General features: G+C 44.9%; 1 protein-coding gene across 2 annotated transcripts; it reads right to left on the bottom strand.

The window, feature by feature from the left end:
- Positions 1-2,086: 2,086 nt before the first annotated feature.
- On the bottom strand, positions 2,087-60,295 carry ABHD17C (abhydrolase domain containing 17C, depalmitoylase). 2 transcript variants are annotated; one of them, XM_058542610.1, is made up of 3 exons: positions 59,505-60,295; positions 10,042-10,221; positions 2,087-3,794 (listed from the first exon to the last, which is right to left on the bottom strand). In XM_058542610.1, exons 1-3 carry the CDS (start codon positions 60,095-60,097, stop codon positions 3,761-3,763), a joined length of 807 nt encoding a protein of 268 aa, XP_058398593.1. In that variant the 5' UTR covers positions 60,098-60,295; the 3' UTR covers positions 2,087-3,760. The 2 variants fall into 2 exon arrangements, with proteins under 2 accessions (XP_058398593.1, XP_058398592.1); XM_058542609.1 differs by lacking the exon at positions 2,087-3,794 and adding an exon at positions 4,847-6,318 and having other exon boundaries at positions 59,505-60,279.
- Between the last annotated feature and the right edge of the window lie 11,794 nt (positions 60,296-72,089).

Consider the following 72,089-nt stretch of genomic DNA (forward strand, 5'->3'; position numbering starts at 1 on the left):
TGTTGTCTCCATGCCCAGGATTCTCCCACTGTCTCGTCCTCTTCTGGGCCTGCAAACGTTTCTACACTGGACTCCTGCACGTCCAGAAATCCCCTCCTTATGCAGACAGCTCTGACAAACCCATGCCCCTCCCTGGGTTTGCCTGCAAGATAAATTTGAGCTCCTTAACCTCTCCAAAAGCTGTACTCGCAGTTCTCAGAATCCAAAAATATTGGTTTTAAAGGAACCCGTAGATACTATTCAGTTCAGTGTTTTTAATCTTTCAGAATCACTGATACCTTTGAGAATCTGCTGAAACTGTGTCCTCCCTAGAAAAATGCCTACAGGTACAGACATCCAAAGCACGGCATGTGATTTCAAAGGGGTCACAGACCCCAACAGTCCTGTTAAGAACAGCAGATCAAATATGGTGTTTCTTCCAAAAATTAAAAATAGAATTACCATATGACTCAGTAATTCCACTTCTGGGTATATACTCAAAAGAATTGAAAGCAGTGTCTCCAACAGGTATTTGCACACCCATATTCACAGCAGCATCATTCACAATAGCCAAAAGGTGGAAACAACTCAAATGTCCATCAATGGATGAATGGATGAACAAAATGTAACATATACATATAATGCAAAATCATTCAGCCTTAAAAGGGAATGAAATGTTACAACATGGATGAACCTTGAAGACATTATGCTAAGTGAGATAAGCCAGTCACAAAAGGACAAATACTGTATGATTTCATTTATATGAGGTCATATTCATAGTGTTCAAATTCACAGAGGGCAGAAAGTAGAACGGTGGGTGCCAGGGGCTGAGGGATGGGGAATGAGGAATTAGTGTTTAATGGGTACAGAGTTTTGGTTTGGGATGATGAAAAAGTTCTGGAGATGGATGGTGAGAGTTGCACAATAATGTAAATGTACTTAACTCCAGTGAAATGTACACCTAAAATTAGTTAAAAAGGTAAATTTTATGTTATGTATATTTTCCCCTGGCGGGGAAGGAATAGGACAGGGCTAGGCCAGGCCTCCTTGTTCCAGGGCTGTGTCCTGGGCCCTCTGCCATGGAACCCGCCCAGCTGGGCAAGCTCCCGCAGGAAGGACTGTGTCTTCTCTGTGGAAATCCTGGTGGGAAAGGCCTCAGGGAGGAGGTGGCGTCAGAGCTGGATAACATTGGATGTAATAATGTTTACATGAACTTTATCTACGGCTTAGTGACCCTCACACATGACGAGATGAGACCCACCCAGGGTCGTGTGTTTTCTCTAGTAAAAGCAGCATTCTCATAGGCAGTGAAGTAGTGCCATCCAATGGGTTCCAGAACAAATTAGAGCAACAAAAGATCTTACTGATACCGTGTCGAACCCACTTCATGTGAATCCTGAAGTATGGATTTGGGCTTTCCTCTACCTAAAGACTTATTGACAATACAATTAAACCTCAACAGCAGAGATGTACATCTGTTAACATCTGGGTGCACGTTCAGCTCTTCGTCTAGGTTGGAATGTGAGGAGGGACAGGGGGAAAAGGGGAATCATATCACAGGAGCTATTTAGTAACCAGTTTTATCATATAACAACTAACAATGTATCTTAAACATCTTGTCATGTCACTAAATACTATCCTATAGCATCATTTACAATGGCTGCAGAGTAACGCATTGTCTGGACATAATAACGACTAAATCCCTATTACTGGAAACTTAGCTTATTTGCAAGTTTTCACTCTTACTAACAGTGATATAAGCCCATCTCATTTTCTTCATTATTTCCTAAGAATAAATTCCCAGAAGCCAAATTACTAAATTAGGTTTTTGATTCAAAGTATACTTTACAACATTTGAACCAATTTGGTGTGTAAAATTAGCAGCACAATTTTAAAGTGCCCATTTATCCACATCTTTACTACCAATGGGTATTATACTTTAAATATTTATGCCAACTTATAATTTAAAATGACATTTTATTATTTAAATCTATTTATTTGGTATACTCATTATTTGATTAAATCTATAAGTGATTATTATGGGCAATAATCTCTTCATGTAAAGTTATGTTTCAAATAACTTCAAATAAATGTTGAACAACCTCTTCAAATAAATCTTTATACCAACTTCATAATTTATGATGGGATTTTATCATTTAAATCTGTATTTATTTGATATGTTCATTGAATTATCTGGTTGAATCTACATGTAGTTACTACACACAATAATCTCTTATGAGCAGTTTCTTCATGTCTTGTGCTCTGGATAGTGCCTCATCATTTGATTACTAAGTGTATTTGTACATTATCTGTCATATGCCTTATAATGTTCCACCGCTTGTCACTAGATTATGCTATTTTTTTACTATGAAAATTTTATATTTTTAATACATCAAATCTAGAAGTATATTCATTCCTTTACGGTTTCAAGCAGTAGTGATAATGGCAGTGCTCAGGCGAGTAGAGAATACTGAAGCAGCACTGGGAGGAGCATTTAACCTAGAGTCTAGGGTCAAGAAAGGCTTTCTAGACTCTAGAATCTGGAGGGACTGAGCCTTTTCAGTCTTGAGACTTCTCACCTAGAATTCTTCATATCTGGTAAAGCATGTCTCTCCACATTCAGGTGCCCTGGCTATTCTTGGCCCTTTGTTCTCCCATACGAATTTTAGGATCACCCTGTCAGGTTTCACAAAAAACACTGCTGGGATTTTTATTGGAATCATATTAACCCATAATATTCCAAAATAGGTCTATTTTGGAAGGATATATTAAAAATAAGCCTTCTTATCTATAAACTCTCATTAATTTGTCTTCGTTAATGTCTTTCAAAAAAGTTTTATAATTTTCTCCCAGAATGTGCATTGTACATGGTGTGTTGGATTATTTCCTGGTACTTAATATTTTTCAATGCTATTGTAAATGATATTTTTTTAGTTGAATTTTAAACATTTTTATTGGTTTATAGAAATAAGATTTCTTATTGCATCTACTAACTTGTAGATATCTTCAGGTGTTCTACACAATCATAATCTGAGAATAATAGTTCTATTTACTTCCCATTTCTTTTAAAAATTTTTATTAAGGTATAATCTACATATCATAAAATCTATCCCTTTAAGTGTACATTTGAATGATTTCTGTAAGTTTAGTGAGTTGCACAACCACAATAATCTGGTTTTAGAACATATTTTCATTCTCTTTTTTTCCCCCATGTCTTATACTTTTTTCTATCCAGTTTTTTGATGCTACCGCACTTGCTAGGGTCTTTCGTGGATTCTGAGAAGTAAGGCCCAGTGGATATTACGGCTAACTCCCAATCTAAAGAAGAATGGCGCTTTCACTGTTCTACCACACTCAGTATAATGCTTCTTGGTGGCTGTTTTGAGATAATCTCTCTGTGTGTTTTCCTCTATTCCTAGTTTGACAAGAGTTTTGTCTCATTTTTAGTCATGAGTGGGACACTGAATTCCATCACGTTTTGTCTGTGTCTACTGAGATGATCATATGATTTTCGCCCAAAAGAGGGCAGTTTCCAAGGAGTCTCCCCGTAGAGGGCACTTGAAGTGTTGTTTACTGCCCCCAAGCCCCACCAGACTGGAGACCAATGTTCAGGTCAACCTGGCTCAGCAAGTTCCCACCAGGAGAAAACTGGTTTCAGCGCTCCTCTTCCCTCTTGGTTCTCATCTTTACTTGGCATTTACTGCACAGTCTTTATCTTCTTACCAGTTCATGCATCTGTTTAAGAAGCTTCTCCATTTTATTCAGTAGTGCTAGTTTTTTCTCACTGGGAGAGTTGGTCCACATCCCGAGTCCACCTTAGAGCAGAAAACAGATGTGAGCAGACCTTTTAAGTTCATTACTAAGTGTGTTTTGCATCTGCTGCTGTTGTGAATGGGGTCTCTCTTGGGATTCCCACTGTCACCACACACATCATCCTCAGAGGAAGCCTGTCCCTGTGCCAAACTCTGGCAAAGAGTAGATGAAACCCCCTCCTCGATTTTGGGAAAGGAGTCAGAAACACGAGCTGCTCCCAATGCATATAAACCACAAATGTTATAAAACAGTGAACTGAAAGGGCGTTGCCACCTCAGCTTCTGTTACTGTGAATCTTATTATGGTTTCCCATTAACACTGCTGAAATCCAGGCGACAAAAGGAAGTTCAGCAGGAAAAAAACGGGGAAATGGTTACAGAATATGCAAGCAGCAGACAAACCGGATCAGAAATCAGGTCTCTGTAAACCGGGTTAGCTGCTCTCAAGACCCAAAGGCAGGCTGTTGGTTGTGCTTCTCTCCCTTCTAGGTGTCCTGGACTTCTGGGACAGTATCCCCCCGGGGGCTTGCTGATGACCCCTCAGGTGAGCCAGGCCCACCCTCCCAAGGGCCCTCATTCTGGGTGCTGATCCAAGACCAGGAATCAGCCTGCAACGTGCTGAGCACACACTCCGTGAGCTCGGCCTGTCCTTATGCCTCCCCTCCACCATTTCCTCCTGCTCTTTTTCTGGTCAGTGGTCAAGGGATTGAAAAGACTCTAAGGAACACACCTGACTCAGGTTTTCCAAAGACAAAGGCACTGTTCTCCCTCCTAGCAAGGTCACAATGAGATTGCCATCATTTCTCTTGTTTCATAGCCAGAATCCACCGCATACTCTACTTGGATTCTATCTGCACTTTACTGCTACATGGTTTAGATCTTGGCTTCTTCCGAAAGTAATCCAAGGTCTCTTACAAAATAAAGGCACATACCTTGAGAAAGGCAGTGAAGCTTGTAAGCTCCAAGGGTTTCTTAAATCAAGACAAAATATTGTTTTCTTATTCGCTATTTTTTCGGATGGCAAGATGGAGGAAAAGACTGCACGAGCCCACACATTCTGGTCCATGCATCCTTTATTCCATGACCCACCGCTGTGCCGCATCCAGGCAACAGTACACAAGCTGACAATCAAACGCAGTCCAGCTGTACAACAATCTGAGGCTTACAGTACATTTAAGGCTTTTAAATTTGAAAAAAAAATTTTAAATATAACCAAAGAACCCTCAAACCCAAACCCCCAATCAATATGACTAGCATAGCAATTTTAAGCATCTCACATTTCTGATGCTTATTTGGCGCAACTCCAGTGTCAAAACCCAAATAACTCCTAAACTAAAAAGATTAGTTTAGTGAAATTTTAATTACATAAATTCTTCAAAGCATAAACTTGTAATTTTTTGTCTTGGAAATGTTATAAAATTTTTTAATAGCAAAACATAGGAATAAAAACATATTAACAAAATGTATTCAATCATTTACATTACAAACAAGGAGTCTGCAGTTTGTTGTTGTAGCCTGACCAAAGAAAATTAGCCATTAAGAATCTATGCACAATGGAACTGCAAATATGTGCAGTACTTTAAAACAGCCTACAAGAGGACTCTACAGAAAGGAAGTCAGCCAGGCTTTTTGTTAGATCAACCAGACAATCAAAATATTAAAACTCTGGTGACTAGTAATAAATTTACACTTAAAAAAAAAACCCAGTTTCCTTTTGTTTAAGAATACTCCAGTTATATTTATACGGTTCCAGCTGATGAAGCTGTCCATGACAGTTTTAGTAAATTACCCTTCAACTGATTTGTTTGGGGGAAAGATCTGCATGTTAAGGAAAATTAACAAAAGAATTTTCATCACAATAGTTTTCCAGTTACACTATCACAGCTTCACAAATGGATTGAGCCCATAAATCCAGTGGCTGAGAGAGAGCTGCATATCAAATACTGAGAACGCTGGTAGAGAGAGGCTCCAGTCCTGCATACATGAGTCATGGATAAGGGGGAAGACAGAGAAACCGACGTGAGCATCCTTTACATAGCAGGAGGAGACTGTCCCACAAGCAGCTCTTGTCCCCACGCCTGCAAGGAGAGGAAGCTGGAAATGACGCCTGTTCAGTTTAACACGGGTGAGTTAGTGGAACGACCTCTAGATATGAAAGACTGAGATTTCCTCAGCTCTTGATTAGAACACCCTGAAGCCGGGCACTTCCTCGTGGTGATCACACCAGTACAGCTATCCAGTTAACGCATGTGCAAAACAGAGGCCTCTTGTGTTCACAGTAAATGAGATAAGATCAAGTTGTCTTCTTCAGGAATTAGGAAGTTCATGAGATATGAACTGTTTTAGTCTTTCTAGGTACTGTGCATAAAGCTCTATGTCATTATGCCCGGCCCCTTCAACCCAGAGGGGCTCCACGGCGCGGGGACAGCGCTCATACATCGCCAGGCCATGTGAGAAATCGATGACCTCGTCCTCTGTCCCATGAATGACCAGCACAGGAGAGGTGACTTTAGATATCTTGTCAATACTGCAAAACAGACAGGGGGGAGGGGGAGAAAAAGGACTCCTTCAGTTACGCCCACAGATAACATACATCACCCTAAATGTAACTGAATCAGCACCCACGGGCAAGGGAGGTAAAACTGTGGGGTTTTTCCTCTCACTTTTCTAGTAATTCTTTTTTTTAAAAAATAAACTTTTCATTTTGGAATAATTTTGGATTTACAGGAAAGATGCAAAGATAATACAGAGTTCCTATAGATGCCTTATCCATTTCCCATAAGGGTAACATGCACATCACCACTGTACCTTTGTCAAAACCAAGAAACCAGCATCGGGACGCTGCTGTTAACTAAACTCCAGACTTTATTTAGATTTCATTAGCTTTTCCACCAAGGTCCTTTTTCTGTTCCAGGATCTAGCTGAGAATACTGCATTGCATTTAGCCATTGTGTCTCTGGAAAGTAGTTTATTGAAAACAGAACTCTTCAAAAGCATCAGACTAACAATCCAGCAATATTTCTGACATATGTTTTTGAGAGAGGGATTTTTAAAAAAGCAAACAGGACTTAACCTATCTGAATGACCGTCTCTCTGGAAGCTGGACACTCACTCCAGGGCTGCTCAAGTGTCAGGACCCTTCTCTGAGAGCCAGCTTCAGAATCCATCAACAAGATCCTCATGAACCTCACTTCATAAAAGCTAATGCCTCATTTTTGATAAAAACTGTATTACTGAGCTTGAAAACTTAATGTAATATCTAGATTTGATTCCAAATGATTTCTGACTGTTTACAAAAATCAAATCTACCCTCAAAGGATGACTATTTGAGGATCTTCAGAAGAATGTGCTGCAGGCTCTGAAAGCATTTCCCAAAGAGGAATTCAGAAGGCCTTCAGCCTGGCCAGGTTGTTGTGCAGGCCCTTTCTCTGAGGGAGGCAATAACCATTTAACCGACAAACAAATCAGGAGAGTGAGTCTCTGCCAGTCTATCCCTCCTACAGCTGACTTCTCTTTCTGAATCTGATTCTAGTCAAAGTTAGAAAAGGATACGAACTGCTACTATCTGTAGGGATCTTTTTGTTAAAAGTAATAGCTAATATTTATTAAACTCTTACCACAGCCAGGTGCTTTGCACTTTACATATAAAACCTCCTTTAATCTTCAATGAGACACAATGAGAGGAAAGACCATCTCGGTTCAACCAAGGAGGGAACTGAAGCTCAGAGAGATGATTAACAGGCATGAGGTTGAGGCGATAACAAAGAGCTGACACCAGTTACACATCCCAAAGACCTACCAACAGCCCCTTCCAGGCATCCAGGGAAGACAACAAAACCTCTTGGCCATGTCATCTGCTACGATCAGAGCCACTGGGGCAGCATTCAATATCACAGAGTGGGGATCTTGTTTAGAAACCTACTTTCCCCCTATAAAAGTGACTTCTTCTTCTAAGAATGCTATGAGTGCAATTATATTCAATTAAAAGGATATTCACTGACAGAATGGCCTGGGGCTGTGCTCCCCCAGAAGGTGTACCTGAAGTGAAACGCCACCGTCTGATTCTAAATGTGAAGGAAAGGGAAAGGAAATACACTACAAACCAAATAACAGTCAAGACTCCTTTTCTTAATTTTTTTAATATTAAAAGGAAAGGTGGACATACCTTCCTTTATAGAGAAGAACACAGAGACAACCCTGCCGTTTGGTGGTCATGGACCCCGTAAGAAAACCTTTACCAAATTCAACTACTGATGAGTCACGTGATGGGCAGTGGTCAGAAATCTGTCAGATGAACACTATGCTACTGAATAGGAGGAATGGGCTTTTTTGGCTGCCTCCACTCACCAACTCAATCAGGCACCTCTACTCTCTGTGGTCTGTCTCCTAGTCTATGCAATGGGGACTGTAACTTGACCCACCTCTTCAGGCTGCTGTGAAGATCGAGTGAGACTACGAGTGAGCACGTTCAGCCCGATGCCTGGTGCATCAGACCAGCCCAGTGAAGGTCAGCTGCTAGTGGACGATTAACTAATAAGCTACAGTTTGTTGTCATGGCTGTATTTGAAGGTGATGCTAATTTAAGAGTCAGGAAACCTATTCATTCTGTTGCCAGGGTAACTCCCCGCATTGCTTCCCACAAACATGCTAAACCTCTCCTTTTCAACACCCTGGCCTCTCATTACCAATTTGGCACGAATAAGGCCACGTTTGAGGTGCACATCGGCCCTATTTAGCATTCTCAGCCACACCACAAGAAATGTGCAGCTTGCTCAACTTTCCCATGAAGCTGGATTTCCCTGAACCCTGGTGCAGCCCGCACAGAACTGAAGTCCACCCAGGCTGCTAACAGAAGGTCTCTTCTTGGGAAATGAGACAGTCTGCAGAACAGATGTTTATGTAACCAAATGATGTTCTTCCCCGCCCCAGCAATAGCAGAATGACTGCAATTAATGGGTCCATCAAAACCCTAAAACTGGGGCCGGCCCCGTGGCTTAGCGGTTAAGTGCGCGTGCTCCGCTGCTGGCGGCCCGGGTTCGGATCCCGGGCGCGCACCGACGCACTGCTTCTCCGGCCACACTGAGGCTGCATCCCACATACAGCAACTAGAGGGATGTGCAGCTATAACATACAGCTATCTACTGGGGCTTTGGGGGAAAAATAAATAAATAAAAATGAATAAATAAATAAATAAAATAAAAAAGAGAAAAACTCTAAAAAACAAACCCTAAAACTGTACACTATTTCTGCTGAGGCATTTTCTACAGAATGGCAATATGAGCCAGCCAGTCCTGCTGCAACCAGCTCAGCCCGCTTCAGCAACACACTATGGGAAGTTTAGGGGCCAAGAGCTTCAATTAAAAATACTTTCCTCAACTTAGATTAAAAAAATAACAAGTAACATTTTCAAACAGAAGTATTCAAGAACCCAATGTGCTTGCTGCATTGCATTTATAGCACAGAGAATCATTTCTCCTCCTTCCATTAGTGGGAACTAGAAAACAGCAGGGGCGGGGTTGGCAGTAGCTTTGCCACCTCTAGGATGGCTGGCAGGAGAGGACTCAGCCGTGGGCTCTGGTTCCCAAACCTCCTGTGGTGAGCGCAGGCCCCTCTGCAGGGGAGGAGGTCCTGCTAGCAGTGGAAGGGCAGGATGAAATGAGTGGCTCTCAGGGTCTGGGACTGCGAGGGGGCTGTCACTTACACTGCCCCTGTGGCCAGTTACCAAAGCACATGATTGGCTTGCAAGTAGCTCACTTCACCCCTTCCCTTACCTGTACTGTCTGACTGAAAAAGTAAGACAAATTTCACCATTGGAGATGCTTGCAGTTTTTACGAGTGTGCAGAGCACTGCTAACTGCCTCATCACACATTTTGCATTTAGCTCTTTGTGATTCAACAATACACGTCCATCTGAATGAACGAACGAATACTGAACTGTAGGTTCCTTAAGGATATGTGGGGACTTTCCTCTTCATCCCGCACATACAGCTGAATCAATTAATCCTGGATATCAGTAGAGCAAAGTCTTTATACCTCATCTAGTAGATTTTCACAGAGGAGCCAGCGCAGAGGACAAAGTCTCTCACTGGTGTATGTGGCATACTCACCTCCACGTCCCCAAAGGTGCCAGCACAGGGTCTGACGTGTGGCTGTATTTGGTAAATGTTGATCAGTGTCCCCCGGTTAATGGTGGCATCAGACCTGAGCTCGGGTCGCTGCACCTTCGGTGCTTGTGCGAGTGTGAGCTTACCTGGGGAACGCGTCGAAGCAGTAGGTTTTCCTGGTGTCGGGAAAAGCCACGCGCAAACCAGACATCAGAGGCGAGTGGAGGATCACGGCTGCGCACTCATACCGCGAGGCCAGGTCGACTGTGGGCACAGTTCCGATGCTCTGACCGTACAGGATGATGTTCTCAGGACTTACACCGTACCTGGAGAAATCAGAGGGTGCGTGCCATTAGCTAACGTATGGAAGAGAGAGACAGAAACCACAATATCTTAGACTCACAAAACTCCCACATCTATCAGTTTAAAATCACATCATCTAACTTGTACACTTGAGCTTAAAATGAATGCGAACTTCATAAAAACAAATGTTAGGGGCCTCGCTCAGTATTAAGTGACTGGGATTCTGTCTTCCACAACATTTTGCAAAAATAATGAACATGACATTTTTTCTGGAAAATTAGATAAATGCATTATAAATTTTATTTCAGTATTTATAGCATCATCTCGTTTCCTATTTTTCCCTCTTTATAGTTTCTTGGATAAGCATAAATATATTTCTGAAATAAAAACAAAAGCAGGCTTGGCAAATTGTAATATTGTTATTAAGAACCCTTCAAGTGAGGTTTGAATACATTATGAAAGATATTAACATTTATCAGAAAAAGATACTGGGAGAGGATTAATTTGAAGACAAATATATTTTCTCCGGCCTCTTCTCTGGCTAAACCCTTCCAAGTCTTTCAAGCCATCAATGGTCTCCCAGTTTGTTCTCTTGCAATTTTTAGCTGGGTAAATGGCTATGTGGAATACAGGCTACATTTCTCGGCCTCCTTTGCACCCTGGCATGGACAGAGAACTAAGCTCTGGCCAATGGGATGTGAGCAGAAGTGACATGTGCAACCTGTAGGTCACAGCTTTAAAGAGAAGAGTACGCCCCACCCCTTGTTCGTGGGAAGTAGATGTCATGGTGAGCTACCCAGGCCCACGAAGAAGAATGCCGCACCCTAGATGCGGTGATGGAACAAATAGAAGGATCCGAGGAGAACAGACACTTATTAACCTACAAAGGATATCCAGAATATATAAAGAGTACCTAGAAATGAAAAAGCAATGAAGACAGATTATGGGAGAGGAAATGTGAATGCCTAATAAACACATGAAAAGATGTGATGCTCAACTTCGTTAGTGCAGGAACATGCAAATTAAATCCATGAATTATTATTTTAAGAGGGGCAGAAACTAAAAAGTCAGACATGTCAAGGGATAGCAAGGACACGGAAAAGTGGAACTCTGTTACACCGCTGTAGGAGGATAAACCAGTATAAGCACTCGGGAAAATAACTTGATATTATCGGTAAAGTTGAAGCCTATGATCCAACGATTCCACTTTTCGATATAAATACCTACTGTAGCTTACAGGACAATATGACACGTTTTCTGAGAACAGCAGTCAGTGAAAAGAACTGTGACTCTACAGCTGAGGGGGACGGTAGGATTTCAGCTCAGCTTCCTCGCCCTCAAGCTCCCAGAAATTCCAGAGGAAAATGGGGCTCTTAAGAAGGAATTCATAGGGCCGGCCCAGTGGCGCAAGCAGTTAAGTGCGCGCGCTCCAATGCGGCGGCCCAGGGGTCTCCTGTTCGGATCCTGGGCGCGCACGGATGCACCGCTTGGCAAGCCATGCTGTGGCGGCGTCCCATATAAAATGGAGGAAGATGGGCACGGATGTTAGCCCAGGGCCAGTCTTCCTCAGCAAAGAGGAGGATTGGCAGATGTTAGCTCAGGGCTGATCCTCCTCACAAAAAAATAAATAAATAAATAAAAGAAGGCATTCACAGAGGCAATGGTTATTTCTGGCTGGTAAGCGTTGGGACGTGCTCGATAGAGAGCCGACATCGGGCCTGTGCTGCGAGGGGAGACAGGAGCTGAACACATGGGGAAGCCCAGGGCTGGTGTAGCATCCAGTGAGCAGCTCAGGGTGGCCGCGGAGCTGAGACAGAGCGGGGCAGGCCAGTGGGGGACACGACTGGGAGGAGCCTGAATGGGGAGCTGAAGGGTTAGAGCTTGTCCTGGAGAAGATGAGGGGCCACTGGAAGTGTCCAAGTGCAAGGTGACAGGCACAAAGTTAAGCTTTGAGAAGATTCATTTTTCAGTGGCCTGCAGGATGGGAGATAGTTAAGGGACTATTAAGAAATCATACAAATAAGGGGAAAGAGAAGAGTATAATACATTAAAACAAAGAAACAAACAGAAAAAAGAGATGCTCTCTCCTTCCCAGACACAGGTAGAAACGCATTTGTTTAGAACCAGGATCCACCCTCTCTTTCTACAGTGAAGTGCCTGTGTGGCCCTAGCCCCTGGAACGTGACACCATCTAACACACCTGTGGCTGGGGAAGAGCATCCCAATATGCAGGTCCTGCCTGCTATTCCTGCCTGGAGCTTCATTTCAGCTGGAAGCACAGGTTATTGAAAACCAGTCGGCACAAGGAGCTTTGATGCAGAGGTCTGAGGAAGGATCTAACGGCTGGGGCATCCTGTGCCCAAAATCCCTGTGTCCAAGACCACTGATTCTAAAACACAGAGCCCCTCATGAGCACTAACTGGGGAGAGATGTCAGAAGGGAACACCGTTCTAGCATGTCAATAGGCCACCGCACAGGAGAACGCTCTTCACTGAAGGAAAGCTATCCCAGGATCTCCCCCCACTGCAGCTGTCCCCGAGTTCCTTCTTCACTGGACTAGGTGGTCTGTTTCAGCAGCTTTTAAGGGAGAGTTCAGGGATCTTTCGGGGCAACAGAAATAAGATTAGGAGTCTCCTCCCTCCACAATTTTCATCAGATTTTCAAGGTAGTCTATGACCCCCAAAAGCATAAGAGCCATTGGCTACTGCATGGGGGGAGGGGGGTCAGCAGGCACTGGAGAGAGTGCAGGCTCCTTCCACCACAGCCACATTTGTCAGTACATTTTGTTACCAACTATTAAAAAAAACAAAAACAAAACATAAGTCAAAGAAAAATATAAGAGGAAGGGAAAACTGAAGGCAGTTAATGAAGAACAGCAGATCAAGAGATGATTAATACTAAAAATCAAAAATAAAGTAAAAGACTTCCAGATAGAACTGGCATCAGAATGGCCCTTACCTTCTTTGATCAAATCTGAAGAACGGTGAGGATTATATAGGACAACCTGTTGCGGTTATAAGTAAATGTTAATTCCAGTTCTTGTCATGACAGTCACACTTGTTTGTTCAGGACCCTGGCACTGTCTTCTACATGACACTCCATGGACCTCAGGAGCTACACTGAACAAATAAGGGAGAAATGGGCACAGCCCATCAGGTGGGGCAGAGGTGGGTGCATGGTTACTCAAGTGTCCTGAACCAGTCCTTCCTCAGAGAGGTGATCTCCCTATGGAGAAGCCTGAGCTACTTCACAGAAGGTCTCTCAGCTCCGAGCTCTCCATCCACAGGCACCAGGACACATTCAGTACCAATCTCGACAAATTCCACCTTTGACATAACAGACTCATGTTCTTAGTGACAACCGACACTTTGCAACTCCAAGTTTTCACTGGAAGACTCCACCAGGCAAAACACAAAAAACACTAACTATAAAGGGAAAAAAATAAAAAAATTGTATTACATTAAAATCAAGAACTTCTGGTCATCAGAAGACACCATTAAGAAAGTGAAAAGGCAAGCTGCCAGGTGGGAAAAGATATCTGCCACACCACATAACCAACAAGGGGCTCATATCTAGAACATATAAAGAACTACTACAACTCAATAAGAAAAAGACACACAACCAGACAAAAAAAATGGCATTTTACGCAAACAAGCATTTCATAAAAGAAGAAATCTAAATGGCAGGAAGGGAGAGAGAAGAGGGGAGGAAGAGTTACTCATCTTCATTAGTCTAAAAGAAAATACAATTTAAAATCATAACCACAATTAACCAGACTAACAAAAATCTGAAAGTCTGACAAAGCATCAGCAAAGATGTGAGCAACAGGGGCTTTTATTCACTGTCTATGCAGGTGCAAGTTGATGGAACCACTCTGGAAAAAATTTGGCAATATTAAGTAAAACTGAAGATACATTAACACATGCCCAATGACCTGGTAATGCTACTCCCAGATACATTCACCACAGAAATGAGTGCTTATACACACCAAGAAATATATACAAGATGTTTGCGGGTAGGTGTCTACAATAGCTGGAGAAACCCTAATGGTCACCAACAGTGGGATGGATAAATAAACTGTGGTGTAGTCATCCCACAGAACGCCACACCAGGCCGATGAATCTGCAAGGTGGGCCATGAAGCAAAAGGGGCAGGCGCAACAGAAGATATCATATACAATACGGTTTGCGGAAAATCCAAACCCACCCAAACTAAACTTTATTGTTGGTGGATACTTAATTGGATAGTAAACCTATAAGCAAGCAAGGAAGTGAAGCCCTAAGAGTCAGGGTAGCAGTTAAGGATGAGGGAAGGGAAAGAGCTATGGCCGGGAAGCAGTGCGTCATTTGGGGTGTCTGCAGAATGCTGAGTATACTCTACGTCTTGTCACAAATAAGCTGAACATTTACATTTTATGAACATTTCTATCTGGCTGTTATATTTCACAACAAAAAATATTTTTTAAAAGTTCACCAGGTATCTCAGATATGGAGACAGACCTCAAAAACTCTTACAACTCAGTAGATTTTGGGCTAAAAATAAATTTCATAAAGAAACATGAGGCCATTAAAAATCACGTCTCTTAAAAAGTTAATGTGGGAAAAACTCACGTTAAAATGTTCAATAAAAAGCAGTCTACAGAAACAGGGCACAATTATGTTCCTTAAAACAAAATCTATATATAGAAAAGGGACTTGAAAGCAATATATTAAAATGATAATAATGGTTATCTCCAGGAGGTGAGACTGGATAATTTTTCTCCTTTCAAATTTTCATTTCTAATTTCCTTTAATTATTAGGTAGTGACCTGTTAAAAAAATAAAGAAAAGGGAGCCGGCCTGGTGGCGTAGCAGTTAAGTGCGCGTGCTCTGCTTCAACGGCTCGGCTCGGGGTTCACAGGTTCAGACCCCGGGCGCGGACCAACGTACCACTTGTCAAGCCAAGCAGTGGCGGCATCCCATATAAAGTGGAGGAAGATGGGCACGGATGTTAGCCCAGGGCCAATCTTCCTCAGCAAAAAGAGGAGGATTGGCATTGGATGTTAGCTCAGGGCTGATCTTTCTCACAAAAAAAAAAAAGAAAGAAAGAAAGCAATACTGCCAGACCTTTTCGCATGGAGTCAGTAAGCATTCTGCTAACTGCCAGCCTTCTTATCTTTGAAAGGGCTTTGGAAACTGCAAAGTGCTAGTCAAACGCTCAGATTTGTTAGTACTATTACATTAAGGACTTTTCCATTGCTGTTCCTGTCTTTACCCTGCTGTCTGACAACAAATGAGGAGCTGGAGAGGTGGGTATAGGGGAGGGAGGTGGGTAATTCTTTGAAGAGATCCAAAATTTTTGGTAGAACTCTAAGAGGCCTCTATTCCAGCAGCCCCTTCTTCAGATGAGGACAATTAAGTGTGTCCTTTTCTTTCTTTTTTTTTTTTTTTTTTGTGAGGAAGATCAGCCCTGAGCTAACATCCAATGCCAATCCTCCTCTTTTTGCTGAGGAAGATTGGCCCTGGGCTAACATCCGTGCCCATCTTCCTCTACTTTATTTTATTTTATTTTTTTTTAAAGATTTTATTTATTTATTTATTTTCCCCCCAAAGCCCCAGTAGATAGTTGTATTTCATAGTTGCACATCCTTCTAGTTGCTGTATGTGGGACGCGGCCTCAGCATGGCCAGAGAAGCGGTGCGTCGGTGCGCACCCGGGATCCGAACCCGGGTCGCCAGCAGCGGAGCCCGCGGACTTAACCGCTAAGCCACAGGGCCGGCCCCTCTTCCTCTACTTTATATGGGATGCTGCCACAGCATGTGCGTGCCCGGGATACGAACCGGCGAACCCCGGGCCACTGCAGCAGGGCGCGTGCACTTAACCACTGTGCCACCAGGCCTGGCCCTGAGGTGTGTCCTTTTCACTGTACCTTTGAGTTTTGTTTGTGATGGAAAAAATGGCAGACGATTGATAACCTCTATACCAATGGTTTCAAAATAAGAAGTATCTGAATTTCTCGGGAATTTTTTAAATGTAAATTCTCTTACTGAAAAATTTTCCATACTTACAAATTCCAATGGGTTTGTGGATTCCTCAAACTAAACGTTGATTGATACTGAGTGAAAACGGTCGAATGAGATCCTAAAGCCCTTTTAGCTCTCAAATTAAACTAAAAGAGGAAAAAGAGAGATGGTAAATGGAATCTACTTACTAAGTCTGTGTGAAATATAGGGCATTTTAAGATCATAGCTTCTTAAAAAAGATAGCAGGAGCAAGTGAAAAGTATTTTTCCAAAAACAACAACAATCCCCAAGTCCAAAAACTTTATTCTAAAATAAAACAGAAGTTAAACCCTACCAAGCCGGAATAAGACAGTTTCGTAGCAGGCAGAAACAACTCAGGTGAAACAGAAGCATTCATGCAGGTTTTTTTGCATTTTTACTTATAATTTGCTATTTTCGGCTATCACAATAGCAAAGCATTAAAAGTGATTTCTTCTAGCAAGCACTACCTTTGTGGGCAGGATGCAGGGGACAGGAGGAGGGGCAGCAATGAATGCCGGAGAAACAATGTTTCCTTCAATGTATCCATTCCTTAAGGCAGTCTTTTATAAGCAAATTTCCCAGTTGCCCAGATAGAAACACACAAGACACTGTGTGGGTGACTTCAAGTCAGGAGGCCCTGGAGGCAGTTCCTCCACAGCCCTGTGCCTGACAGCTCCCCTTACTCTGCCCATCTTACCTTGCTCCCAGGCATTTTTGGAAGAAGTGTTGTTTTTCCATACTATGGCTAAGTTTCCACTGAGTGCTAGATTCCACCCTCCCACGACTTTGAGAATCTCATCCCCCACCAGCACAGAATTTCAGTCTTATTCCCAATGCCACATACATCTCCAAGTCTCTGAATCGAAGAGACTGTCTTCATCACTGCTTCATCCTCGAAACTACAGATCCGTCTCCTACCTCGACATCCCCACCACAGCCTCCACCCTAAGGCCCCTGAAACCCACCTTCTGCTCCTACAATGTCCATGACTTCAACTATTAACTCTACTGGCAACTCTCAAATTTTTACTTTCAGCCTGGTCTTTCTCCTTAGAGCCAGGGCAGACTGGCCCCTGCCTGAAGGAAGGGAAGGTGGATGGAATGAAATGCCCCTTGTGCCCACCTACATCCTCAGTGCTGTCAGTGACCTCACATCTCGTTAAATTTTCAAGTGACCCTGTGAGAGGTCTTCTTGTCCCCATTTTGTACATGAGGAACTTGATAGTAAAAGTTAAGTCACTTGCTCAAGGTCCTGCAGCTAGTAAGTGATGGTGCTATGAATCTAATACGGCTACTGGACAGGGATAGATTGCAAACGCAACACGTCTAAAACCAAATTCATTATCTTCTCTCCTCAAAGCCTTCTCAATGGCGGGGTCATCAGGTGGAATTCTAAAAACCATATTCCCCTTTGCTGCCAATCTAGTATCCAAAATCAGGATGAAGACAAAGACAAATAAGTTATGAAAAGTAGCGAATTGTTAAATGACAAATAGCTAAGCATCTTAACTTTGTTTTGGCAGTGATCTATCAACTTGGTGATTATGTAAACTGCAGATTAGTTTCTACACCTGGAAAATGTCACCTATTTTTTTTAACGCATTCGAAAAATAGTTGCTGAGCACCTGTTTTGGACTAGGCTTGGGATCTCTAGGAGCTAGAAAGACGAATATAAAATGGTGGGTGGTCTCCAGGAGCTTCTAGTCCAGTTGGGGAGTCAAGGAATGTATACAACAACATGGAGAGACAAGCAGCAGTAAGGTCTAACTGTGGGATGAGGGATTAGGACACAGGACGTCAGAGCAGAGGAAGTAAGAGACCCTAGGTCAGGCCAGGTGGAAGCTGTGTGGGCAAAGGGTCCCGTTGGCTCTTGGTCAATTATACACCTATTTGCATGTCAAACTGACACGTTTTTATCAGACTCTCCCAGGACTCCTCATGAAACCCGTGGTCCTGACTTAACTATATAAGTGCCTATTTCCGCGGCCCCCCCCCCTCCCCACCCCACCACCACCCTGCACACTGATCTCTAGGGAAAAGCCATTCTCACCCAGTGAGATGAAATATATTCATTTTATAGCAGAGCCTCAAGTCAGAGAGCCACCGTCTCTTGCTGGGGTAAGTCTGGGACCCCCACAGCTGACCCTGGGGTCCCATGGCAGGTGCTGACACTCGGAAATCTGACCCTCAGCATGTGCATATATGGAACAGCTCAGGCTTCTATTTACAGAAGGACTAGAATTGGGCCAGGACATCCTGAGGTTAATAATCAGGACTCTAGGGCTGTCAAAGAACCATTAAGAGGCCCTAGTTTTGTTACCAAACCAAGTGGGCTCGCCTCCTGGTGAGTTAAATAAGACTCTACACCAGTGGAAGTTGTCTCACAAAGTAAAGTGTAATTGCAGCAAGTGAGAGGCCAGGAGGAATCATTTCCAAAGTCATGGCGTCCCGAACAAAGGGAAGCAGGGACCTTTATTTCGGATGGGGAATGAATACTCAAAAGGGTGAGGTGGGTATTTGCTTGCACAGGCTCAGTTGGAAAGCATGCTTCCACGTATATGGCAGGTTATGGTAAGGAGGCCTAAGCTCCTCCTGGAGAGATCTTAGCATTAACAATAAGGCAAAGGTCATGGGCGTAGCTCTTGTGGTGAATGTTGGTCAGTTTCAGGGTGGTTGGTGGTTACACCTCCTCAACATACAAAAGGAAAAAAACAACTTGGAAAAACAGTTAAATGCTTCCAAACCCACCCTGGAGTTTCTTGGGGCACCTAGTCAGTGACAGTTTCACTGCATCTTAAACATCAGCATCACACAAAACTAAGAACTCCACGTCTGAGCATCTCCTCCTGAGCACAATCTGTTTTTCCCACTTCTCCACTAACCCTTTTTTGACTGGATCATAACCTCTAGTCCCTCAAATTTCTCCCAGGCCAGAAATGTGATTCCATATGCCTCCACACCTAAGCATAGTCCATCATCTTCAACCCTTGTTGGTATGACCCCAGAATCCTTTGACCTCTTGACCATCCTACTTTTGCCAATCCCCAGCCCTGGGCCTAGGCTTAGGTAAGAGGAATGGTCAGAGGAGAAGGCAGGGAGGCAGGCCACAGACAGCTGAGGTCGTCTTCTCCCACCACCAAGACCACAGCTCCATCCAAGTGGCCAGAGCAGCAAGTACAGCCTAGAAAATGGAATCCATGATGTTTTTTATCAGAGTCTACAGCAGGGGCTCAGAACGCATTCAGTCTTGGTACACACATTTCTTCTAAGGAACTCAAGATATAGCTTAGGAGAAAAGATACTAACATGACAGCAACAGGCAGTATTGTGCTGCAAGTGGAAGGCAGCAGGGAGAAGTCACAGAAACTGAGTAATGGGGTCAGGATAAGCCACAGCCCGAGCAGGTGGGAAGATGAAAGCTGTCAGTATGAAGGGTTAGTGAGGCAGCGGACTCAGGAGGTCTGTGTGTGTGGGACGGGTAGGACAAGAAAACAAAATAAACAAAAACAAACCTAGGCATAGACTGGGCAGCAGGGATTTAGAAGTCAGATGGATACTGGATACAGGGAGCCAGTACAGCCCAAAGGTCAGAACTCACCAAGAATCTGCAGACCAGGTACATGGCACCAGCAGTTTAAAAAGGAAGAAGAAAATGTCCACAAAGGAAAAGCCTTGAGTCAGGGAGAACTCAGGCAGCACCTCACCTGTCAATTCATAGGAATACCTGGATGACGCAGAGGGAAGGGGCAAAAAGCAGGGCAAGTTCTGATAAAAACGTAATGGGGAACTCAAACGTGGAGCACTCACTGAGGCATGCTACGTGAGCTGTGGGGAACTGGGGGTCAGCACAGAGCTCGCAGGTAGGTCATGGGTCTGGTGGTCAGGGAAGGCTTTACCACCTGCCATAAAGGGATGGTATGGAGAAAGAAGTGTCTCTGCATCAGCGAAAAGTACTGAGTAAACGTTTGCAGTCCGCTACCACGTCGTTCTTAGAACGCCCTTCTCCTTGGTTTTCCCCAGTATCACAACAGCCAGATGGACTCTTGTCTCGTCAGGCACCCCCTTCTGCTTCCTCTGCTCTCTCCTCTCTCTTCTCCCACACTTTGGCTGGGCCTCCCTCCAAGCTCAATTCTGACCCCCTTCTGGCATCTTTTCTCTTCATATTTGTTTCCTTATAGAACCCTTCCAGTGCCAGAGCCTAGCACCGTGTCTGATATCTAGTAATTGAGCAATAATATTTATCCATTATGAAATGAAGAAATGGGTGCCTAGGGTTTCTAAAATGTGTTTCTAAAAGTTGACTCTTCATATTCTCTCCTCAGATCTTCCCATTTCTACCCATCACCATACCCTCTACCTCACAGGCTTGAGAATTAGGGTGAATTTTTCACTCTCTTCTCCCCTCACACACACTTAGTCACCAAGTCTTGCCATTTCTATCTCTGAGATGTTTCCCAGACGATCACTTTTCTGACACCACTTCTGTTGCCCTGTGGTTACATCTTGTGGTCAATCGACCAGGATCTGCTGTCAGTTCAGTATACGAACAAGCAGTCTGCCCAACGGTGAACATCACCACAGGTACCCAGAGCCTGTTATTCAGAGGTCTTTCTGGAATCCTCACCATTGCTGCCTCCATCCACCCCCAGCCTCCATCCACTCCCATGATGCTTACACTGCTCCAGTGGGTCCCTGACTGCTCAAACTGCCCACCTGTTCTGTCCTCTCCTCTTGGTTTCTGTGTGTCATTCTATGGTTGGGGGGTGGGGGGTAGGGGGTGGGGTGGTCGACGACAGGTGTTCTAGTTCCTGACTACTCACTTGGTTTCCACCTACTGCCTTGCTCTGACTCATGCTATCTGCACGCTTCCTGGCTTCTCCCTTCTTCCCAGGGCAGGGTCTGAGAATCTCCCTGCCTAATCAATTCCCACTTCTGACCTCTCTCTCTTCTTCTCTCCCAGCCCTGCCTTCTCCCCAGTTCTATCTATATAAGCTACCACACTCATGCCACCCCACTCCAATCCATCCTATACTCTTCCCTCAGATCTTCCTCATTAAACAACAGCAACCAAAAGAACTTTTGTTGTGTTACTTTGCTAATCAATCCTTTCAGCAGATCACTATCCTTGGGATAAAAGTCCATGCCCTCAGATTAACCCCACAGTCTGGCCACACCTTACTATCCAGGCTTTTCTCTCCAAGGGAAACTCACTGTCTCAAACACTCTTGGCCTGGAATGTCCTCACTCCTCCCTAGAAGAACTCTGGGGTCCTTCAGGTCCATTCCAGTCCTCCTCCACATACGTTCCCAACCACCCCAGTCTACACGCGGTATTTTTTTTCCTGAGCCATTCACTCGAGTGCTTACCAATGAGGGTGTATGTGATCAACTATCCTGTGGCCTGTCCTACACTGCCAATGAGATGTTCAGCTCCACAAAAGTAGGTAAAATTGCACTATATCCCTCCGGGAAAGTTAACAATATCCACACTCAGGGATCAGTACACTGGAGGCATTTCTTGCTTTGAATGAAACGTGATTCTAGCCAAACATTGTTTTTGAACAAATTAAAACTAAATTACATATATTGTTATCATTCCAATGGATATATAATCCACTTGAATTTTACATCTTTCTGGGGATCTGGATAGGAGCAGAATCTCTCGTCCGTAAGCTAGCAAAAATGGGTCAGTCCATCAAGGATGACAATATGTAGTAAGTGTTCATCTTTTTTAGGTATTATGTAAGATTTACCTAAAACACAACACAAGGAATTAAAGTCTCCCAATTTTTGCCAGGGGAAAGCCATGGCCCTGAATAACTACTCTCTATAACAGGCCACGCGATGCGTGTAGGAACCCCTTGGAAACCTACAACCTCAACCTCTTCAAATGTCTACTGTCTTCAACAGCCACAAGCCACACCGGGCTCAGGCCGACCGCTCCAAGTTCAGGTGTCGGTTCCACTCAGCTCACAGGGAATGCCCCCAGGAGCCCCTGCAGCCAGCGGTGTGGCAGCAGCACCAGCAGCGCAAGTGAGTGCCCACGGTGGAGGCTCGGCGTGCCACAGGAATGGTTATGTCACTGATAAGGTCAAACCTGGTTGTTTCCATTTCAACATAAGGCTTTCTTTTCTGTCTACAAACATGAACAAGCTGAGCCTCCCTGAGACACACTCCATCCTGTTTACGTTAATGGGCCGAAACTTTGCCCTGTGTCAAGAGCACCTCCATTCACCTTCAGAAGCATGCTCGGCACAGTTCCACTGACTTTGAAGTCGATATTTTAATTATTTCAGAACTAGAATTCCTAGTGGAAATACCTTTAGATATAGGACAAAGATAAATGCACAAGGTAACATGAATGTTAATTGAAGGATGAGGTCTGAGGATAGTGAGAAACCCTAATAAACTTGAGAGCAAAGCATCAGAGTAAAAGGATTGACTGGGAATGGGAAGCAGGTGCGTAAACACAAACCGCCAAAAACACAAGCGGCCTCGTGGAACACTTTTGCCTGCAGGCATCTAAATGGTCAATCTTTTACTTTTCTGTAGCCAAAGCTTAACAAATGTGTGCCTAATATTTTAATTATGAGGAAGATAAAAAGGCACCAATTGCCTGAAACGTGCTTATTTTTCCTTTTTTAAAAATACACCTTTGTGGGTTTAGACATTTTTTCAGTGTTATAGTGATGGTTCACAGATTGCTATTGGTTGTTAATGCCAATAGTGAAAGCAAAAGAAACTCATTTTAAAGTAAGTATCTGCTACATTAGTACTGTGTGAGAAAAGTCAAAAATTTAACGGTTAGTGATGTCAGCTGTGTATTTGTTTCTTTTTTTATTGACCAAGAGAATTCGGTTAAAAGGGACACTTAAAAACAAGATAACAATAACTTTTAGAAGTTTTAAAAACCTGAGCATGTTCAAGGTATTCTCTTGACACTGGTTATAAAATAAAATGTGCCAAATGCAACATGAAAAGTAGCTTCGTTCACATGTAGCAACATCGAATATAACGGGGATTAACTATATGGCACCTGGGTTATGAGTCTTTGGGGGAAAAAAAGAAGGAAATGAGATTCAAACCAAGAAATAACATGAAAACCAAGTGTAAGTTTAGGCAAAATGAATACTATGGTCAGTAAGCTTACCAAAGTACAACAAAGGGAAAGATCACAATGGGGACTGGGAGGTGAGGGGGCACGGAAGCAGAGCTTGAAACCAGTTGCAAAGGAGTGGAGATGTCAACACATCAGGAGAAGACAGAGATAGCCGCAGGGGCTGCAGCCTGGCCTGGCTGGATGGGGGTTTACTTGGGGAGCAGCAGCAGGTCAAAGGACGGTGGAGCCAGAGGACGGAAGGGTCTGGGGATGTACACAGGACCCCAAGTGGACAGAGGCTAGCCACAAGTTGTGGCAACAGGAAGAAAGAAAATGGTTGGATAAGAGGTGTTTTGAGTTGCTCAGATCAGATGTGCATGTAGCAAGTGGTGTTGGGGAAGGGAGAGACTCACAGATAATTCTATAGCTAAGGGCCAACAAAACTGGACAAATAGGGAAGTTGGGAAGGAGATAATGGGGGGGTTGGAATTTTGTTTGTTTTGTTAGGAAGTGAGTTCAGTTTGGGAAGAACTGAGTCTCAGGTAACTGTGGACACCCCAGGAAGGCACATAAAAGTCAGACTCTCCAGGTTCATCATACGAAAAATCCTCCTGACGTTGTTCTGATGTCTATGCTAGACAGACCAGCTCCTGAGTGCTCCTCATCCTACCTCCTGCCAGGGTGCGAGGAAGACGGGCAGCTGGAGGATGAGGCCAGAAGCATTTGTCCAGGTGAGGAGCTATGGTACAGCTAATGGCAGGAGCTCTCGGAGGGACCAAATGGCCCAGGTCCCATGGAGATGGACAGATCAAAACAAATCTGTAAACAGAAAGATAATTGTCCTTTTCTTACACAGACTACTATGACAATGACGTAATGCACAGAATAACGGGCATTCAAGGAAAACACACCAGACAGGGAGGCTCGGTATGGCGAGGCGCGTGCTAATCAACGTGGCCTTTCCTAAACTTACTCATTTATTTCAAAATGCATCAAGACACACATTATCTAATTTTTGCAAAGCAGCATCTACCCTTGGGTGTGATGTTTCATTCTATCCTAGATGTTTGAAATTTCCTTCCAAAGGGTGGTTCAGGGAAGGGCTATTGATGTCAGGTCTAAACCCACCTTCAAAATAGCTTAATTCTTTATGACATTCAAGACTGTTCTCTCCTCCTGCAACACCATTCCTCTGATTCAGAGCAGAAATAAACAAGACCTGGCATGGCAAATTAATTTTTAAAAAATCTTTCAGAGGAAAAGTTAGTCCCGAAGAATACAAAATCAACTCTTTAGATCGGTTACAATTCAAATAGAATAATTTGCTTGAACTTGTTTGAGTATAATTGTGGATGAAATTGTTCTCATGATAATTGAGACTCCTGACATTCTGTAATTCCCTAACATGTTGATGGGAAGTCAGAAAATGCCTCCCCCCTCAGCTGCACACGCACCTGTGAAATGGTTAGACTACCACCTACCCTACAGTTTTTGAGAGGATTACATGAGCTGGCTTATGCAAAGCATCTAGCACAGGCATCTGACAAAAAAAGTCATTTAATAAATGTCACTTCTGTCCACACCCAACACAGATAACAAGAGACACTTGACCCAAGTAAAGCCTTAAAGAAACCCCCTATTCCACATCCAAGAAACACAGCCAGAAGTACAGATCCCATGAAAGCTCTAAGATGGGGAAAAACTTTAAAAACCTAATTTAATTATCCACTTGATTAATAAGGCTAAAAGCTATTTCTTAGAACTAGAAACTCAAGAATCCAATTACTAATTATTTTATCTCATTGTAAGGTGAGTTCTTACAACAGGTGTAGTAGACAAGACACTAGATGGTAGGAGTTTGCCCTGCTTGACACTGACTTGCAAATGACTGTAGATCAGGGAATGCAACACCACAAATCCCTTTAGTTCTTGCACTAAGACTGCTGAGATGTCCGTTAGGAAATTTTTGGATGTCCCCACATATGGGGGACAGAGAGCATTTTTGACCTGCTGTGTCTTTTCAGAGCATCTCTCCATCTCCCCACCCTGGAGCTGTAGGTGTGAACACATGCCCAGGTATGGCCAGTGAGCGTTCTGGATCCCTTGGCAAGCGTGCCTGCTTCAGGGATAAGCACAGTCGGAACCCAGACTGGTCCATTGGAGTCCTTCCAGGATGTCTGCGCCCTCTTCTGCTGAGCGTGGGGGAGGTCACCTGTGTCACCACACAGAAAGACCCTCCTTAAGAATTACTACAAAGAGGAGAAAGCAAAGCCGAGACAGGGAGCGAAGGTTGGAGGCCCCGCCCCCAGTCATGGGTCTCTGGAGTTTTGACCCAGTCATGGGTCTCTGGAGTTTTGACTCGGGAGGAGCTTAGATGGCTCTCTCTAGTCTTTTGTGAACAACTCAGAGTATGTGGTCATGACCATGTGAGATCTGAGGGCCGGGTGGAGGGTGGGGATTGGCAGAGTAGCTTAGTGGGAAGAGCAGGCTTTGAAGTCAGACAACTCAAGGTGGGAGTCCCTGCTCTGTCTCCACTAGTTACCTGACCTCTCCACAGTCCTGTTTCCTTGGCCATAAAGAGGTGTAAGTCTTGCCTTCTGGGTAATAAGTGAAACCCCACAGACAGCCCCTCCTCTCCCCCCTTCCAGGTTGCTTTCCTGTTTCCAGACCAGACAGGGCACGAGTAGGGATTTACTATGGCCCCTAGACAGAAGACAACACCTAATCTGAAACCAGAATGCTGGCTGGCTCCGTCAGTCAGCGTAGGCTTGGCACCGCCGACTCTGTTCACTCCCTTAAATGTGTTTTGTGTACACTCAAAACGTAAGTCTGCGAAATAAACACTCTCCTGGGTAGACCCAGGGAAGAAGCCCTCTGCCCCTCCTTGATGGCATCTTCGGGTCCTTCCTCTTGGGTCTAATCCCCTCTTTGTGCTTGTCTTGTGTCCTTTTTCCTTGTGTTCCCTCCTCTTCATTCTGCTTCCAGAACCTTCCATTTTCCCTTCATCCTTCTTAAAAGCATAAAAAGTTCACAGCATCAATTATGGAAATATCTCAAACCACAGGACAGGGATGGAAAGGCCCTTGGAGATCATACAGATGGATCGCTTTACTTTACAGACAAGGACACTAAAGCTTTGAGAGAGATTACTAACTTAACTCAGAACTGTGATTACCAAGACAGCTGCTACAAGTAGACAAGAACTCCAGAATATGGACTAAACTGGGGGAAGAACTGTGAATCCTATGGATCATAACCAAGCCAGCAAAAGTGTCACGTAGTGGGGTGGTGCGGCACAGCTTCAGAACCAGGCAGAACCGTCAGAATCCCACCTCCGTGTCCCGTGAGTTTGGGGCATGTCCACCAACCCTGCTCTGGGCTCTCCCTGTCTGAGGTGTGAATGGGGCTCCCACCTCACACAGCTGCTGTGCAGCTGCCCATAATGCTGGTTATCACCCCCTGAACTCAAAGGTAAAGCACGTGGAATTAGCACGTCCAGAGCACCAACCTGAGCATTTCGGGTGTAAATGGTGATTTACAAGTGAACATTCTGTTTAATGGGTACAGAGTTTCTGTTTGGGATCATGAAAAGTTATGGGGATGGATGATGGTGATGGTTGCACAACAGTGTGAATGTCCTCAATGCCATGGACCTGTACACCTAAAATTGGTTAGGATGGTAAATTTTATGGCTTGTATAATCAAAATAAAGAGAAAAAGGTGAACATTCACCTTAAATCTGACATACTAATTGTTTCCTTATTAGAGAGTACAAAGAAAAATTCCATCTCTCATGAATTCTAAATGAGATTTTACAATAAAAGTAAACACACAGTAAATAGAACAGTGATAAACAGTAAAATTTGTGTTTTTATTGTAAAATCTCTAAAATCTAAAGGCATTAAAATTTACCAGTAACATAAGGAAAAAAGATTAAGAAGATACACATGTCGCTAATACTGTGTTCCTTCACAAATCCGAGAGAATATTCTACTTATGACCTATCTCTGTGGGGAGGTGTCAGCTTCAGGGAAGGTCAGTGGTGATTACGAAGCTGGGATCTGTGTGACAGCTCCATCTTATTTAAACTTAATTTTGCCCTCCTTGGCACAAAGACCTTATCATCCTTTCCATTACCGCTCCACCTTGCCTGGATTTTTTTTAAAAGGAAAATCACTCCTTAGGACAGCACAACAATCCTGCTGTCCTTTTTCTCTCTGGAGATGAAAGGATTCCCTGAGAACCTCACCAAGGAAGCGAGTGCAGTGAGTGGAACTGTAGACAGACGCGCTCCTTTCAGCAGCACCTTTCACTTGAAGAAAACCATAACAGAATCTCAGTGTCTTGCTATTTGAACACTCAAGGGCAGTCGTTAAAGAGATGGGCTGCATTCTAAAGCATCACCCCTGGGTCTGTCACGGACAGGGATTTGGGACCCTATGTGCCAGACCCAGCCTCTGTGGCCTCCAAATAGCAGATGGCGACTGTGACTCAGAGGTCTCACCCACAAGAAGCCTTAATTTCCTTTTTCAAGTCAGTCTAAAATAAGGCCTTAAGGTAACCTCAACATTGTATTTTAATTAAGATAGTACGTTGCATATAAATAATAAAGCAAATGCCGTGTCCTTCTTTATGGTCAACAGGAAACCTTTACTTGGCCAGTAAGAATATCATGCAGTGTGACTGTAATAATTCAAAAGTACGCAGCTAGCTACATTCCATTCCATATGCTTCACTGCATCTCTTACCATATCCTTATAACCCGGTCTTTAGAGTCTCATGCAATAACCAGAGATGTAGCAACATAAATAGCAGATTCTGTTTCTTTTGTAGGCAACACATTTGCTCTGAAGTAAGAAATTCGCAAGCTTTTTACCCAAGTCCAGGCGTCAATCCACACTCGTGACCTCTCTGTGTCTTACATTTTTCCTGTTGTGGTCATGGCTTTTCTTTGGCAGGATATAAAATACTGTCAAAGAAATACTGAGTGTCTCCTCTATTTTAGATCATTTCAGAAATTGAGGGACTTCATACAAGGTGCACGCCAGTGATGTTTCAAACAGGGACAGATGCAGACCCAGATTTTCCTTCAGAAAGGAAACTTTTGTCGTTGTAAAAACTGCAGGCTACAACAACATCTAGACGTTGATATGATAATACACGCTAAGGAGCCTGGTGGCGGCAATCTCCCTCCCCATCTGTCCAGCAGGAATTCAGGGAGGGCAGAGCAGGCCAGGCCACCAGAAGAAGTGGATTCCATGTACTATGTGGGACAGGGGACTTCAGGACCCACGGCAGATGCTGGGAAGAGATGCTAAAACACAGGAAGAGGATCAAAGAAGAGTGGTGGGGCTGGACACAGCTGGCGTTCCCTGCCTCTGGCAATGCTCCCAGAACCTGCTGCTGGCTCTACCATCCTTTCCTTTGTTGTGAGCATAAGACATGTAGTTCACTCTTCTGAGCAAGGCTTACCTATAACCTCTGTATGTCTGCTCCTAGGCGCTCACCCAATTCTCTCTTGTCCCGGCTTCCATCGCCCTTCCAGCAGTCACTCTATTCCAAATTGGCTTCCCTAGCTGGGTTCTCTCCTCTTCCTAAGTCCACAGGACCTCAAACAGCCCCAATCTGTCCAAAAATCCATCCAAGATGCCAACGGGTACTTTAACACATTAAACTTTCAAATCCCCTTCCTCAGCCCTGGAATGTTCCTACATTACTATCTCTAATACATCTGACTACCTACTGGCAATTTACCACGGTTTGTGAGTTTCCATCAAGTCAAGGCAATTTGGAAAAGGAGAGTTTTTACTTCAGAATTTCAAAGTTAGTCAAGAATTGTTTTTTTCAATCAAAACTTGAAAGAAATCAAAATGATATAAAATCTAACAAATGCTCTGTTTTGTACACACTTTTATCTTGAAAAAGGAGCATATTTTCACCCTCTCCTACAACACATTAGAATTCCTCAGATTTCAGAAAAACATGAAACACCATGGCGAAAATGTTTATGAAAACATTAAGATTTTATCATGACTTCAAAGTTGCTACTTCTTTGGCACAAAGCAAAATTTATGAGCAAGGTTACACATTTTCATAAAATGAATATTTGAACCGAGTATTACGTAAAATACCTCAGTTAAGCTTTTTTTGCCCCACTGGTTACGTAGAGGCACTCTGCCTGGGTTCTCCGTGGGCCTCCCAGGAACCAGAGATGGAGAAAGGAGGAGCCCATTCCTCCAACGGTTACCAAGCGTCCTCTGTGTGTCCACGGGGCCACAAGCCGAGGGCACAAGAATGAAGAAGGAAGACTGGAGTTTTGCCCTCGTGAGGCTCAGAGTCTGAATCTGTAGGCTATTTTTATTCTACAATAGGAATGCCTGATTTTAAAGATCTGAAGGGGGCAGATCCAGGTCTAATTCATTCCCGTCACTGGACAGATGAGAAATTCAAAGACAGGCAAATCACCTCAGTGCTGAGGTCCCCACATGTCAATGCCTCCAGGCATTTCTATGGGACATTAGAGTCAGGATTTGCGATTTGTGGGCTCAGCAGCCTTGACCTCACTTTCCAAGGAGATTAGGACTGTATCTGCCTCCTCCAGCCCCCCTTTAGTCACTGTCCCTTTGCCCCCATAGGCTCAGCCCAACCAGGTCATAAATCACACTTGATCAGGCCAGACCAGGGAAGGCTGAGGGCTCATCTACTTGTGAACAACAGCCAGGAACCCTCGGGGGTCCTCCTGGCCAAGCTCCGGAATAGCAAGGGGTCGGCTCTTGTTCATCATTAGAAGGCACACACTGTGGCTGACGCCCTACACACCTCATCTCCAATCCTAACAACAACCTGCAAAGTGCTATTATTGGTTCCTTTAAACCAAAGTTCCAGGCTGAGAGGTGAATTACCCAGGGCCATGAAGCTGGTAGGTGGTGGAGCCTGGCTCTGAACTCACATCAGTTGCCTGCCTCCAAAGCAAAGCCCCACATCTCCACAGAGCCACCCACAGCCAGGGTGGGGTAGCCACGCTGTTCCCTGGTGGCCAGGTGAAGACAGGAATACAGGAAGGTGATGACCCCCCCCCTTCACCAAGGTACTTAAAGGAAGTCACCAGGCCCTTCCCCTAAGTGCACACTCAACGTCTTTAAATGACTGAGCACCAGAACCCTACTGGGAAACTCCAGAATTCATGGTGCAGCAGAAACCAGCACACACGTTGCCAGACCAGTCAATGTTCCATGGGCCTCGGAAACACGCAGACCCACTGCGTGCAGAACCAAGAAGGATGCGCTGTGGACACACTTCCCACAGGTGCTCTTCGTCTCCTCCACCTTGTTCTCAACCAACACTTCCCCAGTGGTCTTAGGAAAGCCGTCTCTACTTTTGGAGACTGATTAAATTCTAATTTTAAAAGAACGCTATGTTAGGGCCGTCCCCGTGGCTTAGCGGTTAAGTGCGTGTGCTCCGCTGCTGGCAGCCCGGGTTCAGATCCCGGGCGCGCACCAATGCACCATTTCTCCAGCCATGCTGAGGCCGCGTCCCACATACAGCAGCTAGAAGGATGTGCAGCTATGACATACAACTATCTACTGGGGCTTTGTGGGGAAAATAAATAAATAAATAAAATTATTTTTAAAAAAAGGAACGCTATGTTAGGACATTCATTGTTAAAGGATCGAGAGTAGCTCAAAAGAATTTGGACTATTCAGCTCTTCAAGGACAGAAAGGGTTAGATAAGGCACAGAGGGTGTTCTTCACCAAAGGTGCAATCAAGGTGCCACCTGCCAAATAACCAGATACTTGGAATTTCTCAGCTCAAGTTTCTCAAGTAACCAGACACTACGCACTCCCTCCGCTGGCTAAGTGTCCCAAATCTCTGCTTAAGTGCACTCAACTGCTAAACCAACATGGCGACTCAGATTTCTCACCTCATGGGAGAGAAAGGATTAAAGCTGAGCTGTTCGAGGACTTGGAGAAGACATCAAGACCAAGTTTTCTTAAGAATTCATCATATCCACTAGAACATCTTCAAACAAGTCAGTAATAGTTTGATTTTGCACTTTATTTATTTATTTTTTTTTGTGAGGAAGATCAGCCCTGAGCTAACATCTGTGCCCATCTTCCTGTACTTTATATGAGACGCCGCCACAGCATGGCTCGGCAAGCGGTGCATCGGTGTGCGCCCGGGATCCGAACCAGTGAACCCCGGGCCACCGCAGCAGAGCGCGCACACTTAAATCACTTGTACCATCGCCTGGCCCCTGATTTTGCACTTTAAATCAACTGTTTCTCTGTCTTGGTCCACAAGATTTGAACAGGGCCACATACGACCTCTGACAGAACTTATTTCAACTCCTAATGCCAGGAACACGGGACACACTGAAGGAGTAAGTCAACCAGAGGAAAGTCACCAGACACATGCAAAGGTTCTCTAAATTCTAAAAAGGGACCCATCTTAGAAATCAAAGTAAATGAAAGCTCTAACACATTCTTTGACCACACTGCAAATAACAAGAGAAATAGAAGCAATTAACCAAGAGAGGAGGGTCAATCCATAAAATTAAAAACACAGAAAAAACTTTTCAGTGCAACTTCTGAATCAAGGAGAAATCAAAACCACAATGATAGACTAGGTAAAAAACAATGAGATTGATGCCAGCCCTGATTTCAGTTCCCCTACATTAAACCCAGCATATACCGGGTTAAAACCAAAAGCACCCATCCCCTTTCCCTGCTTCTCTAAGTTACATTCATATGTAAATCAGTCTTTTAAACCTTTGTATCCCTGAACCTCATAAGGCAGATAGAAGTTACAAATCGTTAAATGTCCAGGTGGCCTCAAGCTGGGCTCACACTGAAGTTTTGGCTAATTACCAGTTCTTGAGGTTTGTTACAGGAAAACTGATACCCAGAGAATATCAAGAAGCTAAAACTTCTCAGACCTCAACTCCTTGGCTTCCTGGCGCCAGAATCCACCATCCACCATGAAGACAGTTGAAGGACACCCACCTGCAATTCCCTTATCTCACCATCCTCCTCCCTGCCAGCAGCCTCACAAGGCCAAACACAGGCTGATGGGAAAGCACTGACCAGCAAGGCCAGAGGCTCCCCCTTCCCTACAAGTAGCAACATTCCTCACAACCTTTAAAACCCCTTGTCTCCCAACTTTTGGGGAGAGGGGACAAATTTGAGGGCTCACTCTCATCTCCCGGCTAACATCATCCCAAATAAAAGCTCTTTCCTTACCATAAGCCTGGGGTTCCAGTTTTATTTGGTCCCCTCTTGTGTGGCGGGTAAAGAACTTGGGTAAGTATCCAGTAAAGAGAGCACCAGTATTGAAAGGCGAAATAATAAAATCATCATCACCTTGACCATCAAAATAGCCACATCTATAATAACGCTAAACGAGAATATGAAATTCACAGCTTAAATATGTAGATACCCACCCTCACCAACACATGGAGCAGGAATCCTCAACCTTTCCGTGTCTGCAACAGTGCACTGTTCCCACAGAAGGAAGAAGAAAAGTCTATAGATATTCTCCATTCCAAGGGTCTGTTAATTCCTAGAAACTGCAGAGAAAATGCTCTGCATATATGGGTTAAGGGTTTGGGGCAAGTTGTGGTTGGTTAGCTCTGTTCCTTTGTGCATCCCCTCCTTCACTAGAACCTTATATCCAGTAGGCACTGTGCCTCTGAGGGAAACTTGCCCGCAGACTAAACGGGGCTGGTGAGGCGCATCCCCTGTGTGCCTCTGCGTCTTTTCCTTGCAATTCTTTGACTGTTCGACTCTGGTTGTTCTCCAAAAACAAGCGTATAAAAACATAATAACAGGGGCCGGCCTGGTGGCATAGCGGTTAAGTTCATGTGCTCCACTTCAGCGGCCCAGGGTTCGCAGGTTCAGATCCCGGGTGCGGACCGATGCGCCGCTTGTCAAGCCACACTGTGGCGGCTGTCCCCTATAAAGTAGAGGAGGATGGGCATGGATGTTAGCCCAGGGCCAATCTTCCTCAGCAAAAAGAGGAGGATTGGCAACAGATGTTAGCCCAGGGCCAATCTTCCTCAGCAAAAAAGGGAGGATTGGCAACAGATGTTAGCTCAGGGCCAATCTTCTCCACACACACACACAAACAACATAATAACAGTGGTTACATAAGTAGTGTCGGGGGGGGGGGGGGGGAGAATCTCCCTCTGCCCTTTTCCTTAAGGTTCTAATGGCTGGCCAAATAATTAACAAGACAGGTTAGCAGGAGAAAATAGCACCAAGTTTAATAACATGTATACATGGGAGAAAGCAGGGACACGGTAGCAGAAATTCTCATCTTAAATACCATGTTTAGCCAACGACAAAGGAGGATGGGGGGGGAGTCAGTTACAGGAGATTACCACTAAAGCACAGTAAACAAGAGTAAGGTTATTATGCAGATTTAAGGCCTCACCTTCCACATTGATAAGTCTCTAGAAATGAGGACATTCCCCCTCTTCCCAAAACAGAGAGGGAGATACCTTTACAAATGGAGATTTCCCTTATAAATGTAAAAGTTTGTCTGGCAACTCCTCGCAGGGCCATCTAGAGAATGTGGCCAGAGAGACAGAACTTCTGATAAGATGGGCTTGTTGGTGCCTTTCCTATTATAACATCTATTTTACATTATATTACAGCAATCAGATAGAAGATCTGTTCCAGGAAGGAGTTACTATGTCAAATTCTTTAGGCAGGTAGTGGGGGAGGTCAAATGTCCCTCAGAGAAAACAATCAAGGTAAAGAGATATATTTCAGGGTGGCCAAATCTTGATCTCCCACAGTAGCTAATACTTATAACTCAGGAAACACTACTCAGTACAGGATTGAAAAGGTAATGGGACTTGTGATAAAAATTGACAAAGCAAAGGCATCTTTCTCTATTCTCCCCTTGAAACTCACTCAAAACAAAAAGAAAAAAATTCAAAATAAGACGATGAAAAGAACAAAGAAAGCACTCCAGAGCTGGGTGTAGGGACATGCTTTCCCCCCCGCAGACCACAGAGCCAGGGGCAACACTCCAGCAGACGGCACAGAGCAAGCAGGAGGTGCATTTGTAAACCTCATTTCTAGCTCCATATCATGTTTCCAGCCTGTTTTTATTTTTCCCTTATTGTCATTTTTCTCTCTTTATATTTTATACATCACGCTAGACAAGATATAAATCAATCAAAATCACTACATAGCATAATATCCAATTTCCGTAATGATGACCCTGAGTCATTAATATATTTTCTGCTTAGGATGGAAAAGAAGTGCAGAAGTATTACATCACAAATTGTTATAAGTTTTGGTGCTTAAAATAATACACCCCAGGCCTTTGAAGTTCTGCAGTCTGGAACCAGACTGGATTCCTGTCTCACCCATCTCTGAACAGCACCTCGAATGCCTTCCAAGTGGTGGGACCCCTGAGAGTCCCAGATAATCCAAACTTTAACTCCATTTCAGTAGTATCACTTGGCTCAGTGAAAAGTTAAACTTACTCAAAACGTCTATCTGGCTTGGAAAACTCCATGAGGGAACTCCTGGGCAAGAACTGATTCAGGGACGTGGCCTGGTTGGAGGTGAACGTTTACCGGCCTCCGTGCCTTTAAAGCTCCAGCTGAACGCAGGTCTCTGTCTCCCTCAGCTGCGGCTCCTCTTCCTCCTCAGCTCAGGATGAGGCCCCTGTGTTCCTGAGTCCAGCGGAGGGTGGCAGCCCCCACACGCCCCAGCAGGAGGGAGGTGGCTCACGTCAGCTCTGCCAGTCCCCCCAGTGCCGACCCTCTGGGTGTCTTATATTCTTCCCTCGGTTCAAAGATCATCCATTTACAGCATCTGCAGCTGTCGTCGGGAGGAGCCGGAGACAGAGGTGAAGACCACCTGGGGCACCGCAGGGGGTGGGGGGGTGTGGCCTCCTGTCCTCCTGCCACAGGGAGCCCGAGGCCCCACCGGGGAGCGTCGTGGTCTGAGGACTGAGGAGAGAAAACACCGTGCCCCCAGAGCCCCGGCTCAGGGGAGCACCCCTCAGATGCCAGCCCCCACCACATCCCGCACCCTCCTTCACCTCTGCAGGGGGGCTAAAAGCCACAGAGTTCAACTATCTCAAGCCATGCCCTTTTTTATTATTTAAACACCTTCAGAGCATAATACATAGACTACCTTCTAACATTTTATTTTAAAAACCATTTAAAATGAACTCTGCTCGGAGGCCTGAGCACCACCGAGGGGACAGCCTCCCCGACAGGTAAATGCCCAGTTCCCCTCACCAGTGGGATTAGAGGGACTCAGACATTAACTTCTCAATAGAAGCGACTCTTTTGTGGTGACTCCACTTGCCCCAAGAAACCTTCGGAAATCTGGCTTTCTTTGAATTACGTCTACGTAGAGACAATGTGTTCGTAACAATGCAAATATCTGCTTTACCTAATATTTCTCATTGAAAATTAATCAAGTGTCTGTTGATAGTCATTTAGTGTGACCTGGCTAAGTCTGAGCAACTCTGGAACACTGATAAGATGTCGTTTTGGAATCCCCAACGTGACCCATGGTGAACTCTCCTTGCACTATGGCATTTCAACAAGATATAATATATTAAGCAGAGGCCTTAACACTGTGACCCAGCCAGTTCCTTCACCGTCAGGTACCAAGGCAGAATGAAAGGGCTGTGGGCATCCACAGTATCACAGGAGAGCCTCCCGTGGGGCTGCACCTGTGGCTGCACGGCCGTGTGCAGGGCAACTCTGGGGCGCCACTCACAGGCTCTGAGCGAGCGGGGCTCTGGGGCCGTGGGGTGGGGCAGCTCACAATGAAAAATACTGGTTTATGAAACTGTAATTAACAAGATTCCTTCGGCTTCTAGTTCAAAATGAGGGCCCAAGCCCATACATTTGCTTCCCAACCAACCCAAATTCCACTGAAAAAGTATACAAGTTCAGAAAGGAATAAACCCACAACAGCAGAGAAAATAGGAAGATGGGGCAACATCAGAAGACAAAAGATTTCAATACATTTCTGGGTGACAGAAGGTGAATGGAAATGTGTTGATGGATGAAACAGAGTGGAGATAGCTGTCCAGGACACACTACGAGAGGGCTGCAGGGAAGGCAGGAGCCACTTGAATCCCAAGAAGGTTTCTGGCTCAAAATTAGCATGCAACTAAAAATAGGTAAGTTACAGAATGTCTGAATAGGGAATCTACGAATCTACTCCTCTCCCCGACACAGAGCTGAAAGCCCTCTGGGGCAAGCTGAGACTTCCAGTTGATGCTCTCAACTAAAACCACCCTCACCTGGCATCGGAGGCCTTCTTCCACCCAGAAACAAAGCCTGCTGGGTAACACACCCAGGCTGACTCGCCTCTTGGGGGAGAGGCCAAGGCAAGAACAGACCTGCTCACACCACATGGAGGAAACGCAACCCAATGACCCAATCTTTCCTGCTCCGGTGTGAACAGATAACCAAAAATGATGATGAGGACACCTGACGTTTACTGAGCATCTACTATGTCCCTGTCACAATTCTAAAAACCTTACCGGTCCTGACTCATTTAATCATTAACACCCCCAGCAGGTAGCTACCGTTAAGTATTTCATGGGGGCCAGCCCAGTGGTGTAGCGGTTAAGTTCGCATGCTCTGCTTTGGCGGCCTGGGATTCTCGGGTTCGGATCCTGGGCTCGGACCAACGCACCACTTGTCAAGCCATGCTGTGGTGGCGTCCCATATAAAGTAGAGGAAGATGGGCACGGATGTTAGCCCAGGGCCAGTCTTCCTCAGCAAAAAGAGGAGGATTGGCAACAGATGTTAGCTCAGGGCTGATCTTCCTCACAAAAAAAAAAATAAAGTATTTCACAACTAGTACAAGGTAAAGCGAGGATTCAACCTGAGTGTGAGCCAGAGAACAGGCTCTTAACCACTAAGCTAAACTACCAACATATGAGGAAAGCTAGCAGCAGAAGGACCCAAACGCACCCCTCAGAGGAACAGACGAGCAAGGGACCAGCATTTAGGACTTAAAAAAAATAAAAAGGATACTAAAAAAAAAAGCATACCCACAGATTTGAGAAAATATATCCATAAAACAAGAACAGGATGCTATGAAAAAAGGAAATCAAAGGGTAAAAATGAACTCGGAGATGAAAAACGATGGCTAAAATAGAAATTTTAACTCAGAGGTTAGAAAATAAAATAGAAGGGACCTGCCAGGAGATCAAACTAGACAAAGACACAAGAGGCTACTGGAGACAAAGAGGAAATCCAGGAGGCAGGTGTGACAGGAGCCACAGTAAGACAACTATGAAAACGGACAACCTTGACGGTGGAGTGAGAAAGCCGAGCCGACAGGAAGCAGGAGTTGAGGGGGAGGAAGAGTAGAGTTCAGACATTGACTCAAGTGGATGGAGAAGACATAACGTTCAAGGATTTTACTGAGAATCACAAACACTGCCAAGGAAGAACCAAAACTAACCATCAAATGCTGAAAATAGCACAAGGGGGTCAGCAGGATTGGACAACTAAGAAAAATCCTCCTGTTTCTTAGCAGCAAGTCAATGAATACTGTCTAAAGTTGCTCCTGGGTACTGGGAGTAAGGAGGAAGAGGGGGGACTGTTGCTTTTCATCATAATCTCTTCCATTTGATTTATTATTGTATGCATATATTATTTGAGTAAAAATGTTAAATTCTGTCATTAAATTAAAATGTTATTCGCCTCTCATGTCATTTTTGTTGTTAGTGCCCTTGAGTGGATTCCGACTCCTAGTGACGCTGTGTGCCGCAGAGCGGCACCCTGCCTGGTCTTTTTGTGCCACCCTCTCACCTTCCAGGGCTATATTAGACAATGCTCCACTGTCATTCACAGGGTTTTCGTGGCCAGTTTTTTCAGAAGTGGATGACCAGGTCCTCTTCCTAGTCCGTCTAGTCTGGACGCTCCGCTGAAACCTGCCCACCATGGGTGACCCTGCTGATGTTTGAAATCCCAGTGGCATAGCTTTCAGCATCACAGGAACACGCAGTCCACAGTTTGACAACCCACAGATGGGCGGTGTGGTCCCTGACTGGGAAACGACCCCGGGCTGCAGCGGTGAGAGCACCGGATCTTCACCACTAGACCCCAGGGCTGGCTCTCCTGTCCTTTGCTACTGAGTTTTGTCATGGGCAAGCTGGCACACCTTGGTGCCGAATGACACACCTTGCTGGGTTTTTTTGTTTGTTTTTTTTTGTGAAGAAGATCAGCCCTGTGCTAACATCTGCCAATCCTCCTCTTTTTTTGCTAAGGAAGACTGGCCCTGAGCTAACATCCTTGCCCATCTTCCTCCACTTTATATGGGACGCCGCCACAGCATGGCTTGCCAAGCGGTGCGTCTGTGCGCGCCCGGGGTTCCCAACCGGCGAACCCCGGGCCGCCGCAACAGAGCGCGCGCACTTAACTGCTTGGGCCACCGGACCGGCCCCCACACCTTGCTGTTTTTATTGAGACATATTCTCCACGAGCACCCCAGTGGCGGTCTCTATAAACACGAGGGGAGTGGTTCCTACCCTATATGTCACCAGTCATACCGGTACAAGGAAATGGAATGCAGGCATTATTCAGACTGATTCACAAAGTTACTCTATCCCTGCATCCACCTCATTCTGTCCTTCACAAACAATGATGTCTCCAGCTGAACAAAATGACGCCACTGTCCTGGAAAGATGCCTCAGTTCTCCAAGTCACCAGGTGCTCATTTGCAGTAATTACATGTAAGAATCTGATCTAAAAGTTAAGACTGAATATTAACAAGGTCAGTGGCAAGGAGATATTGATGGGCAAAGCCTGGGGCTTAAAATTACAAGAAGAAATTTAGTACAGATAAATAGTTAAAAAAACTAACTTATAGGGAGGGTCTTAAAAATGATCAAAAGCCTTAAATGAGACAAAATCCTGGTGGGGCTCCCACAGGCAGTGTTCAGCTCCAGAAGAAGCCTACTGTCCTAACCTAAGCCGCCTCTTGACAAGCGATGTGGACTTCCATCATGTGATGGTGATGTGACCAGCTAGCCGTCCAGGTTGGGCCAGCAGCATCCTTACTCAGCAGTTCCTGTGAAATCATCTGAATATCTCATTGGGGGCCGGCCCCAGTGGCGAAGCGGTTAAGTGCGTGCGCTCTGCTTCTGCAGCCCAGGGTTTAACGGTTCAGATCCCGGGCGCGCACTGACGCACAGCTTGTCAAGCCATGCTGTGGCAGCGTCCCATATAAAGTGGAGGAAGATGGGCACGGATGTTAGCCCAGGGCCAATCTTCCTCAGCAAAAAGAGGATTGGCATCAGATGTTAGCTCAGGGCTAATCTTCCTCACAAAAAAAAAAAAAAAAAGACTGAAGTACTAGGGGGGAAAAAAAGAATATTTCATTGCACGCACTTGGGATCTCTGCTCAAGAGCACCTTAAGCTCCTAAGAACCAAGACAAGGGGAGAAGGTAGGGCCTCCTACTTGGTTGGATTCAACCATAATTGCTCTGAAGAAAAGGGGTCAGCTGCTAAATAAGGTTTTTCAAACCAGTGTTTAAATGTTTTGCTCTCATTTTATCAAATGAGTGGAAAATGGAAAATGTGAAAGTGCTAAAATTAATAAGAAGCACAAATCTCATAAAGTTAATACGGTTGAGACAAAGATGAAAAGTACTAGATGAACCAAACAGCTGATTTTTTTGCCTCCATCAAATGTCCCCTGGCCTCTGGCTGCTAAAGTGTATGTTCAATTGTAAAGGGAAAAAAGAACACTTCAAGAACATACATGAAAAGCTAGAAGTAAATGTCATTTTAAAGGCTATCTGAAAATTGAGATACAGTTAGGGAAATTTTTTAAAATTAGTTCTCAGTGAATGAAATCTTCCTTATCACATGTCAGTCCATCATTCTGTTTGATCCAATATCTTCAGAAATGCACACGGACGGCAGCAGCAGGCGGCCTGTTCACAGTCAGGTCACATTAACTGGCGAGTCATTAACAGGACAGTTCCATCGCACTTCCCTCTGGTCGAACCACACCTGAAGCGCTGTGGTTAACTCCAGGCCTGTCTCAGCAATGGTGCTAAACAAGAGTGCGCTGAGAGAGGAAGACCGGAACGGTGAAGGATCCGGAAACACCTCACACAAACCATAACTGGGGATATTTAGCTTGCAAAGAAAAGATTAAGTCAGAGAAGAATTTATCTTAATTCTGCGGGCATTTACTGAGGCTCTGCCTGGTGTTAGAGTCTGTAGGGAATTCAGCTATAAACGAGATGCCACCTTTGCCCTTGTGGAGCTTACCTGATAGTGGTTTCCAGATATCTGACAGATACTAAGTGGAGAGACAACCAGGAATTACGACCAAGGAGAGAAAAGTAAGAGACAGCTGAGCTTAACAGAAGAAAAACTATTCTCCATAGAAGGATATGACTGTTGATAGTCAGATATTAATTCAGTTATTCATTCAAACAACATTTATTGAGACTGGCTGTCAATAATAATGGCATTATTGGTAAAGATAAATTGGGGATTCAGGTGGTTGGCTACCTCAGGATTGGAGGGAGTTGGCAGGGGTGGGGTGGGAGTGAGACAGGAACCAGGAGGTTAGAGGTAAATTATTATCATTTCCCTAGTTTGTAACCTAGGGTAAAGGTTTGGGATGCCTATCACATTATTAAAATAAACACAAAAGCTAAGCAAATTAATTAATTAATAGCGGGTCATGACAGAGTACCAAGAACCTAGGATTTTGATCAAAGTTTGCACTTGATGTTAGCATTAAAAAAAAAAAAAAAGAAAGAAATTTTTGAATCAAGTATGGCTCAGATTAATGGAGTAGATCCTAGACTTTCTAGATTACATACACTAGCCAAACTGTTCCTTCCTTTTCTCCTCCAATAAAATAGGGAAATCATTTAGGCTGCCAAATAGAACGTTTTTAAAAATTATTTTAACAACCAAAAGCAGAAGTGGCAAAAATCTCAGAATATTGGACCTATTGAAAACATTTGGCTGCAGGAAACCTCCACCGTGTTTATTTTTCTTATTTTGCTGTGGATGAGTGAAAGCGTCTTCCAGCACCGTGGACTGGCATTAGGGATCCACTGGATTACCTCAAGTCTCATGTCCCTCTCGAGGATCACCCGACTGGATACCCTAACAGTTTGGTTTCCCTAGCAACGGAAGGGCTCAAACCTTAACATCCATTGATTATAAAGGACTTTATAGGACACAGCACAGTTAACTAGAGAAATGACCACGTCCGTATAATATCTCTGGCTGTAATTCAAGAAGACTAAACTTTAGTGGGGTGGGAGGAGAAGGGAAGGATTTAAGATGATTTTCCTTACTAATGCTGTTTTACAGTAGGTATCCATTCTGCCAAAAACACAGACGCTCTGGGCATCACTCTTCTACTGCCAGAGCCCTCTCGTTTTAGGGTTAAAGAGACCTCTCCCTTCCAAGAAATTGTAAGGGACCTAGAGACTGGTAAGAACTCACAAAGCAGAGAGGTTTCCAACAAGGTCATAGGACTTATCTTACTTGCAGTCCCATGGTCTTTGAGAGAGAACCATGTCAAGAGCTTAATCTGGGATTAGGTCAATGAACTCTTATTGAGAACTGCCAAGTACTAGGCTCTTGAGCAGCTGGTTATGTAAACATCCTATATTCACAGAGGGGGCATGACTCCAAGAAGCCAATGATAATTCAAGCTCCTGGAGGATAAGAATCCCTTTTTTTAGGTATCCCTCAAGGCTAGACACATTGCAGAGGCTCCATAAACACATCAGAAGGATCTTTAAGGATTTTCACTCCCTATCTAAAAAGAGAACTCCAGCAATTCAGCAGTGAAAATTGGTCCAACTTTAAATGCTCAGGAATAAAACACTGTTCCATATTACTTAAAATAGGTTATTGTGGCTCTTCAAACCAATTTCAGAAATGACAATAAACAGAGGAATGAAAAATAAAACTCAATTGCACTAAAAAAGGTCAAATACAGAAAGACTACGTTGCTGGACCATTTGTACACAACTGCTTTATTTACAGACTGACAAAATCATTAGAAAGCAAACTATGAAATAACTACTAATGGCAACAAATTAAGAGAGGCAGCCTGGAAAAGTCTAAGTCAAAAGAAATACGTTGAAGCCTGGCACTCACTACCTAACAGCCACATGGGCTGATGTAAATCATTTACTCTCCCCTAAACTTCCTTCAATTAATGTATCAAGTGGGGCTAACACTATCTGTCTTACCTTTCTCACAGAACTATTCTCGGAAACAAAGAGAGTGCGTCTGAAAGTGCACTGGCAATTACAAAACCCTTTAGAAATACAGTGGGTTGCTGTTTTTCAAATCTTTAAAGGCTATCTACGATAAACCTTTTCATTTCTCTCCCTTTCTTTTCAGTGTTTTAAAAACTCATTTTATCAAACCAACATTTAAGCACTTTGCAAACACTGTCTCATTCATTATTTATAACAAACACTACAATATATACTACTATCATTTCCCCACTTTACAAAAGAAGAAACTGAGGCACAGAGAAACAGCACGGGGAGTCTGGCTGTGCTGTCCTTGCTCTTCACCTCTGCACTGTGCAGCCACCTAAAGTCATCAGGGGTTCTGTTGACTCGCCCTTAGGCATCTTCGTCTTATCAGAATCCACAATACAAGAGGCAAAGCAGTCAGAACCACCCACTCCAAGTGTGGAAAGCAATCTCAGTGGCCACCTCACTAGGGAAGAATCATTTCTTTTCCTCCTTTCAATTGATTTCCAAAGGTTCAGGAGACACTTTCTTCAGAATACTGTTAGATGAAAGTACAGAATTCCACGGGAGGAAGCCTCTCTAAGGGTATTCGAAGCCATCTTTTAAATGCAAATTGAAGATTTTTTTTTTGTAGTGTAGAAGATCTGGCAACAATGAAAGATCGTACTGTTGGGGGAAGAAGGAGAATCTCCCTCTGCCCTTTTCCTTAAGGTTCTTCTGGCTGGCCAAATAATCAACAAGACAGGTTAGCAGGAGAAAATAATACCAAGTTTAATAACATGTATACATGGGAGAAACTCAGAAATGAGCAAGTCGTCCCTCTGTCTAAGCTGCTTGCCTAAGTACTGCAGCTAAAGGCGAGGAGCGTGTTGGGGGCGGGTAGCGGGCTGGGACTTCAGAGGGCAGGAAGACAATTCTTTTCAGGGTCATCTATAGATAATGTGGTCAGGGAGAGATAGAGTTTTTGATAAAAGAGGCTTGGTGCCTTTCCTATTGTAACTTCTATCCTACATTATCTTTACAGCCTTCATGATAATAACTCCTTCCTGAAACAGATCTTTTGTTTTAAATTCTTTAGGCAGTTTGGGAGGGGAAACTCAAATATTCTTCCTGAGTTCTCTGAGTCCTTATTGTCTTCAGCTCGAAATAATCCGCATACCAGAGTGGTGCCTCCTGGGGTAGCTTGCCCTGAGCACCATCAGTACCAAACATCTAGCCTGGCACCCAACATACATCACGTGCTCGATTTGCTAAAGGATCAACATTTCTAAAAATTTAATTTCTCATCATGCTCAGATCCTATAATTCTGAGAAAAAAATATTAAGTAACAACGTTAATCTGGTGTCTAACTTTTCAGCTTGCGTCCTTTTTCAGAAAAATGATGAGAACATATACTCCTGAGGTGTGTGAAGACATCGATTTACATATATTAGTGTTTTAAAACACTATATAAAATCTTATGGACATTTAAAAGAAAAAATAAACACTGAAAAATAACTAATGAGCAGAAGCGTAAGTTCTGGTATTTTTTTCTGCACCCCAGTGTACAATCTTGAACATCTTCCAATATGCTCCACCCCCAGTGCCTTGGGAGACTACTAATGTAGAAAACACTGTCTGATTTTAGAACATGAGCTCCAGGGTCAGGCTGCCTGGGTCCAAATCCTGGCTCACCTTTTAGCTCTGTTGTGACCCTGGGCAAGTCATTCATCTTTCCTAGTCCTCAGTTTCCAAATCTCTAAAATAGAGATAACAGTAGTCCCTGCCTCACAGATGTAGTGATGATTAAAATTATGTCATGCCTGAAACGTCCTTAGCACAAAGGAGATGTTCAGTGACCGACGGCTAAACCAGAGCTGACATGTAACGCAAACCTCCTTTCTATAAACGGAGACAATGAAGCAGAGACATTAGTTACATGATACCCAGGCCACACAGCTGTGTCTCTCGACGGCTGACTAGAAGCCGTGCCTCCTAGCTCCCGACCAATGATCTTTTTATTGTCCCCACTAATTCTAGACAAATGGGACACACCCCTGAAGTTCCCAACTTATTTATCTTTACAGCACTGAAGTTGAAAAAAAAATAGCCAAGACTCCAGTGCCTTTCCTTTGATAATGATTTGATGTTCAATCTATTTAATATCTCCCTTAAATCTATTCTCCTTGCAATCCATACTCCAATAATGGTATGACCCTACAGCACACCAAGGGAAGCTCGGGTCTGCAGCTGGCTCACCACCAGGCTTCAGTGTTGACACAGACAGCAAGATCTTGTTGGGAAATTAGACAGTGGAATTCCAGATACAACATTTTATTTGAACTCTGCATTCTTTTCATTGTCAACTGACACTTGAAGTATATGAATATTCCTCAGTAACAATAACCACAACCACCTTCTGCAAGTCTTATACAAACACCGGAATGAGAGCCATCAACACGTGTCTGGGGGACTGCGGTATTACACTGACAGTAGACAGACTTGTAGACACTCCACCTCCATAAGCAACAGAAAGGACAAATGTTCCCCCATCTTCTCTAAGTGACCCTTCTTAGAATGGCCATACAGTCAGGTGTCTCTTAAGAAAACAGCTTTGTCTTCCAGAAGGAAAACCAGGCATTTGGAGGATCAGATCTCAGTTCCCTGGGTCCTTATCACCTTCTCCTCTTCTGGGCTGACTTACTCATTCACACCCAACTCTGGAGAGAGACCACAGCAGGAAGCCAGGGCTACCTGAGGCCTCCATCCTCAGAATCAGAGGGGATTAAGAGTCTTGAACATGAAAAGAAAAGAAAGAGCCCTCAATACAAACACCACCTCTCAGTGATTCCACCCATTCCTTCGGCTGACGCTCCAGGGCCTTCTACGCAAGGGGTATTGTACTGGGCTCAGGGTGAGTCCAGGAAGAATCAGAGACCAGCCTCTGATTCTCAAACAGAAAATGCTTCAAACAGATGGCATTCTTGCAGCGGAGTCAGATACAGCCAGAACTAACTAAAGACCAGGTGATAAGAGTGAGAAGAGACATATAATCAATTACGGGAGTGGAGGAAGGGACTGCCGCTCTGTTGGCAAGGCTCTGCGGGGAGACACGTCCATGGGTTCTGGGGCAGGGGGTTCTGAAGGGCCACTGACCGCTGCAGAAGGGCATTCCAGGTAGAGCACAGAAAAGCCAAGGCATTCTTTTCTTTCATAAATATACAGAGTGGTCTTTTATTCTAAGTAGCACTTTCCACAGAGTTGCTGATGGAAGAGAACACTCCTAAGAGATTTAGATTCCAATTGTTTTGGGTGTTAATTAATCAACTTTGCAGTTCTTTAGTAAAAGTGAAGATGAAAGGATAAGATCATAAAAGAATGGATTTTAGAAGGTTACAGATGCCTACAAAAGTTCCCAAGAAACTTGTCTCATTTTCAGTTCAGAGAGAACATACAGGGAAACAGAGAGGCAGGAGGAGTTAGGCAAATTAAAACTTAAATCTTCACCATACTTGATCCTGCAGAAGTAATCATGGTGCCCCCACATTTTACACATCGAGAAATGCTGGACCACACAGAGTCAGAACCAGGGTTTGAGAAAACAGTCCAGTGGAAGCCAGGAGGCATGAGGAATGGAGGGACCTCTGGCATAACTGCAGTCATGGCCTTCTACAGGGAATCACACCCCACTGCTAGGGGGCTACAGCCAGCACGGAGTGATGTGCTGCTCTCCTGGGTGCCTGGAAAGAGAACTCAGGGGAAACCAGCGCTCATTCTCCAGGCACAGCACGTGACCAAAGAGCCACGACCCAAACAAGCGGGACACGCCAGGATGCTCCCCCAGAGACAGACCAGTCACTCACAGGAGCATCTGATCCTCCCATACTGGGTTCTTTCAAAGTCCTGGTAGAAGTGCTGATCAGAGACGTCCAGGAACCAGATGAAGAGATTGAACAGAGCTGCTACAGGGAGACTTTGGCAAGGATGAGGGCAGAGGCAGGGTTATCCCAGGTCCAACGCCAATTCTCCCAAGTTTGTTTTTGCTTTAATTGCTTTCCTTCTTTGAAAGGACAATTCCCAAATTTATCTCTAGCTCAGATCTCGCTCCTGAACTCCACTCATATCCTATCGCTTGCTCGACATCTCCACTTAGATGTCTGATGGGCATCTCAAACTCACCAACCAAATCCAAGCTAGACTCCTGTCCCCTGTCCCCTAGTCCTGAGCCACCCACAGCCCTCCCCCGTCTCAGTGACCAGCAACCCTAGGTTTCCTGCTGCTCCAGTGGAATCACCCTTGACATTCCCTGTCCCCACTCAGCATCAGCAAATATTGCTGCTTCTACCTTTAAAAAACATTCCAGGGCCGGCCTGGTTGTGTAGTGGTTAAGTTTGCAAGCTCAGCTTTGGCGGCCCAGGGTTTGCAGATTCGAATCCCCAGCGCAGACTCATGCACGGCTCATTGAGCCATGCAGTGGTGGCGTCCCACATACACACTGGAGGAAAATGGGCATGGATGTTAGCTCAGGGCCAATCTTCCTCAGCAAAAAGAGGAGGATTGGCAAGAGATGTTAGCTCAGGGCCAGTCTTCCTCATTAAAAAAAAAAAAATCAATCTGAGCTTCTCGCTACCTCTCTGGTCCAAGCCACGTCATCTGATTCCTAAAATTCCGCATGTGGATCCTAACTGGCTTCTTCCTTCTTCCCCCGGCACTCGGCACTCGAGCCCCTCCACCAAGGTATGATTGACACAATAGCCGGGGGATCCTTTTGAAACCTAAGTCAAATCACGTCACTTCTGTACCCAAAGCCCTCGGAAGGCTCCCATTTCATGCCAGAAAAGCCAGAAGCCTTGTGTTGGGGAAGAAGGAGAATCCCCTCCGCCCTTTCCCTTAAGGTTCTTATGGCTGGCCAAATAACTAAAAGACAAGTTAGCAGGAGAAAATAATACCAAGTTTAATAAGAGGTATACATGGGAGAAACCCGGGAAACTGAGTCTCTCAACACATGGCAGCGATTTTCACATTAAATAGATTTAGATAAAAACAGAGGAGGATGTTGGGGGTAGAGAGGGAGACAGGAGGGAGACAGGAATCACAGTAATCAAGAGTATGCAGATTTAAGTCCTTTCCTTCCACACAGATAGAGTTTCCAGAGATAAGGCCATCCCCCCTCTTCCAAGTACAGGGAGGGAGATACCTTTACAAATGTAAATGTTTTGGTAAACAGAACTTTGAAAAGAATGGGCTCAGCAAGAACCCTCCCAGTCTGTCACTTTCAGGCATTAAGTTTGGGGGAAGGTTCAAGTTTCTTTGAGAGAAAGTAATCAAGGTAAAAAGATATATTTCAGGGTGGCCAATTTTGATCTCCCACACCTGCAACCGTCTGTAGGCCCTGTATGAACTCGCATTCCTACCCCAGGTACTCTCAGTCCTTGTCTCCTACTGTTCTCCCCTCTTCTGCACCTCATTCACCTGTTCCAGCCCCTCTGGCATCCTTGATGTTCTGTGAATCCAGCAAGCACACTCCATCTTAGGGCCTCTGTCACTGGCCCCTCCCGCACACAGCCACACAGCCAACCCTCACTGCTGGGGACAGAGGTCGTTCTCTGGAGGAAGCAGATTCCACACGTCCACTCATCACCTTACCCTGTTCTGTTTTTCTCCTTTTTCTATAGCATTTATCATATTCTAATCAACTCTTGTTCACATAATTATTCGGATTACTGTTTTTCATTGGTATCTGCCCACTTGTGAATGGAAGGTCCACAGGAGCAAGGATTTTGTTTGTTTTGTTCTGGAAAAATGCCCGGCCCATAGCAGGCCCTTAATACATTTGTTAAATAAGAAGATCCAACAGGATAGGAGGTTGAGCAAGAAGGGCTATTTCATAACCCAAAATTCTGGAAGTGGAGCATTCCAGATCACAGGGTGCAAGGTGTGGCCAGATACAGGCTGTGGGGTGGTGCAGAGTGCAGGAGAATCACGGTGAGGAGTGGTCTGGGAACTGTGAAGCAGGCTTGTTGAGCAGGCTGGCAACATCCTTGAAGATTTAAGCTGCGAGGGATGACAGCAGAAGGTGGGATGGTAAAGAATATTGTGACCCAGATGCACAAACCGCTGAGGGGTATGAGCCTGAATCCTGGAGGCCAAGAGCTACCAAGAGCGTACAGAAAAGTAAACATTTATAATATATCTATATTTACAATAAATATTCATAAAATTAAATTCATATTTACTTCAAAATAAACTTCCAAAACTCCTGGTATAATAATATAATAACCTAAGAATCTAAATGGATAAAAGGACAAGTTCACAATGAGCATCACTGCTCCAGGCAAAGAAGAATCCCACCACTTCTGAGAAGGAGGCACTATCCCACCACCATGAGTCACTGCAGGGTCCTCGACCGCCTCCCCAGGGCACCTGACAGTCCCAGTGCTCCTCAAATACAGACGTCCCACCCTCACAGCAGGCCTGCTGGTTTAAATGGCTTACTCTGGGTCTGCTCCAGACCTTCTGGAAGAGTCTCTAAGGATGGGGTCTAGAATCTGTTTTAACACCACCACCTCCCCCACCCCCAGTAATTCTTATACTGAATATCGTGAACTCTCATCACCATCTCATTCATTTATTTACTCAACACACATTCAGTGAGCACTCATCATATGCCAGGCTGTACTGTTCCAGGTGCTGGAGATGACGCAGTGAACAAAGCCGCCACACAGACTTAAGCCAGCATTGGGTCCTGGATGGACGGTGTGGAGAACGTGAGGCAGGGAGACGGGGCTGCCGCAGTGATGCAGGTACAACTTACTACCAAAGGCCTAGATTAAGGAAAGGAGATGAACAAGGAAAATTCAAAGGAAAAATAATAGACACTTGTGGCTGACCAGATGTGTGTGCGGGTGGAGAGGAAGGCACCAAAGGGGATTTGCAGCCTGGACCTGGATAAACGAAGGGTGATGTGTGGTCAGAGTGATGAAGAGCCATGTCTACAATCCACTGAATCGAGGTGCGGCAGGACTGTCCAGTGGGTGCGCCCCCAGGCAGCTGGAACCCCAGGACTGCAAATCCCACTGGGCCTCAGGGATGGAGACAGACTATGGGACACCCTCTGCAGTTAGATGACAGCCCAGACTATCTTAATCCCTCTCTTTTAATTATATTTTAGCTTAATATGCTCTTAAGCCATCTTTCAAGGGTTTTCTTTAAGTTTTTAGTAGGAAAATCTAATTTATCCCAATTACATATATGACTCCAGGTTGATCTTAAAAAGTTATTTTATCCAGCCTAGTCATACAATGTGTTTAAAACTGATTAACATGTAAATGGTCCTTTCCTAACATATATATTAAGATTAAAATGGTATAAATGTTACAAATTATAAGGACGATGGTGATGGTTAAACAACACAGCAACCAAACACAGAGAATCAGAAACATCCTTGAGTTATTTATGACAATAAGGATAAATCAAATTATTTAAGTTAAACTAATTAGGGGAGCAGATTTTGCCACCCCAAAATATGCCTCTGGCATATTGGTCATTTTCGGCTGGTTGTTTTTTTAAAAACAGCAGACACAAGAGAAGCTCTGAAAACTGAATAGAAGTTGCCCTTCTGGAAGAAGTATTTACATTTATAAGGAAATCTCCATTTGTAAGGGTGTCTCCCGCTCTGTACCAGGAAGGGAAGGATGACTCTAAATCTCTAGAAACTCTTATCAATGGAGAAGGCAAGGACTACATCTGCATAACAACCCAACCCTTGTTGACTGTGCTTTTCCTGGTCACCTCACATAACTTACTCCCCACCCCAACATCTTATTTTGTCTTTAGCAGAAGAAGGTATTTAAGATGATGGCTTCAGCCATTTGGGGGAGTTCCTCCATTTTCCTAGGTCTCTGTCCTGTGTACAGGAGGTATACATGTTATTAAACTTTTGCTTATTTTTGTTAGTCTGTCATGTATCAATTTAATTATTAGACCAGCCAACGACTCTAAAAGGAAAGAAGGAAAAATGTTTCCGCCCCTACACCAGCATACAAACACCCTGTTCTGGTTCCACAGACCTTTGCAGTCAATGGATCATCAGGGCGCATGGCGTGGTTCTGTCCACGACAATCACTAGAGACAGTGTTGGATAAGCTGGAATTCTCATTTGATTATCAACCACAATAACAAAGGTGTTAGCCAGCAGAGTGATAATTAACTCCTGGAAACTCACTGTGGATATACTCTGAATACAGGCTTGCTTTACATTTTCCCCCAACGTAACTGCCCAGATTTCATTTTGATCCATTTAAAAATGTAAACTGAAGGAACAAACTAATAATCAGTCCTGGAGGTTCTCAGCGCTCCTTTTTCACTTGCAAATTTAAGCAGTGCTCTGTTAACCAGTAATCTTGAGGTGGGACTAGTCTCAGTGATTCAGCCAGTAACTGATATGCAACAGTTAACTATTAGTCTGAGCAGTGAATCTGAATGACCTAGACTTCCCGGAAACAGAGGTTTCCAGTTTCACCATGGTGCCACCCCCCTTCAACACTCTCAAGTGAATCAATAATGTGGAAGTTATCAACAAGCTCCATTACGCAGAGCCTTGAAAACTCAACAGGAATCTGAGGCATCATGGGAGCATTCATATTTTAAAAGGAAGTGTGCAAGTGGTCCCCGGCCAACTTTAGGAAAAGAGAAGGATGGCCAACTTTAGGAAAAGAGAAGGATAACTATTGAAGGTCGTCCACTAGTAAACAGCAACCAGAATGTCCTGAGCGGTGGAAAGAGACGGGGTCGCCTTCTCATCTTCTCCACCCCCAACTCTGCACCCAAAGAAGTCTCGTTCCTGCCAGAACACACACCCAGCTCCCGAAAGCTGAGCCTGGAAACAGCATGGTAAAGGGAGCAGAACAGGAATGGTTTGCAAAGTAATTGCAAGGTATTAGATTACAGGTCTACAAGTTTCCTCTCCTTTTAAGATCTCCTTTGGGGAGATAAACACCTAGGTAGATGAAGCCCTATCCGATTTACAACACTAAAGCACACCACTCCCCAAGCTAAAACAGGAGAGTAGAGCCCTTGAGGCCAGAGAACCACAGTCCAAAGCACCTCCTCCCCCTTAGCTGCAATGAAACTAAAACATCCTTGCTGTTCCCCTCCATCCACACCCACCAAGCTAGGCTTCCCTGGGTATTATTTATACTATGGAGAGTGGGGAAGGAAGCAATTTCTTTAACGCGCCTTCTGATCTAAGCTTATGGTTTTTGGCACGATCTGAGCATTTGGCTATTACATAGGTCTGATATTTTATTAGTAATCCTAAACAGCAATAACACCCCGTTTGTTGTGCTCTTTCTATGTGGAAGGCATTGTGCCAGAGCCCCTGACATGACATGGTTGCTATGATCATTATTATTACCATTACCATTATGATTTTAACTGAGGTTCAGAAAGGTTAATAAACTTGCCTGAGGTCACGCAGTTAATATGTGGCACAGGCAGGACCCAACCTTGGTCTGTTTGACTCCAGAATTTCTGCCCCTAACCATAAAGCACATCAGAGAACGCTCAGATTTGCAGGAACATTCCTCCCCAGGTTACCCTTGAGACGACCTTGCCTGTGTTACTCTGATAGCAGAGCCAGAAATCAGCTACAGCTGTAAATCATCTAAATGAAGAAATCAATCATTAAATCATTTCAGGCTCGAGGTACACAGAAGTCCACTGGCTCCCTGCAGTCTTGGCCCTCGTTCCTCCTGCCTTCTTCACCCAACGCCTCGCCCTTTCTCCTCTGCCCCAGGGGCTGTCCAGAAGTATGTCCACACCACAGATCACTTTCCACAGGTGGCCCCCCTGTCCCAGGGTGGAAAGCACCTCCGCTGTAGGGCAGAAGAAAGGAGAGGCAACAGGAGGAGGGACCTATTTTTCTACAGCCTCTCATTTCCAGGCTGACAACGGGAGCCCACACGCTGGTCACAAAAAGGTAACGATATCACTGCTCTACTGACCTGGTTTATGGAATTAATCACATTCTGTTCTTCACAGCCTGTGCTCTCTCGTCAGAGTGAACTCTGTCACACCCAAGGGGCTGAGTGGAGTGCAGATGGTTCCATGCATCCCTCTACACCTAGAAGAGGAGTCCAAGAAGTGCCCCAGAGTGGACACGTCAGGGCGTGCTCATCCCGGCCATGGCCCTTCTCAGGACTGCTCCTGACCCAGCCCAATGAGGCAGCAGTGTTTAGCCTAACGCAGGTACAACCTGGTGAAGCACGAATGCGTACCAGGTATCTGTGAGCCCAAGGGAGGCCAGTTCCTGGGCAGCTGAGTCAGGGGTGGGCAAGAGTTTGTTGGGGGTTGAGGAGCAAAGACCAGGAATGAGGGAAGAGGTTTGTTGTAGAGAGCAATGGAACAGGCATGCAGAGAGAAGGGGACGTCAGAAAGCAGGTCAGCCCAGACAGCGGCGGTGGAGGGCAGGGGCCAAGGGCCTCCATGGCTCTCGGGGCCCCACTTCCAGCTCCCGTGGGACTCGGGACTCTCCCACGTATAAAGGCAGCTGTCCTTTGAACAGATGCCCTTGCCTCTGGTCCATTCTAGTGGTGCCTGGCCACCAAGATCTGTGAGTAAAAGCATCTACGTAAGTGTATAAAAAAAATCTTCTCTAACATTCTCTTTTCTTCACCTGTTGACCAATTAAATTGTGGCCAATCCTCAACTGTACACTGACCTCTGGATGTTTCTAGGCCAGTGCATCTCAACCCTGGCTGCACACACACAAACACACCCATATATACATTTGTACATATATGTATACAGATACATATACACGAATATGTGTACACATACATACCTACACACTTGCATGTGTAAACATGCACTTGTACATATATACATATAGACACATACATGCACATATCTGTGTGTGTCTAGATACACACACACACACACACACAAACACACACACCCTTTTATGAAATTCATCTGGAAATGCTGAAGTGCGGCCAGGGCTGAGATCCATTGTAGAGACTGAATCCACCAAGTTCCCCAGTGTAGCCAAGAAAAGCAAATTCAAAAACATTAGCTGCCTTCCCTGAAAATCGCAACACAGAGCCTCATGGGAGGCACCTCAGAAGCCACGTTGCTGGGTCCCCTGCTTTCAACACAATGGAACGTGAAGCCCCACGTTCAAGGTGAAGCCTTGTTCAAGGTGACATAATGGATTAGAGGAAGCGCTGGAATGAGAACTTATTTCCCTAGTTCAAAAGGTTTTGTGTTTATCTAACTTTTGTGAATTAAATCTTTTAGACAAATTAGGAAGCCTACTATTTAAAGCAATTCTGAAAATAAAAAGTCATTCAAATATCCAAGTAATGACCCCCAAGTGTATCTGCACTGAGATTCTGGATCCCAGGACAGAAGACTTCCTACAGCGGAGCAGATTCAGAGCCTCAACACCAGCGTAAGCAAAATCCAATAGAAAAGATAAATCTGCTACAAAATGAACACTGAAATTGCTAAAGCCAGATTCTGAGGCTTATGTGAATTATCAACACTGAATAGATTGGAGAAGTGACTGAATTGGGGCAGAGGGTGAGGAGCAAAAGCAGCAGTGGAAGGTAGGGAGCGACCTTAGGTGTTCACTTTAGGTGACCTCAGGATAGCATAATTTAAGTGACTTCTTCAGAAACAAAGAAAAAGGCCTCTTCCACAACATGCCATTGCACAGTAGAGTTTTAAGACTGAGCCTCCAAGACTGCCTGAAATAAAAACAAGTATGCTCAGAAGAGAAACACATTAAGGTGTTACTGCCCGTAACACAGAAACATGAACTAGCTTGTCAGATCATCTGCAGCCGGATTACCAGAGGAAATAAGGCCCCTCAAAACAGAACCATGGATAAGTTAGCTTGTAGGATGGGGGCAAGAGGTCAGAATCTGGTTCAGCTAGAGAGCAAACCTGCTGAGGCACAGTGAGGGGAGCCTAAAGAAGCAGACACGGCACAAGAGCACTTGAAGGAAGGGAGAGGAGACGCTGGAGCTTCCAACCGAACCCCCAAAGCACACTCCACGCGCTGCAGTTTCAACAGGTCTGTTCTTGAGAGTTACGTTCTTCCTAATGGGATATTCTCATAGTGGCTGCCTTGAATTGCAAGCTGATATTCTATTTCCTTTCTAGAAATATCACCATGCTTTCACCTCATGTCAAACACTATTCATAACACATTCTGTTTCTCTTGTCCCTCCCTAATCAGTCAAACTCAGGTAGAAATCCTGAGCATTCTTCCTTAATGGCACCATAGTATTCCCTCTGAGAAAACCGAGAACAAAGTCAGGGCATTCACTTCAACGTGCCCAGGAAGGTAACTGTTCTGCTGCTCCCAGGAGAAATTCATCCTGTGACCCATAACTGTAAACACCATTTTCAACCAACAGAAGGGGCTTTTTAAGGACTCACTCCCTGAGGGTGTCCACTACAGCCTTCCCCTCTCACGGATTTCCCAATTACGGGTCCTTGATTCACAGGAGCAAAAGTTATAAAACAGCAACACATGGTTACATATTCACAATGGCTCTAAAATCTATTCCATCCTTTCACAACAAAAAGAAACAGTTTCGGGTTAACGATACTCAAGGCGAACCTACTGTAGTGTCTGGTACAAGTACAGTATGGATACTGTGGTAATGGCTAATGGTTTGTTGGTTGAATGAATGAATGAGTGAATGAAATATCATCTTTTGTAGTTTGCCTTTTGCACCCAGGCACTGAGAGACTCTACCCTCCTCTCTCTGCATTTGCTTCTCTGACTGGGTCAGTGTTTCTGTGTCTTTGTTACCAAATGCCTTTCTCCTCCATAGTCCTTGCATCAAATAGAAGGATCAGACAACTTCTGTGGCTGGCACTGATAAACACCAACAACAAAGTGAATCACAAATGCCCTACTCTCCTGTTTTTCTATATTAAAATGTTTCAGCTAAAATACTCTCCACCTATCTTACACCTCATTCTCTGGGTTATTTGCTTGTTTGGGTTTATGCTTTCAAATCAGCTTGATTCACTCCCTCCTGAATCACAGGCCCCACTTCTGCAGCTCATGTCCAGAGGACCCCCGAAGGATGTGTGTGGAGTCGTCTTACTCCCACCTTAGCCAACAGGCAGCCTTTCCTGCACAGATTAACCACTTCCCCAGCTCAAGTTACAACACTACCCTCCAATAAGCCTACCCTGATTTTCAGCGTCTTTTCCACAGATACTTCTAAGTGATTCCAAGTCATGCCCTCAATTGCTTGTATTCACAACATACTTAACAAAGTATGTCAGTAACACAAATGGAAAACGCGGCCTACCTTCAAGCTCCCCATCACACTTAGGTTCTCTGTTGTCTCTCCTCACTGTTCTCATACAGCTGCTGGGGGACTGAATATTTGTGCCCCCCCCCCAATTCATGTACTAAAACCTAACCCCCAAGGTGATGTTATTAGTAAAGTGATTAGGTCTTCAGTGTGGAGCCCCTATGAATGGGATTAGCGCCCTTATAAAGCAGCCCAAGAAAGCTCCCTTGCCCCTCCTGCCATGTGAGGACACAAGAAGTCGACAGTCTACAATCAGGAAGAGGGTTCTCCCCCCAGACCTGACCGTGCCAGCACCCTGATCTCAGACTTCTAGCCTCCAGAACCATGAGCCATAATTCCTGTTGTTTATAAGGCACCTAGTCTATGGTATTTTATTATAGCAACCCCAGTGGACTAAGACACCAACTTACTTCTATGATGAGTCCACACTCTTCCTGGCTCCTTCAAATCCCATCTCTCTTCTACACCTTTTTCAGCAATTTTTCAAATTAGACTATAACAATCGTCATTTATTGGCCAAATAGCAATGACCACGTTTGTTGCCTTCAAATTTACTTCCTCCTGAAACTGTTATTCTGGATGATTTGCCCACCTTATCACTCATCATTTAGGAGATTTGCTGCCTTTACCCACGCAAATACTCGGGAGTATTTATGAAGTCCTCATCAAGGGCTGGGCAGCTCACCACAGCATGCACAGGAGCTGGCACAGACAGGTAATGGATAAAGAATGAACAGAAATACACAGGAAAGGTTACTCTTACTCTGTTTTTCAATACAGACACTTTGGTGCTGCGAACACATGCATATAACAGATACAAAGTGGATCAGACCTCAAGCCAATACATCATCACCCCTTTTTTGTCTATGGCTGTACCCATGGATAGTAAAGTCTGGAGGTAAAATAAGACCCAACATTTGTTAAGAATCCAACTTAGGAAAAATTGAATTTACCCCATTTACTTATGGGGCATCCATATGTGCAATCCATTAAACAAGCATTTAATGAGTGCCTATTATTTTAAGGCACTTTGCCAGTTGTTGGGAATATAGATGTGGAGTCCTTGCTCTCAAGGAACTTTCAATTTAATGGGAATACAGTTAAATAACAGGATATAGCAACACAGGGTGATAAGTGCAGGTAAAGGGGCTGAGTGCCAGGCGCACAGGAACACGAAGGCTCTTTGACTCCAGTCAGGATCCAGTCAGGATCTCATGTTCCTGGCAGAGGAAAAAGGCTTATACGAAAGGCCAAATGTGAGCACAGGAGGGAGGACAAGTCCTGGGCCAAGTACTGCGGGGGTGCACAGTAGTGACACACCCTACAGTCCTCCTGGGGGCAACCTGAGCACAGAGACTGAGGTGCCTCAGGACAGGGCAGGCTCTCCAATCACTGTCCTGAGCACTGCGGTTAAGCAGTCAGAAAAGAAAAAGATCCCCAAAGAAGACACGGGGGCTGGGAGGTGGAGGGGGTACCCAACTAGGGAAGAATGGGTGGAAGGTACTGCTGCTGGGGCCATGACCTGAACGGGGCTGTAAATGGGCAGAGAACAGGACATGTTCCAGGCAAGGTTAGAGCAGAAGAACCACAGAACAGCGAGAGAGGACAGGCCGCAGGACGGCGGGTAAGGGACTGACTAGCTTCAGAATCAGGTGCCTCCTGTGTTATTAGAACAACTGAGACACATACATGCACCTCTTGAGAAATCTGATAAACAGGAATACTCGGTGCCTTGGAACGAGTACTGACCTGGCAGCCGAGAGACCTGCGCTAATTCACCATGAGCTTATCTTCCCCAGGCCTCTCCCAGGGGAGGTGGGTGCACGAGAGCAGTGTCCAGAAATGAGTCGGAAAATAAATTCAATGGTTCACAACCAGTATTCTTTTTCCTCTCTTTTTTAATTTTACATGAAATAGAACATATTCTGCCATGTGCACTGCCCATAGAAAAAATACTGTTTTGTGAAATGTTTGCTTCAGATAGATATAGATGTGTATGTGTATGCTTGATCAAGATATAAAATGTTTCTTACTATGGGGTCACAATCAAAAAAGTGGGAAAAGCACAGACAAGAGGATTTGTAAGGTGTCTTCAAATCCTAAGATTCTCATTTAGCATTTAAATTCTAACCCATTTTACAGGAGTGTAAACCAACCTAGATGAGTTCTGGCATAAAATTAAATCATGAGCAAAATTTAGATATACCGCCAGATAATTCAATGAATTGAATCGAATTGTTTATCCAAACCAATGACCTTAATTAAACTAAACTAGGACAAGAGTCTCTGGAAATAACCACGCTCACACATGTATCACAGACACACCTGGCCATGCAGGGCAGAGGATTTACTCCATGTATCTGCATAGGATACCTTCTCATCTGCCTAAACCACTTTCGAAAAGCTATAATCCAAATGAACTCGTTCAGGAGAACATGAATAAGCGACGTATATTAAATCCTAAGTACTCCTTGTTGGACAACCCATTTTCCCAGAAAGGCAAAGAGTAATTTATGAGCCTATGTATGAACAGGAGACAAAATCATTAATGTCAGCGATCTGCATAAGCCGAGCAAACACATTTTAGATAAAAACTATGTAAGCGCCAATTACACTTATTCTGGGACTCTTTCACCTGAAGAAACCAGATGTCATTACAGACATGATCTCAGGTATTTTCACCATGACTGCTACGCGGTGGGTCATAAATACCAAAACTGGAGCACAAACAGGTGACGTGACTTGCTCACTTACTAGATTTTGTCTAAGTTGAGAATAAAACTCAAGTGTCCTGTTTGCTTGTCTTACCAGGTCTAGCCCGGAAACCATGCCCCCTATTTGTGACTTGCACATAAAAGTCCCTCCCTCAATAAATACTTCCCAGTCCTTCTTTGAATACTAATTCAAGGTCAAGGGATTCCCCAAACCCTGTAACATAAGATTCAAACTCATCCTGGGCTGTAACTGAGGCTCTGTGAAAGGTGCCAGGCCAACAGCCACCAGCTAACTTCTGCCCACACAGTGCCAGCTATTCTGTCCCACCAGGAGGCAAACTTCACACCTTCCGACCCCCCAACCGCCTCCACGGCCGCCCAGACACTGCCCCGCGGAGCACTTCACAACCGGAAAGTCTTCTGGAGGTCATCCGTCTCGCCCCGTGATTTTACAAGGAAGGAGACAGAGGTCTCGAGACTCCTGGGTCTTCCCCAAGGTCACTTCAGCATGAGGACCTTCACTCGCTGGTTGCCGGCTCACACAAAGTCAGCGCGCACCAAGTTGTTTCTGCCGGTACTTAAGCACCCCCACGCTGCCACTCGCGGTGACCAGAACCACAAAAGACCCAGCCGGTGGACCGGGGCCCCCAGGCGTGCCCAAGCAGGCAAATCCACCGAGTCCGAGCTCTCCAGGAACCTGAGGGCCGGCGGAGGTTTTGGAGGCAGTGGGAGAAAGCCAGCGAAAAGCAAGTCCATAGCGGCCGGGGGCTCTCTGCTCGCTCACAGCCCCCGAGGAGCGGCCCTCTCCCCACAGGCCGCCCCAGAGGCCCCAAGGGGACCCCCACCCGCCTCCCCGCAGCTGCAGGCCAGGCCTGGCGACCCCGCCGGGCTCACCGGGTGCGCAGCGCCTGCCACGCGGCGTCGATGTCGGCGTAGAGGTTCTTCTCGGAGGGCTTGCCCGAGCTGACGCCGTAGCCCGAGTAGTCGTAGGAGAAGATGTTGCAGTTGATGCGCGAGCCGAGGCCGATGTAGAAGCTGCACATCTGGCCCAGGTCCACGGCGTTGCCGTGCGAGAAGAGCAGCGTGTAGCGGCTGGAGGGCGCGCAGCGCACGAACATGCAGCCGAGCCGGTTGTCCCGGGCCGTGCGCGAGAAGAAGACCTCGACGGCGTCCAGCTCGCGCTGCGAGTACTGCCAGTCGGCGCGCTCGCTCAGGTGCAGGCTGCACGCGCCCCCCGCGCCCGCGCCCTCCTCGGGCTGCTGCGGCGCCGGCTGGGCCGCGGCGGTGGCGGCGGCGGCGGCGGCGGCGGCCGGGGCGGGGATGGGCGCGCCGGGGCCGCGCTGCTCGGGCGCCAGCACCGTGTAGGTGGGCTCGGGCGGCAGGAAGGCCAGCTTGGCGGCGATGCGGCTCGGGCACGGCGGGCAGCAGAAGAGCCAGCACAGCTCGCCCAGCGAGAAGCCGTTCATCCTGGGGCCTGGCTCGGGCATCGGGGCGGCCTGCGGCCTGCCGGCCCGGCAGGCTGGCTGGCTTGGGAGCGAGGGCGGCGGGCGGGCGCGCGGCGAGGAGGGCGGGGACCGCGGAGGCCGGCAGCGGCCCGCCCGCCCGGCGGCGCAGGGGGAGGAGGCGGGGCCGGCCGGCGGGCGCGGCGCTGCGGGCCGGGGAGGGTCAGCGGCGGCCCCGCCGTCCGGGCGAGGCGCGGGGGGCCCGCGCGCGGCACACAAAGCCGGCGGCGGCGGCCATGCCCCGCTCGAGCGCCCGCCCCCCGCTCCGCACCCGCACGCCCGCCGCCACTTCCGGGCGACTGCGCGGCGCCCCGGGACACGGCGCGGGGCGGCATCGGGGCGGGGTTCCCCGCCGGGACACGGCGCGGGCCGGCGTCGGCCTTTCACTCCGCGCGCCGGGACGCGGGCACCTTGGCCTCGGAAGCGCATCCTCGTTCCCAGGACGGACGGGGGCCGGAGGAGCCGGCTTAGGGGTCCGCATGGGGGGCAGGTGCGCAGATCCCCAGAGGGGGCGCGGGCACCCTCACCCGCCTGGGAAGCACGGCCTGGGACCGACAGGGACTCTGGCTGGCCTGGGGCCTGGAGGCTTAGGAATCTATAAGGGGGGCGGCTGGGCCGATCCCCAGAGGGACGGTGGAGGTGGCGCGGGTGTCTTCCTGGATCAGACTGTTCCCTCGCTCATCTCCCCCTCGAATTCCCTTCCTCAAATCCAAGTTTTGTCACGGATGGAGGCTCTTGGGAATCTACTGAAAAGAAAATTAATGAGTCGAAGAGAGTTGGAATGAACTTTTAGTATTTGTCTTTTGGTGTCTATGCTGCTTTCTGAACTGCCCCTTCCTAAAGTCTCAGTACCTTGAGGGGTACTGGTGGTGTGGGATAGACGGTCCTCGCTGTATTTCCCTGTCACATGAGGCTGTTTCTGCACATGTGGCAACAGCGTTAACTTCCCAGAGGCGTGATTGGGCCTTTAGTACATGCCTGTATCTGTACAAATTATAACACGGCTGCGCTGTGTTCAGCGGTATATACCACGATGAGGTCGCCGTTCCCAGTCCCACGTGCAGTAGATTTTCTAGTAGTAACTAGGTGACCTTTACAGTGCTAGTTTCTCTAGACTTGTTTTGGGTCCAGATTTCTTAAGTGGTCTTTATCATGAGAGATTTCTTATAATGCTTTAAATCCGCTGTAATCTTGGCATTCACCTTTAAGTGAATTTTTTTGCAAATATCACTCTCAGTGCCTTGAAACAGTGCTCTGGTGCCAACTTCACAGAGCCTTCTGTACTACTTCCTCTTTCCCTCCTGATTTGGCAGCTGGATTCCCTTTCAGGAACTGATAGGAGGTACCCTTCCTGGCCTGCCAGCGGGGCAGCTGGAGATGCTGAAGTTGGCAGCAGCACCGCCCTGGACCTGCTGTTTTAACTCACACAGACGTCCTGAGAAGAACTTGAACTTGGGGTTGTGGCGTCAGTTCCAGATGGCCTGGAAGTAGTGTTAACATTGTTAGGAAAATTTAAAAGTCACATATTTGTTTGTTTATACCCCGTCTCATTCTACAAAGAACTTGTGGAGTGTCTTGCAGTATAATACTAATAAATAAATAAAAGCCTGGTTTTTATTTTCATCCTCTTAGAAGGCTACACTGAGGTGGGCTGAGAGAGCAGTTGTTCCTCCGGAAGGTATATTTGTCCAGGTTTGTGGAATGTTAAATTGAGACTCTAAAGTGGTGTGCCTAGAGCAGAGCTCCCAAACCTTTCTCACCTCGTGCCGCAGGCAGTCCCGGTCAAGTTTGTGTGGCTCCCAAAGAAGAGGCAGTGTGTTGCCCAGCGGCCCAGCCTCCCCAGGCCTAAGGGATTCATGTCGAAGGTGTCCGTGTGCCTTGGCACCGCTTCTCCAGATGCTGAGGCCACGTCCCACATACAGCAACTAGAAGGATGTGCAACTATGACATACAACTATCTACTGGGGCTTTGGGGGAAAAAAAAAAGGAGGATTGGCAATAGGTGTTAGCTCGGAGCCGGTCTTCCTCAGCAAAAACAGGAGGATTAGCATGGATGTTAGCTCAGGGCTGATCTTTCTCACACACACACAAAAAAAACTGAATCTGTTGTTTAGATGGAAGGTAAAAGAAATCTAAGATACATTGCTCTGTTTTACTTTTTCTTTTCTTTCTTTTTTATTTTTTTGAATTTAGGACTGGATACTCTCTGAAGGTAAGGGTTATGTCTCTTTTGGTCACCACTGTTTCTCCCATGCCTGGCACTAATTGTTTTTTTTAATTAATTAATTTTTTTCCCCCCAAAGCCCCAGTAGATAGTTGTATGTCATAGCTGCACATCCTTCTAGTTGCTGTATGTGGGACGCGGCCTCAGCATGGCCAGAGAAGCGGTGCATCCGTGCGCGCCCGGATCCGAACCTGGGCTGCCAGTAGCGGAGCGCACGCACTTAACCGCTAAGCCACAGGGCCGGCCCCTGGCACTAATTAAATGTTAATTAAATTGATCAACTAAAGAATGAATGAGTGATTTGGTGAGTGCATACAGAGACCAGGCTTGTTCCTCTGGTTTGGGTGGTATCATTGGAGTGGGGGCTTTGAGGAAGATGCCAAGCAAATGTTACTGCGCCAGGTCCATTTTTGCCCACCGCCCAGAAAACCAATCACCGAGACGACAAGATTGCAGAGAGAGGGTGTAATCACAAGGCAGCGAAGTGAGGAAACAAGAGAATAAGTCTCAAATCCACTTCCCTGAAAATAGGGACTCAGGGTAGGGGGCAAGGTCATCTGAAATGTGGAGATAGATGATTGGAGGTGAGGAGAGGTGAGGTAACTGAAAATCTGCACAAGCGTAGTCAGACTTTATGCCTCTTCATAGGACGCGTGTTCACAAAATGGTGGCGTTGGCATGACCTGAGGGTGGAGTTTTTAGCCACTTGACGTCAAAAGGTGGCTTATCAGACATCTGAGTGGGCCCAGTTGATGGGTTGTTGGTCTCAACTGGCCTGAAGTGGACAAGGGGCTCTAATTCCTGAAAAACAGTTCAAACACCCATTACCATGGTGACCCAGCTTGAAGGAGCTGTTATCTATAGGAACCTAGTGGGAGCCAGATAGCATGTTGCCTAAACAGCACAGTTGACAATGGGTGGGGGAGCAACTAAAAGCTACAATCAGTAAGGAAAAAGAAACTTTAGTTCCTAGCTACTGATTCATCAATGGCTAACTGTTTGCCCATTTCACAAACACCAGCATGGCACTGCGGGAGTGTGCTACACATGTCCTCCGGCTGAGGAGGGGTGGCTTTCTCCCCGCCTTTCTTACTAACAGAGCTCTGGGTGACAATGTTCCCAATTAAGATGCACGTCTACCTTGCCTCCCCTACTGTGAGGGTGGCCACATGACACAGTTCTGGCCAGTAGTCTCTAAGTGGAGGACTTTGGGGAGCTTCTGGAAAAACTTAAGAGCCAGACTCATCTGTAATGTTTCTCTTTGCCCTTTCCCTTTGTTCCCACTTGGATTGCAGGCATTATGATTAGAGCTACAGCAGCCCATAGTTGAAGGTGGTAGAGAAGAAAGACAGGAGTCTGGATCCTGCTTGGCATTGTTGAATAGCTGCCCAGCTTTGCCTTTGCCTGGGCTTCTTGTTTTGTGAGAAAAATAAATCACTTTATGTCATCGTAGTTGAGTATTTTGTTACCTGTAACCTAACGCAGTGATTAGGAATCTGACTCAGGAATCAAAAGCAAAAGACCTTAGATGTTCTTAACTGCTTTCTCGATTAGGACAAAGAGTATTTTGTTGATCAACAGTGAAACAGTTATGCTTAGATCCTGCTTGTTCCCCCAAAGAAAAATACTAAAGTATGACTAAAGATGGGATAGATTTTTGAGGGGATATCTATTACACAAACATCTGAAATGTGAAGAAAATAAAAGCTTATAATTTTGACAATAGTATAAATGACACTTTGGGATATTCCAGGGGGTCTGTGCCAGTGTTAATTAGGGTAAGGGACCTGCCATTCAACTAAGAGCTTTTGGAGGCAAAATATCTCCCCCCCGCCCCCAACCTTTTTCAGCCTGAGAGCTCTTATCAAAAGTGTTGTAAATGAAGTCACTGGAGCTGAGCTGGGGAGAGCTCAGAGATCCGCAAAATGCTGAGAAAGCACTGGGGAGATAAGGACTGAAAGAAATAAAACACCACCCACCACAGAAATGTTTTCACAGTTCCATTCATTGCAGGGATGATGATGTCCTCAATCCTGCCTTGCTTACTAGCCTCTTCCTGTCACCTGTTCATGAATTCTTAACAGGAGGCCCAGAGTCCCTGAGATTGATCACAGAATTTGGACTCGGTGAGCTGCTTGAAGATGGGAACCTTGTCCATCTTGTTTTGCCCTGTATAAACAGCCCCAAATGTTACGTCCTAGCACATGATAGGAGCTCAAAACATATTTGTCAATTGATTGGAATTCAATTTCTGATGTTTTCTAAAAGCTTTTTAAAATGTGCACAGGTGTAATAGTTAGACTAGGTTAAATAAGTAACTTTTTAAAGTGGAAAGTGGGAAGGAACAGCCTCTTATACGTTGAGCTTGCAAATCTAATTTTTTTTTTTTTTTTTTTTTTTTTTTTGTGAGGAGATCAGCCCTGTGCTAACATCCGCCAATCCTCCTCTTTTTTTCGCCGAGGAAGACGGCCCTGGGCTAACATCCGTGCCCATCCTCCTCCACTTTATATGGGATGCCGCCACAGCATGGCTTGCCAAAGCAGTGCGTCAGTGCGCGCCCAGGATCCGAACCAGCGAACCCCGGGCCGCCGCAGTGGAGCGCGCGCACCCAACCGCTTGCGCCACCGGGCCGGCCCCGAGCTTGCAAATCTAATTTTAAGGTGATAATGAACAATATCAGGGCATCAATTTTAACTTTTTTTGTCAGAATTTTGGATGGTTGCACCTTAAAACAGTGTACATGAATGCTGAATCTGTAGTGTTATTCCAGGGAATTTACAATAAGAATATTAAATACATACTCCAAAAACAGTAATACCAGCATAAGACGGGACAGACCTTGCTGTGTATGTCACACATGATAAGGTTGATATTTCACATCAGTAGAAATATATCAACTTATAATTGGATAATTATAAGTTAATTATAATAATAAGTTAATTGTAATAATTCGTTAAATATTTGAAAAGAGATAAAGTTCAATTCTGATGGATCAAAAAATCGAAGATTTTTTTTTAACGAAACCAAAAGACAACTGGAAAATACAGGTGAAAATTTATGTTATTTTGAGCATAATACTAAAGGCGGAAACCACAAAGGGAAAAGTTGATGGTTTGATGACATAAATGTTTAGTCTTCTGTTTACTGAAATATTTACAGATGAAATGATATGATGTTGAGGATTTGCTGCAACAAAAAAGAAAAATGAGACAAGATTGATTAGCCATGAGTTGATAATGTTGAATCTGCGTGATGAGTTGATGAGTACATGGGAGTTTGATATAGTATTCTCTCTACTTTTTATATGTTTGAAATTTTCCATAATAAAAAATTTCCATTTTTTAATTTTCAGGATTTTGAAAAGCAAACTAGGCCAAAATATGTGCTATAAATCCATTAAAAAAAAAAAGACAAAACACCCCAATGGGGAAAATGGGCACATGGACAGGCGTTTTATAAAAAGGAGCACAAATGGCCAACAAGTATATGAAAAAAGGTTTAGACTCATTTGTTTTAAATTTTAAAAATGTATATTTAACCTTCTTGTATTGACCCAAATTAAAAAAAAAAAAGGAATGAAGAATGCCAGTGCTGTGTTGGACAAGGTGTGGAAAAGTAAACACTCTCATATACAACTTTCTGGCAGGAGTGTTAATCGGTATAACTTTCTGGAAGGAAACTTGACAATATGTATCAAAAGGCTTAAAAACATACCAAACTTGTAACCAAGTAATTCAGGTTGGAATTTAGCCTAAGGAAGTAATTCATTTTGCACATAGATTTTTAAATACTAGGATGTTTACGACAGCATAGTTTAAATAAGAAAAAAAAGAAATTGAGAACATCAAAGTCTAAAGAAGTAAATGATAATATATTCAGACAATAGACTAATATGTGCCATTAAAACGGAAATGAAAGAACCGTGTTTGTTATCATAGGAAAATATCTGCTAGACATTGAGTGAAAACAGAACACAAAATAGGAACAATATGTAAATATACTTTAAAAGTTTAAGCACAGAAAAAAAACTCTATCACTGGCCAATGAGATTATGGGGATTTTATTTTATTTTGGTTGGTTTTTTGTTTCTGGTGTATGTGTATATTCCTTAAGTTCTGGGCATGTATTATTTTATAATTAATGAATAATAAAGGTCAGTTTAAACCAAACAGAAAAAAAAAGGAGGAAAGAAAATGCTTTAGAATAATGAAGATGTTCTTCTAGCTATTTTAAGATACTTCAAAAATTAATATTCCAAAGATAAAGTAATTTTCCATTCACATGAGAACAACATAATGTTATTACCACTGAGTTAAGCGGAGTTTTACCAAGACCTACTATTGTCAGAAATGTGGTGGATTCTGCAGGAAATACAAAATGAACAAGATAACTCCCGCCCCACCCTCAAGGACCTTCTTCATCTCTCTCTTTTGGAGTCCGTATGATCTGGTTGTATGACCTTTCCCAGTGTTCATACCTGCCATGCCCAACGATGTGCGTTTCTTGCGGGTTTTGCAGTGGGCTTACTCTCTACCCTTCCTCCCTTCTGTGCCTTCCTTCCCTAAGGATGAAGGCGGTACTCACAGCAGTGGTATGCCAGATGTAGACCCTGACCTCACAATTCTCTATGGCCTCATCTCTCCTGACCTGTTTCTTCTTCTCCACTGAACTACCCATAAATGTTGTCACGCCCTGGACCTTGTTATCATGCAGCACTGTGTCATTCCCAGGAGGGTCTTCCACGCCATTTCTTCCCTCCCATTGAACCTCTTCTGGATTCTCTTGTTATCCGCTCCTTCCTTGATCAGACAGCCCAGAATGCTCATCCTGACTTTGGTCTCATGGATAGTAAATCATGTCAGTAATGTTCTCATTGGCTCTTTAATATGCACCCCCCCATACTTGTTGTCCCTCTGCTGTGCACACTTTGCTAATCCCCTTCCCTGGGTAGATCAAATATTTAACAAAATATTATTGAGCGTCTACTCTGTGCCATGCAGATCAGTAAAGAGCTGGCATATCTACATCTTGTCATTTTTTAAAACTGCTTTTCTATAATTAAGTTTCATAGAATGGGAGGCTGCTTGGTTCAGTGGAGTAGCCCAGGATTTAGAGACGGATAGATCTGGATTTGAATCCTGGTTTTTCCACCTTGGGCAAACCATTTCTCTGGACCCCAGTTTCCCCATCTGTAAAAGGGGGTGACAGCACCTCTTAGGAGAAAATACCTTGTAAACTGAGAAGAGCTCAAGGGTTATGAATGCAATCACTTCAGCAGCACATGACTAAATTCCAGCCCCTAATTAAAGCTTCGTAAAGAAGCTCTTTACTCTTTCAGTAGGCTGTGCAGTGGCCAAGAACCTGGGTTCAATTCCCAGCCCTGCCAGTTACTAGCTGCGTAAACTGGGGCACACAGTTTAACCTGTCTGTGCCTTGGTTTCTAAGGGCTTTGTGGAGATTGAAGGAGATAGTGCATGCATGGTGTTCAGTTCCTGGACATAGAAAGTGCTCACTAAGTGTCAGCCACTATTCTCCTTGGTAGTTGTAAGATACGCAGCAGAGAGGAACAGACCTCATCATTTTGACCATTTCCAGAAAATTCCTTTCAACTCATTGTGCTTTGTGCTCTGCAAAGCACAGTGCTTGGCACGTGATGATGATGGTGGTGCTGATGGTAATTATAGAGGCTAATACTTATTGAGTACTTACTGTGTTCATGTAGTAGTAACATGTTAATACATGCACTTTACATGTATTAATTCAGTTTACTCCCACAACAATCTTCATGATGTAGATACTATTACCTCCACTTTATAGCTGAGGAAACTGAGGCACAGTGAGGTTCAGTAACTTCTAAGTTCACACCACTAAGGTGGAAAAGCCTAGATTCACCCTTTTCTTTCTCTCTCCCTTTTTTTTTTATGGTGAGGAAGATTAGCCCTGAGCTAACATCTGTTGCCATTCCTCTTCTTTTTGCTGAGGAAAATTGGCCCTGAGCTGACATCTGTGCCCATCTTCCTCTATATTATATGTGGGACACCTGCCACAGCATGGCTTGATGAGCAGTGTGTAGGTCTGCACCCAGGATCCAAACCTGCGAACCCTGGGCTGCTGAAGCAGAGAGTGCAAACCCAACCACTGCACCACTGGGCCAGCCCCAGATTCACCCTTTTCTTACCACTACTGATGCTGTCTTTCACTGTAAATACTCAACAAATACTCGGTGAATGAAAGTATGTATCTGTGAATAAATCAAATGTCACAGACTATGCTGAAAAAAGGTATAAGAAACATTGTATAAAGTATTGTATGTATTTTAAGGTTTTTTTAGGATTGTGGTAGTTTGTTGCTTCCCTCCCTGTGCGAGCCATTCCCCCATTGAGAGATGCATTCTATTCTCTGCCCTCTGAATTTGGGTTTGCCTGTGACTGCCTTGATTAACAGAACTTGGGAGAAGTGATTCTGTGAGACTTCCAAGGCTAGGTCCTAAGAAGACTCACAGCTTTCGTCTGACTCTTGGTCTGCTTCCTCTGGGGAAAGCTAGCCACCATACTATGAGGAAGTGCAAGCTACCCAAATAGAGAGTCTGTGGAGAGACATGTCTGACCAAGCTCCAGCCCCTCCGACCATCCCAGCCCAAGGATCAGACGTAATACATGAGTGAAGAAGCCTTTAGATGACGTCAGCCTCAGCTGCCAGCTGACCACAGCCTTATGAAGGACCCCGAGTGAGGACCCCCCAGCTAAACCCATCAACCCATAGAACCGTGAGACATAATAAATCGTTGTCTTGGCCACCAAGTTTTGGGGCAGTTTGTTATGTAGCAATAGATAGCTGGAACAAGAATGTTTTTCATCATGTACATAAAGTCCTCTTTATCAGAGCCTGTTGGGAGAAGTTTCCATTTAAGCTTGATACCAAGAAGAATTGAGCAATTGATTGTCCCCTTCTCATCCACCAACCTCCAATCAGTGGACATTGTGAATTTCACGTTCCAGGAGTTGACCCTTTCACTCTGGCTACCAGAAAGCTCAGAGGCCAATGCTACCCTTCTTGAGGCTGGTGTGTAGGTGATCATTTGCAATTATAGGTTGCTTTTTATTCTATTTTCTTGTCTTTCTGTTTTTTTTTTTCCATTTATTTTAAAACCTCCATTTATAATTTATGCTAACTTACATTTTAGATATCCTTGTAAGCTTTCTTAAACCATATCTGTAAAAAGGTAGGGTGTAATTAATATAAATAAATATAATATTTTCCAGGAACTGCACAGGGCTTTCAAAGGGGCCACAATGTTAAATAAGGCTGGTCCTGCCTTCAGGGAGAAAGACACATACAAAAATCACTCTCGTGGTTATTGTGTAATTTTTGTGATAATAGTAATAGGAGAGATACCAAAAGTGCTCTGAGAATACAGAATAATTTGTTCCATTGTGGAATTGGTGGTAGATGCCTATTCAGAGCTGGGCTTTGAAGGAAGAAGAGGCCATTCTAAGCTAAGAGAACAGTGAACATCTTTTTTTTTCCTCCGAAGATAAATCCTTCCACTAGTGCCACTGACCCATCACCCCCAGGATTATTCTAGAAACTTCTCACTCTGTCTTATCAGCGTTAATCTGTACTGCTCCCTGGATTCTTCCCTTTAGCTGGCAAGGATTCCCAAGTCTCCCCGTCTTTTAAACCAACCAATCAACGCTTACCTTCCTGGCACCTGCCTATCTACTCAAACTTGTACACACCCTTGTCCCTTCACTGCCAAGCTTTTGGGAAGGGTGTTCTATACACACTACCTCCACTTTGTCAATATCCAATAATCCCAGAACCCAATGGCTCCCAAACTTGTCTACCCATTAAAACAATCAGTATCTTCTAAAACTTCCAAAGCCCAGGTCACACCCCAGACCAATAAAGCATGATCTCTGGCGGCAGGACACAGGGACCAGTGTTTGAACCTCCCTAGGAAATTCCAGTTCCAGTTTGAGAGTCACTCCCATAACCTCTTGCAGGCTGCTTCCTTGAAGGTCATAAATTATTCTCTAATAGCTAGGTCTAATGCTTCCTTCTTATTCCTTATCCTCCTTAATTTTTCCCAAGCATTTGCAGTAGTTGACCACCAATTAAGTACAAACCCCTAGCATTCAAAGTCTTTGATGGCATGGCCTCTAACAAAATTGGAATTTTGTGCTCCTTAGATAAATGGATTTAGTGGGACATAATAAACAAAGTGGGAGCAGGACTTGGAACCTAGAAATGATACACATTCTCTGATCTGGGATGGGAACTAGGGAGGGTGGATCCAGCTTCCGACAATAGGAGAATGTCCTGCTAGACAGGCAGAACTTGCTGATTCACTCAGCAACCATGTCATTTCTGTTCTGTGCCAGTGTAGTGAGGTGAGTGCTGACAGAGGCGTGGAGAAAATGCAGTGGAGTATCAAGGAAGCAGTTACACTCTACCCCTGGGAAAGGAGGCAGTCAGGAAAGGCTTCAAGGAGAAGGCGAATTTTGAGCAAGAGAAACTATCCGGAACATGTAGGGACAGGCAGTGTAAGTGGCAACCCAGGAAGCCGGTCAGAATCTGGGGGGAGAGAATTCACATTTATGGGGCCCTACCTCTGTGCTAGGCAGTAACGAGGGAATTGTCACAGACTGTGTTCCCCAGGAAGCAGACTCTGAGATAGAGATTAGCATGCGGGAAATTTATCAGGGAGTGCTCTTGGGATCAACACCTGTGAAAGGGAAGTAGGATTAGAGAGAAGGAGAAGTTGGTCTGTGATGTGGTCTTAAGGAAGTCCTCACGCCCTGCACAAGGAACTCTGAAGACCAGAGAGGCTGAACAACTTCTCCATAGCTATACAGGTTGTACATCTCAAAGAAGAAATTTTAATCTGGTTCTGATTCCAAAGTTCATATTCACTGTAGAGCATGCATTCTCAATTCTTGAGATGAAGTGATATCACCTCCAAGGATGTGAAAGCTGGCTCTCGTGGGGGGCAAAACAATCTTAGATATTACAATGGTTTGCGGCTCTCCAAAAGACAACAGGACTTGACAAATATATACTATATCTGTGCTATTAAAATGTCATGGGGAGGGATGACTAGGAAAAAAATGTCTGAAACGGCTGAGGGGAAGACAATGATGACAAAAAGATTGGGAAATATTGCTCTAAGGAATACTCAGGTGAGGTGAAGAGGTATAACATAAAATTAGATTATACACATTGGGACTGAATTTTGGGGGAATTAGAAAATGCCAGGGTCAGCACCTTGAACTGTTCCTCCAGGCAATGGGGAACCATGTGGGATTTTCAATCAGAGAAGTAACATACGTTTTAGAAATATACCAAGAGCAGTAGTGTGAAGGATGGATTGGAGATGGAGACAACGAAGGCAGAGCAGCTGGGAGGCCACTGCAACAAACAAAGTGAGAGGTAAAGAGAGTGACCCAACCGTTGATAGCAGGATGGAGAGGAGAGGACAGTTTTGCAAGAGATTAAGAAGGCAAAATCAATAAGATTTATAAACTAACTCCGTGGGGATGTCAAATGTGACCATGAGCCTTGGTTACTAGGAAGATAACGGTCTCACAATCAGAGCAAACCTAGAGAGAGAAGCATGTTTGAAAGGGAGATAACACATGTGAGGTAACTGTGGGACCTCTGGGAGGACATATTCGAGAAGAGGCAGACCGGTTTGAAACCCCCAACAGAGGGCAAATTTTTCTGGTATTTTGGGAAGTTATTGAAGTAGAA

The sequence above is a fragment of the Diceros bicornis genome, chromosome 5 (assembly GCF_020826845.1).
Source record: "Diceros bicornis minor isolate mBicDic1 chromosome 5, mDicBic1.mat.cur, whole genome shotgun sequence".
Lineage (NCBI taxonomy): Eukaryota > Metazoa > Chordata > Mammalia > Perissodactyla > Rhinocerotidae > Diceros > Diceros bicornis.

Bases quoted from the DNA above. Each gene is read 5' to 3' on its own strand.
- ABHD17C (XM_058542609.1), bottom strand. From the start codon at position 60,097: ATGCCCGAGCCAGGCCCCAGGATGAACGGCTTCTCGCTGGGCGAGCTG. The intron at 10,222-59,504 runs GTGAGCCCGGCG...TGATTTCTCCAG, and splicing joins TGGCAGGCGCTGCGCACCCG to GTACGGTGTAAGTCCTGAGA. The intron at 6,319-10,041 runs GTAAGCTCACAC...TCTGTTTTGCAG, and splicing joins TGCTTCGACGCGTTCCCCAG to TATTGACAAGATATCTAAAG.